This window comes from Loxodonta africana, chromosome 1 (genome assembly GCF_030014295.1).
Source record: "Loxodonta africana isolate mLoxAfr1 chromosome 1, mLoxAfr1.hap2, whole genome shotgun sequence".
NCBI lineage: Eukaryota > Metazoa > Chordata > Mammalia > Proboscidea > Elephantidae > Loxodonta > Loxodonta africana.
The window spans coordinates 33541668-33613756 of record NC_087342.1 but is presented as its reverse complement, the minus strand read 5'-3'; the positions used below and the strand labels follow the sequence as shown (position 1 = coordinate 33613756).

General features: G+C 39.3%; 1 pseudogene; it reads left to right on the top strand.

The window, feature by feature from the left end:
- Positions 1-21868: 21868 nt before the first annotated feature.
- Positions 21869-23194, top strand: LOC135232936 (large ribosomal subunit protein eL22-like; annotated as a pseudogene).
- Positions 23195-72089: the final 48895 nt, after the last annotated feature.

Sequence of the window (72089 nt, the reverse complement as noted above, 5' to 3'; positions counted from 1 at the left end):
AAAACCAAGAATGTGAAAGTAACCACAAAGGATGTCTAGGCAGTAACAAAACAGGTCTTTAAAAGCCTGCAGAAAACCGTCTCCAGAGCCCACTTTTTTTTTCTTCTTAGTTTGAAAAGAATTCCAGAAGACTGGTTTTTCTGAGTTCAAGCCTACAACAGGTTAGGAGGGCATGCTACTCATAGCAAACATATAGTGTGACATCTGAGGCCTCATTCTGGAGAAAGAGCTGGAAAAACTGTGTTAATAAATCTGAAATACTTATTAATTATGTAGGGAAAAATAGTAACATGAACAGTCTCAACAGACACCCACCTGAACAAAATTGGCGAAGGTTTATATCACCAGGAATAAAGCATACCAATACCATGACCCCTGATACCATGTCCAAGAAAAGGCACAACATTAACTTCCGAAAAATGTAGAATCTTGATGTAACCATAGCAAAAGTCAGACAGATTGAAAGACCTTCTACAAAATAACTGATCAGTACTCATTAAAAGTGTCCGGATCGTGACAGAAAAGGGCAAGCTGAGGGTCTGTTAGAGATTAGATATTAGACTAAGGGAGCCCTGGTGGTGCAGTGGTTAAGCATTCTGCTGCTATCCTAAAGGTTGGTTGTTGGAACCCCCCCCTCCACCCAGTGGCTCTGCAGGAGAAAGATCTGGTGATCTGCTCCCATGAAGATTACACTGTAGGAAACCCTGTGGGGCAATTCTACTCTGTCACATGGGATCACTATGAGTCAGAATCCACTCGATGGCACACAATAACAAGGAAATAAAACAAGTAAATTCCATATGGGATTCTGGGTTCAATCCTAGAACAGAAAAAGGACATTAGTGAGAAAACTGATGAAGTTTGAATAAGGTCTGCAGTTTAGTTAATAGTATGGAATGAATGTTAATTTCTTGATTTTGATCATTGTACTGTGGTTGTATAAGAAAATAACATTTTGTGGTCTCTCTGTACTACTTTGCAACTTGTAAGCAAACCTAAAATTATTTCAGAGTACTTTTTTTTTTTTTTTTTTTTAAATCTGGTGAAACTCAAAGAATACATTAGTGTAGGGCCATTTGATGTAGGGGCAAAAAGCCCAGTTGCATACCTGAGTTATCTAAAATAACTATTGAAACTCAATATGATGACCCCAAGGGAAAGTTATTTTCAATATTTATTTAGTAAATTGGAAAGCAAGTAGTAGATTTTATAAAAATTTATATAAATGTTGTTAATACCGGAAATTTGAAAATATAAATGAATAAATTTTAATTATTTGGGAAATGTGCTTTTTAGACACTTTTATTTACAAATGATGCTGTATAATGAACCGTTATTCTACCATAGGAACTTTTCCTGCTTATGGGAAGACACTAGAATCCTTGCTTGATCCTCTACCCAAAGACAGATAATACAAATACAGATGTTGTATAGATACCTGACATTGAAAAAAGTACCCAAACCCATTGCCATTAAGTTGATTCCAAATCATAGCGACCCTGTAGGGCAGAGTAGAACTGCCCCATAGGGTTTCCAAGGAGTACCTGGTGGATTCGAACTGCCAACCTTTTGGTTAGGAGCTGTAGCTCTTAACCACTACACCACAAGGGTTTCCATTATACAGGCCTTAATTTGATCCTGTAATTTAGCAAAAATTGAAAACTGAGCAATAGGTTGAAGGAATTCCACCACTCTCTGATCCTAATAAGGAGCCCTGGTGGTTCAATGGTTAAGCACTCAACTGCTAACTGAAAGGTTGGTGGTTCAAACCCACCAGCTGCTTTGCAGGAGAAAAGACCTGGCTATCTGCTCCCATAAAGATTACCAAGTAGGAAACCCTATGGGGCAGTTCTACTCTGTCCCATAGGGTCACTATGAGTTGGAATCAACTTGAAGGTGCACAACAACAAAAACCAGTGGGCTATAAGGTGTGCCTCAGAGATGGAGAAGGCTTAATATGCCCAAGGGAAGCCATAACATAGGCATGTTGTGAGGGCGAGAGAAGCTAAAGTTGGCCACAGGGGAGTGCTATGTGGGGAAAAAAAAAAAAAGTGGGGAAGCTGGGAAAAATAAGATTGGTTAGATGAGGCAAAGGGAGATCATGGAGATTCTTGAAACCCATGCGTGAAGCACTGAGTGTGGATGCAGAGGACCGGGATGTCACCCGGACTCTGCCAGTTACTACCATTCAGCATGTTACATTTTGGAGCCTCAGTTTTCATCACTGGTACAACTGGGATGATAATATCTACCACCTGGGGAAGAGAGCATCTGTGAAATTTCCCAGTGGGTGTTTAGCCTCGTCTGGTTGGATCCAAACTACAAAACTACCGAAGATTATTGAGCAGGGCATCAGCACTATGAAAGTGATACATTAAAGAAGATTAGTTTGGCTGCTGTATGCAGGCTGGATTAGAATCAGGGAAGCCAACTAGAAAACTGCCTCAGTGATCCTGACTCAGACTGTGAACACAGGGACAAAGGAGATTGACGTGAAAATCAATTGGATATTCAGTTTGATAAGGTATCAGGGAGGAGATGAATCCAAAATGGTTCTGAGGTTTTAAACAGCTAGTGACTGGGAGAATGGCAGAAACGCTGAAAAGGAACAGGACAGTGGAGGGGGAGCTGCTCTGGAGGAAAAGGATGTTGGGTTTGGACATGGTAACGGCGTGAGAGCCACACAGTCAAGGGGAAATCGACTCTAACCTGTTGGAAACTTGCAGCTGGAGTGAAGGGGACGTTTGCACTGGCGATGGCAAGACGGGATTCACGAGCCCTGTGACGTGAGTAGGTTGTAGCCATTTCTGTGGGTGGCCCAGGAAAGAGAAACAGGAGGTCCCTGGAGAATGAATAGGGAGTGTCGCTTCCTGTGAAGCCCCGATCTCTAAGCCCTGGAAACAAGGGTTAAGGACAGGACTCCCCCATGGACAGATTTAGGTAATATGGCAAATTTTAGTGAGGTGCCTTAATCAGGGTGAGCAGTACTGGAGGTAGACAGTAGGTTATAAGGTCATACATGAGCAGTTTGGGGGCCTGGGACACTGGGGGAGGAAGGGGATTATTTTGGAAAGGAGAAGATGCATCTCAGATGAGATTAGTCTGCCTCCCAAATCATCACATTTGGTTACAGCTACAAAGCCTTCAGTTAAGTAGAGGCTGAACATTTAAATTTGATTAATCAAGGTGACTTCTAATAATGCAGGCAGTAGGCTGTGGAATGTGCAGACGGAGAAGCACAAGCAGGAAACAGTGCCAAATTTTGAAAGCTCATTTTGTGATTTTTTTAATAAAATAATGCCCTATGCTTTTGTAGCACTTTTCAACTTACAGTGCTCCTTAACCTTCATTATCTTATTTGAGCCTCGCACTGCCCTGTGGGCAGGTGAAGCTGGGCTCACACCTGGGTCTTCTCGCTTAGAGTCTGGAGCTCCTGTGTTCTGTCTGTAGCACCTTTCTGCCTTCCTTGTGGGCATGGAGGTTTTCCAGTGTGGTCAGGGTTCTTAGGTATCATTCAGTCAATACATGGCACTGTAGTTTGAGTAAAGTCTTGGCATCTACTCCTCCGTGAGACACAGTGTGCTGTGCATGCTTGTTATCATGTGCTGTAGAGTTGGTTCCAACTCATAGCAGCCCTATAGGACAGAGTAGAACTGCCCCCATAGGGTTTCCTGGGCTGTAATCTTTACCAGAGCAGATCACCAGGTCTTTTCTCTTGGAGCAGCTGGTGTGTTCGAACCGCCAACCTTTCAGTTGGCAGCTGAGCACTTAACCACTGCACCACCAGGGCTTCTGTGTATGGTAGACATCCCCTAATATTTGGGAAACAAATGAATGGACTGGGTAACAGTGCTTGAAGACGTTGTTGTTGAACCATTTCTCTTGGCATCCTAGTGTTTACGGGAGGTACCTGAGGGGCAGCTAGGTGGGGAATGGTGCTTGTGAGGATGGGGAGGAGAGAAAGATGGAAGGGCAGGCCTGTGAAACTGGCCTCTTTAACCACAGCAGATAGCTTTTATCTGTCTTATCTATTAAGGTTTTGAGGTGAGTTTGAGAAGAAGAAAAAAAGAGAAAGAATTCATATGCTTAAGAGAGTTAGAAAACCACAGTTTCATGGCTTAAGATGATTCTCTATTAAGTCAGGTAAATGCTTCTTCTATCCTTAAATCACATGAACTATCAGTGAATATAAGACCATCTGTTTGGGCTGACCAAGTTTATAGCTTCATTGGGTATATGGATCAAAAAAGCCTCTAATTTTTTTTCTAGTTCTAGAATATGAAGATCAATTTAAGCAAACATTGTATCTTGTAATATATTTACTTTTGTTCTTGACAAAATTCATAAAGCGGTTTTCAAACCGCGTGTGGCACAAACTATCCCATAACCACTTAATTCCCCACCCTTCTGCATTGAGCTCGTCAAACTGTGAGCGTCTTCTAAGGCTAATGAGGGAAAAGCTGGACTCATTCCACAACAGACTACAAATACGGCTGAAGAGAAGGCAAGAAAATAAGCAATATACATTTTTTTTTAAAATAAAATTTGAAATCTCTGGGACAGAATTCTCTACTGTTAATACCATTATTTGCTTCAAAATTGCCTTGGCTTCCCTGGACCTGAGCAAATTGCTGATGTTGAAAATCAAAGATGCAGTTTTGCAGTGGTATCATTGTGAATAAACATTTTTACTGCTATTTATAAAACAAAACAGTGGGAAGGCCTGCCAGAAAACAAGTTTCTAAATAGTTAGATGTAAACTTGAATGTTTGGGATCCATTATTCTTTTGCTTGATCTCAAGGCTGTATGTACAAATGTAATGAGTCTCAGATTTCTCCTCACTCTGACTGCTGTCGCTGTAGTGCTGACAAATACTGGATCCCCTTGGAAGGACCCATATTTTGTATTCTCATTTTTGAACCTACATTTTATAGGGGTTTGGCATGGAATCAAATATGAAACTTAATTATTGTTAACTTTAAAAAAATAAAAAGAAAATCAGGACAAGACTATATGTTTACTGCCTTTCATAATAAGCAGTGTCTGTATGGCATTCTTTAAGAATATAAGTGGTTGAAGTCTTTAAAAAACGATTAGACAATCGTCTAATTAGGAAGTGGAGACGAAAACGCTATTTGTTTTACTTACAATCTAGAAAAACAATGCTTCACAAGAAAGCATAACTTATTCTGAATGATCTGTTGTGTCAGTACCTAGCAAGTTTTAAAAAATAAAAACAATTATGTGGGAATGTAAATACAGACTATCCATCCTTGACCTTTTTCTGGTAGAATCTTCAAATTGCATCTCTCACTGATTCATCTTTCTAGGATGTAAACCTGCTGGTAGCAACCACGACCAGCATGCATATTCGATTACCTCATTGGCACTCCAGGATGCTGACAGCTCTTCCGATACAGATACAAACACCGATTGTAATAGCTCATTGGTTGGATTGACTTTTGAACCCAATATTGTTTATTTACTTAAGTATTGAAGTAACCTTGACCTGTCACCTTGAAACCTAGAGTTGGGCAATAAATGACAGACTCACCTTCTATGCAAAGCACAAAAAGCAGTGCGTATTCTTGTACAGGATGGGAGCTGGCTGCTTTGGAGGAGTAGTTCTAAGTTGTCATTCCCAGCCCTTTTCAAAGACAGGGGTATTTTAGAGTCTTGCACTTTATCTGCCACAGATTACATTACGTTTGCATAATCGAAATGCCTTCTGAATGGAGCTGACTGCAGTCTCGGGACAAAATGGTATAATTCATCCTACAAAGAGAGTCTAAAGCAAATTCCCAATGCAGCACGAGCAGTCATCAGTCTCAGTTCTAAATCAGCATCTCTTCATGCTTTCTAGTGTCATGAACTGTTCTTGAAATAATAGGTATCCCCAACTTTTCAACAGTTTGGTTTCACACATTTGTTTGTATGTTGGTTTAGAACTCAGAGCACTTTTTTTCCCCCCTATAAAAGCATGGCTATATATAAGCCGATAAAAGCCAGTGCTTATTAGGGCTAATATTGTCAAACTATTGCAAGGCTTAAACTGTATTCTTCACTAATAGCCAAAACCAGAGTAGAATAAAATGGAACTAGAACTGGTTTTAGATTTATCTTGCTTACTGGTGTCTAAGGAAAACCAAGTTTAATTGGAAAAAGGTGAATCCGAAAATGGTGACTTCTGGGTGCTTGAAGGACCTTAAGAAGGTGTCCAGCTTAGTGGCAGGGATGATTTTCCTTTCCTCAATACAAGTGTGTTGTTACCACGTTCCACAGCTTGTTGGTAACAATTAGTGTTGTTCTTTGGGCTCACGGCGGCTCCTAAGAGGAGGGCTTGAGAGAGTGAGGGAAAACATGTTCCTGAAAAAAAGAGCAAGGATTAGATGTGATGGAAATAGAAAAGAGGGTTAAAGAGGTAGATGCACATATGTAAAAAACAAGAAAAAAGATTTATTAGATGGAATTTACTATGGCGTCCACATCGAAATACTTAGAAAAATTATCAAGCCTCTCACCTTCTGGTTTTTGGGGAAAGAAAGGAGGAAGTGAAATAGAGGTTTGGGACCTGACAGCTCCTCATGACCAACCTCTGGGTGATAGTACAGCTCAATGACTATCTGGACTGGGCAGGGGAGCAGAAGGCCAGGATAAATAACTTGCAGATTCCGAAGAGTTTGTTGATTTTCACAAGTGATGCACATATATATATATTTATATATATATATATGTATATATATAAAACCCAAACCAAACCCACTGCCATCAAGTTGACTCCGACTCATAGCAACCCTTAAGAACGGAGTAGAACTGCCCCACAGAGTTTCCAAGGAGTGCCTGGTGGATTCAAACTGCCAACCTTTTGGTTAGCAGCTGTAGCACTTAACCACTGTGCCACCAAGATTTCTTTTATGACAATAAAAATAATATTATACCATTCAAAAAAGGTTTTATTTATCAGCATCATAACCATTACTATTTTGTGTTTCGTGCTTACTGCCTTCCAGGCACCTTGTTAATCCCTTTATGAGCAGTGCCTCATTTAACCCTCCTAACCTGGTGGTATAGTGGTTAAGAGCTACACCTGCTAACCAAAACGTCGGCAATTCGAATCCACCAGGCTCTCCTTGGAAACTCTATGGGGCAGTTCTCCTCTGTCCTATAGAGTCGCTATGAGTTGGAATTGACTTGATGGCAATGGGTTTAACCCTCAGAGAAAGGCATAATTATCCTTACTTCCAAGTAAAAAGACTGAAGTTATGTAAAAGTTAAGCATCTTGTCTAAGACAACAGAACTAGTAGCTGGTGGTGCTGAGACTTGAGCCCTGAACTAGCTGTACTGGGCTGGTGCTCTGGTCTAGAAGAGACACAAGGCTCCCTCTCTAGTTCAAATAGTGGTATCATTCCATTAAAATACGAGAAAAAATGTGCTTGGTGCAATGTAAACATTACCCAAACTGGAATTCAGCCAGGCCGTGCGGGCAATACCCTCGCTCTTTAGAAAATGACATAGACTCATTGTGATTATCATCTTCCCAAGTAAAATATTGGTTGCTAAGTACCAGCAGGGCCAACCTTGGATCTTGGTATTGACTCCTGGTTTTGGTTCTTTGGTATTCAGTCTCGGTTTTGTACCTTGGTGCATTTTGGTAGTCTTTCTCTGCCCTCCAGGCATCTCATGGTTATCCATTTCTGTCTACCTGATTTCTATCTACTGAGTTCTCTTTCATGAGGAACCCTGGTGGTACGGTGGTTAAGTGCTCAGCTGCTAACCAAAAGGTTGTCAGTTTGACCCACCACTGCTGTACAGGAGAAAGATGTGGCAGTGTGCTTGGGTAAAGCTTACAGCCGTGGAACCCTGTGGGACAGTCCTACTCTGTCCTGTAGAGTCGCTATGAGTCGGAATCAACTAGATGGCAGCAGGTTTGGGTTTTTTTGTTTCATTTCTCTTTCACGTGCTGCCACCTCAAAGCTCTGTGAGAACTAGGACCACTCCTGGTGCGTTGTAGGTACTATTAAGTATGCGTCGGGTCAAATTATTGAATTGAACAACTAAATCACTATCTTGGACAATAGGGAAAAGAAATAATTCACTTTCCATGGAAAAGCACCAGTATTTTAGTATATCACAATATAAAATTTTGAAGTAAAACATCAGAAACATAGAGGGATTTTTTTTTTTTTTTTTTGGTCCAGAGGCTGTGGGTAACATACCGCATTATATATGATTAGACTTTCCCACATGAATACATCGCATATTTCCACGTTTATACTTAACTACTAACACAAAGGATTTAAACATTACTCTTCACTAGTTTTAGAAGATACCTCATTTGAATTCTCTTGCACATACTACATTTTTAAAAATTACATTTAGAAACAAGAGTGAATATTGTAGGCAAGCAAGTCCATAATCCTGTTTCTGAGGTTTGTATTCTGTGCTCTTTGCTCCGGATGCGTATCCATTCATGGGTGTAGAAAACAAGAATATTTTATTCTCATTCTGATATGTCCTACTAATACATGTTTATGAAATAAACTGCCGTGGTTATTAAAAGAGTCTGTGACATTTTCTAAAGAGTGAGGGTATTGCCCACACAGCCTGGCTAAATTCCAGTTTGGTAATTACATTCTGCTGTCTGGTTACCTTAGAGATACTCTCTTTCACTCCGTGGGTCCTTGAAGTGGTTGAGCTCAGATGAGATATTCCTGTTTACCATCCCTAGTTTTAAATAAGAGCCAAAGTGTTCTTGTCTTTGGAAATCTTCCTTCCTGGTTCTACCTAATTAATGAGTCCGTGGGCCTAGGTTAGTTGTCTGTCTTCTCTGTTTAGTTAATACAATGACTAGAAAAGCTTTAAGAACCCTTCCATGACTTCAGGTAAGATGTAATTTCTGAAAAAAATAAAAGATTGAAACACCACTTTACCTTAAGAAGAAAGATATGCTATTACTATACATGTAAATAAAAAATTCAAGATAATTCTGACCATTGTTTGGGAAATTGGGGTAGACAGTGAAATTAGAGAGGGAAGGAGGGAGGGAGGGAGGAAGGAAGACTGGATGTGTTTTATAGTAAATAAGAAAAGGGCTTAATTGTCCTCTTGGTCATCTCTTAGAGGCCACTCTCTAGAAAGGTTTATCTGTAAGCCCCAAAATCCTAGCTTCTCTTTGGAAGTTGCTATTTTTTCAGGTTTATTTTTTGGAAAAAAATTTTTTTTTAATTAACTTTTATTAAGCTTCAAGTGACCATTTACAATTCCAATCAGTCTGTCACATGTAAGTTTACATACATCTTACTCCCTTCTCCCACTTGCTCTCCCCCATTGAGTCAGTCCTTTCAGTCTCTCGTTTCGTGCCAATTTTGCCATCTTCCCTCTCTATCTTCCCATCCCCCCTCCAGTCAAGAGTTGCCAACACACTCTCCAGTGTCCACCTGATTTAATTAGCTCACCCTTCATCAGGATCTCTCTCCCCCTCCGCTGACCAGTCCCTTTCATGTCTGATGAGTTGTCTTCGGGGATGGTTCCTGTCCTGTGCCAACGGAAGGTCTGGGGAGCATGGCCGCCGGGATTCCTCTACTCGCAGTCAGACCATTAAGTATGGTCTTTTTATGAGAATTTGGGGTCTGCATCCCACTGATCTCCTGCTCCCTCAGGAGTTCTCTGTTGTGCTCCCTGACAGGGCAGTCATCGATTGTGGCCGGTTCTTCTGGTCTCAGGATGATGTAGGTCTCTGGTTCATGTGGCCCTTTCTGTCTCTTGGGCTCTTAGTTGTTGTGTGACTTTGGTGTTCTTCATTTTCCTTTGCTCCAGGTGCGTTGAGACCAATTGATGTATCTTAGATGGCCGCTTGTTAGCATTTAGGACCCCAGACGCCACATTTCAAAGTGGGATGCAGAATGTTTTCATAATAGAATTATTTTGCCAATTGACTTGCAAGTCCCCTCAAACCATGTTCCCCAGACCCCAGCCCCTGCTCCGCTGACTTTTGAAGCATTCATTTTATCCCGGAAACCTCTTTGCTTTTGGTCCAGTCCGATTGGGCTGACCTTCCTTGTATTGAGTGTTGTCTTTCCCTTCACCCAAAGCAGTTCTTATCTACTGATTGATCAATAAAAAACCCTCTCCCTCCCTCCCTCCCTCCCTCCCCCATTCGTAACCACAAAAGTATGTGTTCTTCTCAGTTTTTTCTATTTCTCAAGATCTTATAATAGTGGTCTTATACAATATTTATCCTTTTGCCTCTGACTCATTTCGCTCAGCATAATGCCTTCCACATTCCTCCATGTTATGAAATGTTTCAGAGATTCGTCACTGTTCTTTATTGATGCGTAGTATTCCATTGTGTGAATATACCACAATGTATTTACCCATTCATCCGTTGACGGACACCTTGGTTGCTTCCAGCTTTTTGCTATTGTAAACAGAGCTGCAATAAACATGGGTGTGCATATATCTGTTTGTGTGAAGGCTCTTGTATCTCTAGGGTATATTCCGAGGAGTGGGATTTCTGGGTTGTATGGTAGTTCTATTTCTAACTGTTTAAGATAACGCCAGATGGATTTCCAAAGTGGTTGTACCATTTTACATTCCCACCAGCAGTGTATGAGAGTTCCAATCTCTCCGCAGCCTCTCCAACATTTATTATTTTGTGTTTTTTGGATTAATGCCAGTCTAGTTGGTGTGAGATGGAATCTCATCGTAGTTTTAATTTGCATTTCTCTAATGGCTAATGATCAGGAGCATTTTCTCATGTATCTGTTGGCTGCCTGAATATCTTCTTTAGTGAAATGTGTGTTCATATCCTTTGCCCACTTCTTGATTGGGTTGTTTGTCTTTTTGTGGTTGAGTTTTGACAGAATCATGTAGATTTTAGAGATCAGGCACTGGTCTGAGATGTCATAGCTGAATATTCTTTCCCAGTCTGTAGGTGGTCTTTTTACTCTTTTGGTGAAGTCTTTAGATGAGCATAGGTGTTTGATTTTTAGAAGCTCCCAGTTATCTGGTTTCTCTTCATCATTTTTGGTAATGTTTTGTATTCTGTTTATGCCCTGTATTAGGGCTCCTAGGGTTGTCCCAATTTTTTCTTCCATGATCTTTATTGTTTTAGTCTTTATGTTTAGGTCTTTGATCCACTTGGAGTTAGTTTTTGTGCATGGTGTGAGGTATGGGTCCTGTTTCATTCTTTTGCAAATGGATATCCAGTTATGCCAGCACCATTTGTTAAAAAGACTATCTTTTCCCCAATTAACTGACACTGGTCCTTTGTCAAATATCAGCTGCTCATACGTGGATGGATTTATATCTGGGTTCTCAATTCTGTTCCATTGGTCTATGTGCCTGTTGTTGTACAGTACCAGGCTGTTTTGACTACTGTGGCTGTATAATAGGTTCTGAAATCAGGTAGAGTGAGGCCTCCCACTTTCTTCTTCTTTTTCAGTAATGCTTTGCTTATCTGGAGGTTCTTTCCCTTCCATATGAAATTGGTGATTTGTTTCTCTATCCCCTTAAAATATGACATTGGAATTTGGATCGGAAGTGCGTTATATGTATAGATGGCTTTTGGTAGAATAGACATTTTTACTACGTTAAGTCTTCCAATCCATGAGCAGGTATGTTTTTCCACTTAAGTATGTCCTTTTGAATTTCTTGTAGTAGAGCTTTGTAGTTTTCTTTGTATAGGTCTTTTACATCCTTGGTAAGATTTATTCCTAAGTATTTTATCTTCTTGGGGGCTACTGTGAATGGTATTGATTTGGTTATTTCCTCTTCGGTGTTGTTTTTGTTGATGTAGAGGAATCCAAGTGATTTTTGTATGTTTATTTTATAACCTGAGACTCTGCCAAACTCTTCTATTAGTTTCAGTAGTTTTCTGGAGGATTCCTTAGGGTTTTCCATGTATACGATCATGTCATCTGCAAATAGTGATAGCTTTACTTCCTCCTTGCCAATCCGGATACCCTTTATTTCTTTGTCTAGCCTAATTGCCCTGGCTAGGACTTCAAGTACGATGTTGAATAAGAGCGGTGATAAAGGGCATCCTTGTCTGGTTCCCGTTCTCAAGGGAAATGCTTTCAGGTTCTCTCCATTTAGAGTGATATTGGCTGTTGGCTTTGCATAGATGCCCTTTATTATGTTGAGGAATTCCTTCAATTCCTATTTTGGTAAGAGTTTTTATCATAAATGGTGTTGAACTTTGTCAAATGCCTTTTCTGCATCTATTGATAAGATCATGTGGTTTTTATCTTTTGTTTTATTTATGTGATGGATTACATTAGTGGTTTTTCTGATATTAAACCAGCCTTGCATACCTGGTATAAATCCCACTTGATCAGGGTGAATTATTTTTTTGATGTGTTGTTGGATTCTATTGGCTAGAATTTTGTTGAGGATTTTTACATCTATGTTCATGAGGGATATAGGTCTAAAATTTTCTTTTTTTGTAATGTCTTTACCTGGTTTTGGTATCAGGGAGATGGTAGCTTCATAGAATGAGTTGGGTAGTATTCCGTCTTTTTCTATGCTTTGAAATACCTTCAGTAGTAGTGGTGTTAGGTCTTCTCTGAAGGTTTGGTAGAACTCTGCAGTGAAGCCGTCCGGGCCAGGACTTTTTTTTGTTGGAAGTTTTTTGATTACCGTTTCAATCTCTTTTTTTGTTATGGGTCTATTTAGTTGTTCTACTTCTGAATGTGTTAGTATAGGTAGGTAATGTTTTTCCAAGAATTTATCCATTTCTTTTTTTTCTAGGTTTTCAAATTTGTTAGAGTACAATTTTTTGTAGTAATCTGAAATGATTCTCTTAATTTCATTTGGCTCTGTTGTGATGTGGTCCTTCTCGTTTCTTATTCGGGTTATTTGTTTCCTTTCCTGTTTTTCTTTAGTCAGTCTAGCCAATGGTTTATCAATTTTGTTAATTTTTTCAAAGACCCAGCTTTTGGCTTTGTTAATTCTTTCAATTGTTTTTCTGTTCTCTAATTCATTTAGTTCAGCTCTAATTTTTATTATTTGTTTTCTTCTGGTGCCTGATGGGTTCTTTTGTTGCTCACTTTCTATTTGTTCAAGTTGTTGGGACAGTTCTCTGATTTTGGCTCTTTCTTCTTTTTGTATGTGTGCATTTATCGATATAAGTTGGCCTCTGAGCACTGCTTTTGCTGTGTCCCAGAGGTTTTGATAGGAAGTATTTTCATTCTCGTTGCTTTCTAAGAATTTCCTTATTCCCTCCTTGATGTCTTCTATAACCCAGTCTCTTTTCAGGAGGGTATTCTTCATTTTCCAAGTATTTGATTTCTTTTCCCTAGTTTTTCTGTTATTGTTTTCTAGTTTCATTGCCTTGTGGTCTGAGAAGATGCTTTGTAATATTTCGATGTTTTGGATTCTGCAAAGATTTGTTTTATGACCTAATATGTGGTCTATTCTAGAGAATGTTCCATGTGCACTAGAAAAAAGTATATTTTGCAGCAGTTGGGTGGAGAGTTCTGTATAAGTCAATGAGGTCAAGTTGGTTGATTGTTGTAAGTAGATCTTCCGTGTCTCTATTGAGCTTCTTACTGGATGTCCTGTCCTTCTCCGAAAGTGGTGTGTTGAAGTCTCCTACTATAAATGTGGAGGTGTCTATCTCACTTTTCAATTCTGTTAAAATTTGATTTATGTATCTTGCAGCCCTGTCATTGGGTGCAGAAATATTTAATATGGTTATGTCTTCCTGATCACTTGTCCCTTTTATCATTATATAGTGTCCTTCTTTATCCTTTGTGGTGAATTTAAGTCTAAAGTCTGTTTTGTCAGAAATTAATATTGCTACTCCTCTTCTTTTTTGCTTATTGTTTGCTTGATATATTTTTTTCCATCCTTTGAGTTTTAGTTTGTTTGTGTCTCTAAGTCTAAGGTGTGTCTCTTGTAGGCAGCATATAGATGGATGGTTTTTTTTGTCCAGTCCGTGACTCTCTGTCTCTTTATTGGTGCATTTAGTCCATTTACATTCAGCGTAATTATAGATAAATAAGTTTTTAGTGCTGTCATTTTGATGCCTTTTCATGTGTGTTGTTGGCCATTTCATTTTTCCACATACTTTTTTGTGTTGAGACGTTTTTCTTAGTAGATTGTGAGATCCTCATTTTCATAATGTTTAACTTTATGTTAGTTGAGTCGTTACGTTTTTCTTGGCTTTTTTCTTGAGTTATGGAGTTGATATTCCTTTTTGTGGTTACCTTATTATTTACCCCTATTTTTCTAAGTAAAAACCTAACTTGTATCGTTCTATATCGCCTTGTATCACTCTCCATCTGGCAGTTCAATGCCTCCTGTATTTAGTCCCTCTTTTTGATTATTGTGATCGTTTATCTATTGATTTCCATGATTCCCTGTTTTGTGTATTATTTTGTTTATTTATTTATTTTTTAGAATTAATCTTAATTTGTTTGTTCTTGTGCTTTCCCTATTTGAGTGGATATTTTTTTGGAAAATTTTAAAATTGAATCTTTGTGCCCTGGCTTTACTCTCTGTGTGTGTGAGAATTAGGTGGAAGTTTGCAGAGCAAGTTAGATTCCCATTCCATAGTTTGTACGTAAAATGTTTCACAGCCCTGGTTTCATTCCCCACAATGTGTCAGCACTCACCCTGTTTCGACCCTGGGTTCCCCGTTTTGTTTCGTCCTGATTTCTACCCCTCCCTGCCTTCCCATCTTTGCTTTTGGGTGAATATTGCCCTTTTGACCTTGTGTAACTTTATGCACTACTTTTAAGCTCTGCAGAAAGTGAATCATTTTGGTGAATACTTCTATTATCGAGAGTCAGAAGTTCATGGGTTTTGCTTCAAGGCTGACTCACTGTCATGGTGTCATGATGTCAGTGAATACCCAACTAAAATGCTGCATGGTGCTTGAAATCTGAAAAATGATCATTATATTTCCCCCAGAGGCAGTGAGAGATTGTTGGAAGGACACCGACCTGGGCAGGAGAAGCCTAAGGTTGCAGCCTCAGCTTTGCTACCAGCTGTGGAACTTTGGGCAAGTCCTTTGCCTCTGGGGGCCTTAGTTCCCACTTTTGTACAACAGTGATATTTGGGAGTCTGGCTGGAACAACAGCAACTGTGGCAGCAACAACCAAAACTAAAAGACTAGATGACATATGCAACTGCTTCATAAAAGGAAAAAAATTGAGGAAATTTAGGCATTTTCTAATGATCCCCCCTTTCATGTGAAATATTAACAAAAATGTATTTGTTTAATCTCTCTCATTTGATAGGGTTACATGTGCATACAAACACTGACGACAAAGTGAAGATTTGATTTTTTTTTTAAATCTCATGTATAAACCTGGTGCACAGGATTGAAAGTCATGAGACCTGTGATCTGGCTCTTGCTATTGGGTGGAGGCTGGCATTGTGGAGCTCCGAAGAGACTATTGGGGCCCTTGAGCCAAGCCAACCAGCCTTGATCAAATAGAGAGACACAGAGACAATATAGTCCAGTGGTTAGGAGCATGGGCTTTAAAATCTCTGGTTTGCTCGTTACTAATACCATGACTTTCCGCAAGTCATTTAGCCTCTGTAGGGATCCATTCTTTCATTTGGAAAATGTGTATAATAATGTCTGCCTATAGGGTTTTTTGTAAGGATTACAAAAAAAACCAAACCCATTGCTGTCAAGTCGATTACAACTCATAGCGACCCTATAGGACAGAGTAGAACTGCCCCATAGGGTTTCCAAGGAGCGGCTGGTGGATTCGAACTGCCGACCATTTGGTTAGCAGCCGTAGCATTTAATCACTATGCCACCAGGGGTCCTTGTAAGGATTATATGGGTCAATATGTGTTAAGGTTGCAATAAATGACAGCAGTTATCTCAGAGTCAGAGGATGTTGGGCCCAGGATTGTTGTGGCCATCATCTCAGACTTAGTGGCAAGAGCCCTTACTCTTAACAATAGCAATAAACAACATTTATAGAATAGATTACAGACTTGCACATACACTAACTCAGTCTCCTTATCATAGTACACCTGGAACCAGGTCAGGTATGAATCCATTTTATGGCTGAGGAAACTGAAGCTAAAAATCTAGATGATTTATAGCTAAGTTCACCCAGTTATTCAGTGGCAGAGCCGGGGCTGAAACCAAGGTCTTCTGTATCCTATCCTAACCCTTACTTGGTCCGTTATGAGCCTGGCTCCACCTAGTGCTAATGAGTCCGTGGCCCTAGCTTAGTTGTCTATCTTCTCTGTTTAGTTAATACAATGACTAGAAAAGCTTTAAGGACCCTTCCATGACTTCACGTAAGATGTAAATTCTGGAAAAAAAAAATTGAAACACAACTTTACCTTAAGAGAAAGATATGCTATTACTATAAATGTGAATACAAAATTCAAGATAATTCTGACCATTGTTTGGGAAATCGGGATAGACAGTGAAATTAGAGAGGGGCACACAGTGGAAACATTTTACTTCCTAAGCTGGGAGTTGATACAGGATAGTATTTATATTGCTTTTTTTTTGAAAAATACCTACTTGATATTTCAAATATTCCATAATAAACTTTAAAAAAAAAAAAACTGGAAAGAAACCCACACACAAATATATTGTCACATCATAAAATTATTTTAGTATTTTCGTAACCTTATGTCAGAAAATGTTTTAGATGTAAGCTTATAACATGGGGGTAAAATTAAGCACTATGGAGAACCCATTTACATTCCTTAATAGGCATAACATTTCCCGTAGTTAATCTTGACTTTAAAATTTGGGGCCATAAATCTGCTTGGATTTCTCTTGGCTGAGATTGAGGATTTGATGGCAGGACTACTAAAAAAAAAAAAAAAAAATTACGAAAGCCAGAATTATTGTCAGAATATGTTGTCTTGTTTCTGAGCCGCCTGTTGTGAGGAGTTAACAGTTTCAAGTCTCTGCTAGTCAAAGGTACAAATGGCCAGCAGCCAGTTAGGATCCTTCCAGCACTGCAGCCAGTGATATAAGCTCACATGTGCACAGTGGTTTACAAAACACTTTCAGGCACCTCAAATCATAGAAGCCTTATAAAAACCCCATGGTGGACTCAATACTATAGGATTTTCACCATTCTTCCAGTTAAAGAAGCCAAGGGTTTAAGTCCAGTATCAATCAGTTGGTGAAGACCATAGCCAGGATTGGAACCCACCTTTTTATTGCAAAAGCCCAAGATCATCTTGCTGAACTAGGATATCCTTCAGTTTGCAGCCCTTGTCTGGTACCTTGTTTTCTACTTCTTAGGTGGTCACTTGTGGCAGATTGGTATCACCTTGATTTTAGCTTTCACCTTTTTCAGTTCTAAAAGCCTTGACCTTTGTCTTCCTGCAATGATTAAATGTGACTAAGACACTCTGGAGGCTACCAAACGTCCATGGGTTTTGATGATCCTGAGGTGTTGGTACACTCTACTGTCAGTCCTTACAGCTTTTTCTCAGAATAACAGGAAAAGTAAGTTGACTTCTTCATTGGTGTTAGGAAAAATAAGGATATCAATGCAAACACTCCATCAAAAACCCTGCCAAAACAAACAAACAAAAATTTTAACTAATCAACAGCTACGGTGCCTCTCCTGGGGCCCAGGTTTTTGTCTGGTTCAGGTGAGGGCAGAGAATTCTCTGCATTTTTGTCTCAGCATCTAGCATGTTACCTTGCACACAGTTGGCACTCAGTTGATTTGCTTTAGTTTTACCTGAGCCCTTACATTGTCTAGATTTCATCTGCTCCCATGCTCAAGTAAAAAGTACAATCATGCTCAGATCAGCCAAGTTCATTAGTAAAAAGAGAAATATCTTCTATGATTTCCTGAAATCAGTGAGATTATTTACATTGGAGTGTTTTTCTTTCATACTTAAAAACTTTATGCCATATCATTCTGAATGCCGTGCAAATGTCCACTCTCATGTGAAATTCACTTATGAGATAATAAATTCATATCTTCTGGTACCTTTTCTGGGAAATTTCTTTTGTTCTTCCTAGTAGTTTACCAAATGGAGAAATAATGTTTTATGCTCACTAAAGATGAAGAGTCTACTATGTGAATAGTGAGCTTGGTGCGCTCACCTGCGTGATTGCGTTTAGTCCTTATCATTGACCCTGGGTGGTAGGTCATTGTCCCAATTTTACAGATGAGCAAACAGACTCAAGAACATGAAGTAACTTTCCTTCCCCTTGTCAGACTCCAGTAAGTAGTGAGCAGGTGTCTCTGAATCTTTCCATTACATCGCAATTTCTACAAGGATGGAAGGTAGGAGGGGAGGAATCATTTCATACATCATTCCTGCAGGAGCTTCTCCTCAGTTATACTGTCGAATGACCAGCAACTGCCTTCATGAGATGTCCAGCTGTGTGATCGATTCAAAGGTTGTAGGTAAATTTGGAAGGTATACTGATGCAATGATGCCGTATGGAGAGTAATCTAATAAAATGTTCTAAGAAATGAAAAAAGTTATGTCTGTCTGTCTATCTGTCTGTCTCTCTATCTAATCTATCTATCTGCCTGTCATCTATCTATCTATCTATCGTCTGTCTACCTACCTACATACCTATCTATCTATCTACGTACCTATCTGTCTTTCTCTTTATCTACCTACCTAATGAGTACGGGACCTACCTACCTACCTACTGACCAACTGACCGACCGGCCTATTGACCAACCGGCCAACTGACCAACCAACCTACCTCCCTATCTAATCTATCCATCCATCCATCCTCCAAGTGTTTCACAATGAAGCTCAATTCAACTGGGCAAACTTTTTTTTGGGGGGGGGAGTGGGATTTACTAGGCACCAAGCAGTCTGAATACATATTAAGGGATTAAGGAGACCCAAAGATGAATAATATGTGATTTATGCCTTTCAGGAAATCAAGATGGATTGAGGAAGATAGAAATCTAGAAATTACATCAATACAAGGGCAAACACTGGTTTTTTCTTTTTTCTTCCCATCTCTTAAACAATGATCATCACCAGGATTCTATCCTCAGCCATTTCCTTTTCTCACTTCTTTGCTTAAACCCACTGCCATCAAGTCTACTCTGACTCATAGCGACCCTATAGAAAGAGTAGAACTGCCCCACAGGGTTTCCAAGGCTGTAAATCTTTAGAAGGAGACTGCCATATCTTTCTCCTGCAGAGTGGTTGGTGTGTTCAAACCACCAATCTCTCAGTTAGCAGCCAAGCGCTTAACCATGCACCACCAGGGTTCCTTTACTTCTTTGCTTGCCCTAGATAAACTTATCTATTTTATTTCAACCACCACATGATTGTGACTCCCAGATGTTTGGCTATCCATGGTTTTCGTTTCCTATTTATAGCTGTCTTCTGGACATACCCAACTGCGTTCCTCAACTATTTCAAACTCTACATATAAAAAATGGAAACTCATTCCGTTTTATATTCTCTATTGGTTTGATGGAATCACTGTACATCTACTTTTCCAAACTAGAAACCCCAAATATATTATTTATCTGCCCATCCCTACCCCATATCTCACATTCAGTTGTTCATGAAGGTCTGCCAATTTTATCTTCTAAATATGGCTTGAATTTGATCTTTTATCTCTGTGCTTATGGCGATGGTTTCAGTTAAACTTTTGTCATCTTTTGCCTGGACTACTGAAATCATCCAACTGTTATCACAGCCTTTTATTTCTTTCCCTTTCAAGCCATTCTCTGTTCGGTTGCCTGGATAGTCCAAAGTATAACTGATAACATGCCTTTCACTTGTCTAGAACTTTTCAATGATTCCCTCCTACCTCTTGAAATAAATTCAGATCATTAGCATTGCCCTATCAAGCTGCTATTGACCTATTCTTTCCTGCCACTCCCCTCCTGCCAAGCACACTTTACTTTGGTTCTAGGCAGATATTCAGCTGGTATGCACGGATGAGACCATTGCCCATTCTGATTGGTCAGTACTCAGCCATACAGTTGTTAAGTACTTTGAATATCACACTTCCTTTAGTAATACCAAACTTTTTTCAACACTTATTTTTTTCTATACTTCCGTGCCCTAACCAGTTTCATCCACCCAGAACATTCTTCCGTTCTTTCTCTACCTGGCAAATGAATGTTAATACTTCAAGACCCTACTTAAATATCACCACCTCTGTAAAATCTTCTCTTCTCTCCTTCCACACAAACAGAATTTTTTGTTTCTACAGCCTTTCAAAAACATATTGTATGTATTTTTGTTACAACATTCATGATGTTATATTGTAAACATTACTTAAAATTTGGAGATTTTTTAAGAATATTGTATTTTTTAAATCTTCAATGTCTAGCACAGCATTAGTACACTCTCATAAAACATTTACTGAATTGATGAATAAATGGATATAGAAGTAAAGTAAAATAGGATCCATGCTTGATTTTGAAGACTAGATTAAGGATTGGAGTTGGAAGTAATTTCAGGATGAAAGACTGCCAAGAAGCAGGAAAGGTCAGTATATTATACAACAGTGAGCCTAAGTTTAAGGTGCAGTAGGTTATAGGTGGGAAAACCTGGTGGCATAGTGGCTAAGAGCTACATCTGCTAACCAAAAAGCCAGCAGCTCAAATCCACCAGGTGTTCCTTGGAAACTCTATGGGGCAGTTTTACTTTGTCCTATAGGGTCACTATGAGTCAGAATTAACTCAACAAAAATGAGTTTAGGTTATAGGTAAGGACTCCTGGTAGGCAACAGTTAAGCCCTCATCTACTAATTAAAAGGTTGAAGGTTTGAACCCACCCAGAGGCTCCACAGGAAAAAGATCTGGTGGTCTACTCCCATAAAGATTACAGCCTAGAAAACCCTGTGAGGCAGTTTTCCTCTGTCACATGGGGTCACTATGAGTTGAAATCTACTTGATGGCACACAAACAACAGGTTATAGGTATTAGCTTAAGGTAAGTAGGTTGGGATTAAATGTGGAGGACTCTGATAACCACATTGAGGAGTTGGAACTGTATCCTTTGTATACTGGGGGCCATCAGAAGATGGTGAACAAGGAAGTGACATTTTCCAACATACTTTTCAGCAGGACATCTCTGACATCACAGGGCTATATGTGCATTGAAGACTAGGAGTCCTGTGTGTGGCCATAGTCCAAGATGGGTCAGATGAATAACTCTGTATTGAAATCTGAGTGCAGAGGTGGAAATGAAGATGAGATCCATTTTGAAAGCAAAATTGGCAAGATTTTGTAACTGATAAAGTGTAGGGCTAAAGGGAGAGTAAGAGGTCAACAATAATTACAAAATTTCAAAATTGATTAAGAGAGTAGAGATGGTGCATCACAGGAGGCTTCACAGAGTTCATGTTTGGTGAATCAAGAAAAAACAGAAGGACATAGATACTACTAGCTATAAGGACCGTTGTTGGAACAATGGTTAAGCACTCAGCTGCTAATCAAAATGCCAGTGGTTCAAACCCTCCAGCAGCTCTGTGGGAGAAAAGACCTGGTGGTATGCTCGTGTAAAGATTACAGCCTAAGGGGCTATTTCTACATATGTATGTGTATGTGCTGTAAGGTATCCTAGTATATAGTAGAGCACACAGAGGGCAAAGTTATGAAAACTCCTTAGCCATAACCAGATACCTTGAGGGACTGAGTCACGGGCCTTGAGGGCGTTAGGACCATAGTTTCAGGGTACATCTAGGTTAACCAACATAACATGGTCTATCAAGACAATGTTCTATATCCTACTTTAGTGAGTAGCAACTGGGGTATTAAAAGTGCAGCCATCTAAGATATAACTATTGCTTTCTTCTCACCTGGGACAAAGAAGAGTGGAGAAAATCAAAGACTCAGGGAAACAAGTAGTCCAAAGGACTAATGGGCCACAGGGACCACAGCCTTCACTAGCCTGGGACCAGAAGAAATAGATGGTGCCTGGCTACCACAACCAACTACTCTGATCAGGATCCCAGTTGAAGATCCTGGACAGAGTGGGAGAAAAATGTAGAGCAAAATTCAAATTCATAAGAAGACCAGACTTACTGGTCTGATAGAGACTGGTGGAACCCCCTAGACTGTGGCCCTTAGACACCCTTCAAACCTGGAACTGAACCCACTGCCAGAAATCACCATTAAACCAAAGAATAGACAGGTCTGTAAAGTGAACAATAACATCCATGAGGAATGTGCTCCACAGAACAATGAACCATACAAGACCAAAAGGGCAGCATTTTCCCTGAAACAAAGTTCAGAAGGCAGGAAGGGGCAAGAAAGATAGATTAATGGAAACAGGAACCCAGGGAGGAAGTGGGTGGAGTGCTGTCACATTGAGGGGATTGCAACCAATGTCACAAAACAAAATGTTTATAAATTGTTGAATGGTGACAGGGAACACAACAGAGAACCCCTGAGGGATCAGGAGAGCAGTGGGATGCAGACCCAAAATTCTCATAAAAAGACCAGACTTAATGGTCTGACTGAGACTAGAAGGACCCTAGTGGTCATGGTCCCCGGACCTTCTGTTGCCCCAGGACAGGAACCATTCCCAAAGCCAACTCTCCAGACAGGGATTGGACTGGACAATGGGATAGAAAATGATACTGGTGAAGAATGAGCTTCTTGGATCAAGTAGACACTTGAAACTATGTTGGCATTTCCTCTCTGGAGGGGAGATGAGAGGGCAGAGGGGGTCAGAAGCTGGCCGAATGGACACAAAAATAGAGAGTGGAGGGAAGGAGTGTGCAGTCTCATTAGGGGGAGAGCAATTAGGAGTATATAGCAAGGCATGTATAAATTTTTGTACGAGAGACTGACTTGATTTGTAAACTTTGACTTAAAAAAAAAAGCACGATAAAAATAAAAAAAGAAATGAAGTACTGTTTTCTGCCTTGGCTGCCACCATGGCACCTGTGAAAAAGCTTGTGGAGAAGGGGGGCAAAAAAAAGATGCAGGTTCTGAAGTTCACCCTTGACTGCACCCACCCTGTAGAAGATGGAATCACAGATGCTGCCAATTTTGAGCAGTTTCTTCAAGAAAGAATCAAAGTTAATGGGAAAGCTGTAATTTCAGTGGAGGGGTTGTTACCACTGAACAAAGGAAGAACAAGGTTACTGTAACCTCCTAGGTGCCTTTTTCCAAAATATTTGAAGAAGAGTAATCCACGTGACTGGTTGCGCGTAGTTGCTAACAGCAAAGAAATTATGAATTACGTTACTTCCAGAATAACCAGGACGAAGAAGAGGAAAATGAGGATTAAAACTCACTTATCTGCAATATTTTGTATTGGTCCTTGAATAAAACTTAGGAACCAAAAAAAAAAAGACAGTACTGATGTATGCTACTACATGGATGAAACTCAATAATATTATTCTAAGTGAAAGATGCCAGTCACAAAAAATCATATACTGTATCATTCCACTAATATGAAATGTCCAGAAAAGATAAATCTATAGAGACAAAAAAAGCAGATTATTGATTGTCTGGGGCTGAGGATTGGGATGGGGAGCTACTGCAAATGGGCATGAGGGATCTTTTCAAGATGGTGGAAATATACTAAAGTTGGATTGTGGTGATAGTTGCACATACTGTAAATATACTAAAAATCATTGAATTATACACTAAAAATGGGTGAATTGTATGGCCTGTAAAATATACTTTTAAAAGGCTGTTATTTAAAAAAGAAAAAAAAAGCTGAAGTTTATGTTTTCCACTTAAAAGGAAGTACTCTTTTGGGCTACAGCGTCATAGATTCTGTCCTAATATCAGCTTTTTACTGGGCCTAGGAAGATAAAATTGGAGAATAAGCTTCAAGAATACTTGAGGGGAAACATTTTCCTATAACGTAAACAAAACTTCATGTGCTCATTCATTGTGTTAGAGTTGAGATCCTGTGCTATACTTAATTATACAAATCTGACAGAGGTTTTTAAGTAGTACACATAGTTTTATATACATAACCAGACACAACAATAAACTTGATAAAAATCTGTATTATAAGCCTGCAAACAAGCTTCAGCTGTTATAGAAGAGTATTTATTACCGAAGGTGCATATGAACCCGTTTTCAGCTGCATTTCTGGTAAGATCTCACAGGCAATGATGTGGCTGAGGTGCGTACGCTTCTGATTTGCTGGGGTGAAAACATATTCTAAATAAAGGTGAATTTTGTGAGAAAAAAAATTGTTGAACGGGAAACTAATTTGCTCTGTAAACTTTCACCTGAACCACAATAAAATGTTAAAAAAAAAAAAAAGTTAACTTGGAAGGAACAACTCAGAAAAGGAGGAGAGTGGCTGTACACCTTGAAGATCCCAATCAGTGTCACTGAGTTGTAGAAACTGTTGAACTGATGTCTGTTTTGCTGTGTGTATTCCCAATAACACCAACAAAATATAACATAAATTATTATTTTTTTTTAAATTACAGCCTAGGAAACTTATGGGGCTGTTCTGTTTTATTGTATAGGGTCGTTCAACTTGACAGCATACATCCACCACCACCAGCTATAGACTCATACTTCTACTCACCCTCAGAGTTCCAACTGTGAAGTTTACCAATCTACTCCTTATTCTTCTGTGTTTATCTTAATTTCTAAATGTGGTTATGAAATTCACTGGAAAATTCAGAAGCAATGCTGTTAAACACTGCCAAGCACTATTGTGTAGACTTGCTAAAGTTAATTCAACTGTAACACAGACAATTATGAATGTTTCTTTTTTTGTAGCAGTGGGGGAGAGGGAACATCTCTAGCTTAAACCTACTCACTGCCCGAAGAACTTATTTTATATATTAAAAAATGCATTACATTTATATCCTCAGCTACAATATGAAACTACACCAGAACATAAGCTTAATGCAAAGAGAACAGAGTAAGTACTCATTTAGTTACTAGGGTGTGGACTGTCTGTGCTGTCCAATGTGGTAACCACTAGCCACATGTGGCTATTGAGTACTCGAAACATGGCTAGTCTAAATTAAGTTGTGCTGTGAACGTAAAATATACCCTAGGTTTTGAAGACCAGGTACAAAATTGAAATAACATCAAATATATTGGATATTGATATATTGGGTTAAATAAAATACGTTGTTAGAATCACTCACCTGTTTCTTTTTACTTTTTCAACATGGCTACTAGAACATTTAAAATTACAAATGTGGTTCACATTATATTTCTATTGGACAGCACTGGAATATTTTTATTCAACAACCAGCCAACTTATTCAATAATAGCCCCTATTGTACAGATGGTGACACTATGTTGAAAAGCTTTGAAGTTAACTGAGGAGCAGCCGTGGCTTCAAATTATGTATTTTGGGTGCTTGATGAGGTTTCAATCAGTATACACAACATTGGTTAGAAAAGTAGATTGAAATGCTACGGGTTTTCCCTGTCTCTCCTTTTAAACAGTATGTTCTCATACACTGTCCCTAATATCCTGCTTGGTGATTTGTAATGGTCCACTAACCTTCTTTGTTATAAAACAGTCAGGATTAGATTTATGAGTTTCCAGAATCCTTTGATTAGTGGAAAAGAATTAGCACATATCCACATATAGGTGGCTTAAGCATCAAACTGTACTTGATGTACTTTATTCTTTCCCTAAAGAGTCAGAGGATACTTCCCAGCTTCACAGTGCCTTGGGCCATCCAGAATATTATTTGTTAGCCATAGCACAGAGGAAGAAGGGACTATTTCTGCTTTATAAATACTGGGATTTTAGATAAAAGGATTTACTATACAACGTGTTTCTGGCCTTACTGATGTTGTATATGTACTACCCTTCTAGATGAGCCATGTATTTGTATTTTTTTTTTAAAGCAAAATGACTTGTCCTTGGCTAACAACTTAATTTTCATTTTTTGAGCAAGGCGCTTTGGCTTTCTATGCGTTGATTCCATCAGCTTTCATATGGAGGAGAGTTTTGTTTTCTTGGGAATGAGAAGTGAATGCTTTACTTTTTTAAAAAGCTAAATTTCTAATTGTAATGGGAAGTGTTTCAATGCCACAACAATATACTAACTAGATTATAAGTGGCAGACACAATGTAACACAGCCTTCTTTGCAGTTGGAGACTTCATTCTAGAAGAGTTTTTGACTAGGTTAGACTAGTGCCTACGGAAGTAAATAAGTAGCTGAAAAGCTTTCCTTTGTACTCATGAAATATTTATAAATACTAAAATACAAATGCAGTTTAGCCTTGTAATTCTCAATTAATGGCCTGCGTGGAAACATCCCTCATTTAAAAGGCTACTTGAACTGAGGTTAAGTTATGATCAGTTTCCCCGAGTGCCAGTCTGGATGTGTTTTTATATTTTGATTACTGAAAAAGGTTTATTTCCTTTTAAAAAAGAAAGTCTGCATCAGTTACTGGGGACTAAAATGCTCTAAAAGTATGCACAAACAAAGCAAAAACAGGAAAATGGCTAAGTTTGCAAATGTGTACTGTTCATTTTCAGGTATAAAGAACTGGATTATTCAAGGCTAGACTGCATATTCAAATGTGAGTTATGCATTTTGACAAAACCTTGTTAGCATTCTTGTTGACTGTAAGTATTAATAATAGCAGATAGTACCTGGGGTACAGTCTGTGTTCTAGCTGCATAATAAGCCAAATGTACCATTGTTTCTATGCTTTCAGAGTTGGGTATGTCTCTGAGTCTGTATTAAAATATATGCAATAACCTCAATATCTACTCAGCCTCAAAAGAAAACACCTGTGGAAATGGTGTGTTTTTTTGACAGAGCCTATATACTTTTAAAGTATCAATGATACTTAAGACTTTTTTTTTTTTTTTCAGTTAAAGCCTTTAAAATGAAAGAAATTAAGCTATTATGTACAACCAAAAACTTCATAGAATCTGGTTTCTTGGTTTGTGGGTTTAGGGTCATGGTTTCATGGGACATCTCAGTAATTGGCCAAATACTGTACTTAGTGCTTTGGTTTTACCTCTTAGTTCATTGCATAATGCCTAGGGTCTAAGCTTGCAAGCAGCTATCCAAGGTCCAACAATTGGTCTCTATTTGCCTGGACTAACAGAGAAAGAAGGAGAGCCAGGAATAGGGGGAGGAAATGGAAGGTGTGGGCTAACTGCCTCCCTGAACAACTGCCTCCTTTGCCATGAGACCAGAGTGGATGGTACCAAGCTACCATTACAGAATGTTTTGATTAAAGATTTTATGTAAGAATCCTGATCAGAAAGGAGGAAATGCAGAAAAGAATTTCAAATTCTCACAGAATACAAACTTTCTGGAGCCACTGAGGTTGGATAAACCCCTAAAACTATTGCCCTGAAATATTCTTTAAACTTTAAACCAAAAATATCCCCCGAAGTCTTCTTTAAACCAAGCAACAGTTTAGCTAAATTAGTAAAGAATGTCTGCCTTGAGCATTGTGCTCTTTTAAGAACTGTCTATATGGAATGAAGTTGCCAACAGCAAATCGAAAGATTAGATAGGAACCTTAGGGTGCAGTGAGTTTATGTTAATGAGTGAGGAATAACTCAGAAAAGGAGGATGTGAATGGTTGCACAACTTAAAGAACATAATCAATGTCACTGAATCGTACATGTAGAAATTGTTGAATTGGTGTATGTTCTGCAGTGTATATTCTCAACAACAAAAATTAAAATAAAATTAAAAAAATGCAAAAACAAAAGAAACCTACCTTGTTCACTGAAGCAAAACCATGTGAAGTTCCATCTTCCAGCCCAAGCCATTTCTCTGGATGAGGCGGTAGACTAGTTTCCAAACATGGAGGAACTGAGCTGGCAGCTGAAATACCTGAGAGAGGTGCAGCAGCCTTCAGCATCCAACTCATGCCTTCATTTTTGAGCTGTTTAGTCATCAATTCAACAATTATTTATTGAGTCCTCATTACATACCAGGCCCTGGAAAAATAGACATGGTTGCTGGCCTCATGGCACTTACAATCTAGTGTGTGTGTGGGAGGGAGAGAGGAGTGGCAAGTGTTGGCTAGAAAATTGTACAGATTGATACGGCAGGAAGAAATCATGATTAAGAGCTCATGCCCTGGAGCTAAATGTGTGTTGATTCCTGGCTCCTCCATTGACTGACTAGCTGCAGGATGTTGGGCAAGTTATTTAATGGTTACTTGCCTCAGCATCTTCCTCCACAAGGCTGTTGTGAGGCTTTTGTTAGAACATATAGTAAGGCACATAATAAGGACTGTATGTTTGCTAGTCTCCTTCTTAAGCAGTCATAAGGGCTGAGGGTATAACAACATGATGCGATCTTGTCGGGGTGGGAATGGGGATTCAGAGAAAGCTTTTCTAAGGAAATGGTGTTTGAATTGGGGATCTTCAGAACAGGTAGGACTTAACTAGATTAAGGGGATTGGAGGTGGAGAAGGAGTACGGTTAAAGTGGAAAAGAGCTTTCCAGGCAGTGGGAGTATGTGTGAAGGCTCTGAGGCAGGAGGGAACATGGCACCTTCAGGGCACCAAAAGCAGCCAGGGGTGGCTGGAGTGCAGAGAGAGAGAGCGAGGGAGAGCAGAGAGAGAGAGAGACAGAGACAGAGAGAAGGGGCGCAATGATCTTTGCTCACAGCAGGAACTTGAGTTTGCCTAGATTCTTCTTCTTTTTTTTTTTTTTGGACAATTTTATGGTCTTTCTCTGGCAAGCAAGAGAGGGATAAAAAAGATATTTCTCTGTATTTTCTCTGCTTAGCCTTGCAAGTAAAAGTTATTCACAAGTGGCTGTACATATGTAACTGAAATGCAACATTCTGTCTAAATTAAATTAAATTCTGTGTAAATTAAGTTGCCTCTTGGTGCTCAACTTATCTTTTTATATGCATTATAATCCTCTGTGTTTATGCTGTACAGCCGAAGTGATGAAACTAGCAGGGAAAAAATGGATAATACTCCCTACAAAAGAGGTGGGATGGATGGGTCCTAATTAAGCGTAAGTGGTAAGAGACTTAAGGAAAAAGAGATTTCTGTACCTCTCTTAATGGGATGAATGTCATTTTCCAGTTTCTACTTTATGTAAAATCCATTATATAATATGTAAAATAATTCTCCAAATCTTGATTTCCTCAATTGAAAGTGACCCTGAGCATAAACTGTAAGTATTGGAAGGTTTGAATTTCTTGATCTTTGGCACTCTTTTGTTCTCTTGGTACGTGGTGTCTTAAATCAGCAAAATAATTTAGGAATGGTAGATACTGAAACAACTAATTTTTCTTTTCTGTAATCTGCATAGACTTCAAAATGCCCACAAAGCACAAAGTGCCAGTTCATATAATTTGTTGGTAAGGATAAAAAGAAGAAAGGAAATTATTTCCTAAGCGTGTGAATCAGCCCAGCTTTAACAGATATTTTTCTGTCATGTGCAACCTAGGGGCTTATGCCTATCTGAGCTTTATTTGACAATTACCACTTGCCAGCATAATTAAATGATAATTTATAAATACTGAGAAAGCATGATGGGAAAGAGCAAATAGGTGCTTATCAGGGCATTGAATAAACTTGATTTGCTTCAGTGGCAATTTTCATCTCTTATCTTGGTTGTTAACTGGTCGCACTTTTTGTGCGTGTTTTGTTTAGGTTTGATACTTGTTAGGGTGATATTATCTACCTATATATACACCTTCCCCCCCATACAAAATGCTCATTTTTCTTTTAGTGTTCTTTTTGCAGCCAATGTACTTATGAAACATTGCTTGTATTTTAACTCATGATGTAAATTCAGCATCTGGAATTATACATACTGCTAGAGGAACCCTAAACAAATTAGGTAATTTTTCCGTTTGCCTCCCTTGCTCCCCTCCTTTTTTTTTTTTTTTCTGTGAATAAGTTCGTTTTTGTGGGGTGTGTGCTATTTTCTTTTAATCGTTTTTTTAATCATCTGGGCTTTGCAGTTAATTACATTCCACAGGGCCTCTTCATCTATTTCCTAGAATGCTGGCAGATTTTGTGTAGTCGGAGAAAGCACACGTGTTTAAGTCCTGGATTCTGGGGAGGAGGGCTTTCTAACCTTGCAGTGATAAGAATGACACCTTATATGCAGTGCAGAAATTTTGCTATATTCCTCCTGAATATAGAAATTACCCAAAGAAGAATTCTACCCAAGGATAGACGGCTTTTGTCCTATCAGTGTTTCTCCCTAACATAAATATTAGGGCAATCTCTGTGGAAGCCATTGTTTGACTATGGACAGAAACACAGGTTTGTCCTGAGTGACCTAGATAAAACAGTGCAGGAGCAATCCCTTATTTGAACAGAAACAAATCAGTAGGATGGAAAAAAAAAAATGAATTTTCATGCCTTTAGAAAAGCGTATTTGAAGAAGGCAAGTAGGTGGAGATAACAAGACGTATTAGTGGGTCATGAAGAGATGGAGGTCCTTTTTTTTGGAGCCATCATGAAATTAAAGAATTTTAGTAACTACTGATTAGGGTTGTGGTGGTTTGAGTGAAGAATGTGGGAATGGCTTCACAGGAGGATAACAAAGTAAAGGGCTTTGGTGTTTAAAGTTGTCAATTCCTCGCGTTATTCAGCATTTTGTCCTTATAAATAGCAATTATTTGTCTTTTTCAGAGCTGAAAAATTATCTTTAATATTCAAATATTTAAATATACAGTGCTGTCATTGAGGGGAAAAATCCTAATAGCAGGACAGGTTTTTATACTAGGAATAATTTGAAAGTGGTGGATTAGTTTCCACCTTTAGAAACACAGTGCTTTCTCTAATCTTCAAACATTATTTAGAATAATGGAAGCCATCATCCCGGTTCTCAAATCTTAGCACTTCCATTAGAATTTGCTGCTACCTGTTATTTTTTATATTAAAATACTAGGCTTAAAAGGTATTATCTTACTAAAGGGGGGCAATTGTAGAGATGATTTGATTGAATAAAGGAAAAAGCTGTACAGGCCTTTTAAGATCAAGGATGTATTGATGGAAAGCTGTCATTAGAGACAATTAATGTTCTCCAAGGGAAGAAATTGATTATGGACAAGGATGGACCCTAAGGAGCAGATATGTCTTAATGCTCTAAGGCCTTAAGGATTACGCATTTCATTCATAGCATCTGTATCTTAACCCTTTGTAGTGACTAGAATACCAGCTTGTTCTTGCAGAATGACATGAATTAAATTTTTAAAAAAGATTGTGCCTTGTAAAAGGATGGTCATACTGATTGACATTTGATTCTTTAAACAATATCAACATAATTAAATTTGTAGTATCTTTTCTCTCTGTAGCACTTTAGAGTATACCTAGACGTAAACATGTAGAAGAAATGAAATTAGATAGAGATGACCAGTCTTCAGCATTATGGAATTGTGATAATACCCAATAGCTATAGTTAAAGACATGCTTTCATAAGGAGCCACTGAACTTCAGCTGCATTTGTGTGTCCAAATAACTGTATTCTTTTAACTTTGCCTGTCCTTCCCATAGATCTTGTACAAAGCACTCATCGTGTTCTTAGAAGGTCCCTAGCAGCCATGCATCACCACTGGATACATAATAAGGTGGCAACCACACTGGGAACATTTCACATAATTATCCTTAGCAGAAAGAAGATTGTTATGGCTTTCTTCCCCCTTTTTTGAGTTTGGCAAAATTCCAGGTGATTTAGTTTGGGCTCCTAAAAACTAGTTATATATTATTGGTGAATTATACTTCATTTATAGTCTGTAGCCTCACTTCCCTGTAGTGTTATATTGCCAGCCAGTAATTTCATTTCATCGTACAGATGGCTTCCCAACATCCCAGAACAAGTCGGTGATGCAAACTGCTTTTTGGCCACACGTGTCAGTGTGTGTCAATCTGAGCGTGGGGATGCTTTCTGAAATCCGACTCTCTCAGGACCTCACTGCACTCCCCAATGGCATACTATGATGATTGCTAAATAAATAGGAGAAATATACTCAGAAATCAGAGGTAACTCACCCAAGGACTCCAGGGTTTCATGTGTTAGTTAAGGGAAGGGAGTTTAGACCTCGGAGCCATAGCTTTGGGCTCTTTTTTTTTTAAAGTACGTCTTGATGCTTTTGTACCTTAAACGTTATGCATTTCATTCACCACATCTGAATGATTTTGCAGATATTTCAAACAATTTAGAGATCATAATTAAGTTAAAGAAAATGTAAGCAGATAGGCATGCTATATTATATTACGGTAGTCCTGGATGATGAATGTAAGTATTCCAGCTGCTATTGCCAACTAGAGTCTCTGAGTACCCAGCACTGACATAAACACAAGTATAGGCAGTCCCTGGGTTACGAACGAGATCTGTTCCTAACTGTGTCTTTAGTTCGAATTTGTATGTAAGTCAGAACAGGTGCATATGGTTCTTATTTAACCTTACTTTAGTGCAGAAAAAGGCTCAAAGCCTTTCCAATGATTTAAAAGCTGCATGTGCAGCAGCAAGTGAAGGCAATTGTGATGAAGAATTTGTTTCAAGTAGGGGTTGGTTCAGTCATTTCAAAGTGAGGGCAAATTTACATAACATTAGAGGGCTTAGAGGGCAAGTATGAGTTGTCTGTAAATCAGATGTTCATAACCCAGGGACTGCCTGTACATGTAATTTGGTGACCAGGTGAATTCTTTTTTTTTTTTTTTTCTGATATGACAAGTAGTCAGTTCTCATTATCTGTAGTAGTTATGTTCAATAAACTCACCATGAACACTGAATTAGCAAATACTGAACCATTGGACCTGTAGGAAATAAAGGGTTAGGTTCCTGTGAGCATCTGGTCACAACACCAATCAATGCATAACCTTTTTGTGTGTGTGTGTTTCTTTTTAAAGATACCTTTTTAATACAAGTAGTCTCCAATTTATGATGGCACTCTGTTCCAACAACTGTCATAAGTGGGTTCTGACCTAAGTTGAATACCACTTTTTTTTTTTTTTTTTTTTAGTTTTCCTTATTATTGCCTTTTATTATCAGTTATCTTTATAAATCTGATCTTCATTTGTCTCTGGGGGTTGAAAACATTACATATAAACATGTGTGAGTGAACATCTGAGAATGACAACATCAGTAAAGTACATGCTGCAACATTACATGTAGTACATATTACTAACAATAAGATGTACCAAAAAAAAGATGGTCATAAGATCAAGATCAAGAGGCAGTTGTTTGGACAGAATAAGAAGATACTGCATGGTTTAAAGTCAGGAAAGGTGTGCGTCAGGGTTGTATCCTTTCATCATACCGATTCAATCTGTCTGCTGAGCAAATAATCCGAGAACTGGACTGTATGAAGAAGAACGAGGCATCAGGATTGGAGGAAGATTCAGTAACAACCTGCGATATGCAGATGACACAACCTTGCTTGCCGAAAGTGAAGAGGACTTGAAGCACTTACTGATGAAGATCAAAGACCACAGCCTTCAGTATGGGTTACACCCCAACATAAACAAAAATCATCACAGCTGAACCAATAAGTAACGTCATGATAAATGGAGGAAAGATTGAAGTTGTCAAGGATTTCATTTTACCTGGCTCCAAAGTCAACACCCATGGAAGAAGCAGTCAAGAAATCAAAAGATGCATTGCGTTGGACAAATCTGCTGCAAAAGACCTCTTTAAAGTGCTGAAAAGCAAAGATGTCACCCTGAAGACTGAATTGATGCCTTTGAAATGTGGTGTTGGCAAAGAATATTGAATATACCATGGACTACCAAAAGAACGTATAAAGCTGTCTTGGAAGAAGTACAACCAGAATGCTCTTTAGAAGCAAGGATAGTGAGACTGCGTATTACGTACTTTGGACATGTTGTCAGGAGGGATCAGTCCCTGAAGAAGGACATCACGCTTGGTAAAGTATTGGGTCAGCGAAAAAGAGGAAGACCCTCAGCAAGATGGATTGATGCAGTGGTTGCAACCATGGGCTCAAGCATAACAGGGATTATGAGGATGGCAAAGGACCGGGCAGAATTTTGTTCTGTGGTACATAGGGTTGCTATGAGTTGGAACCGACTCAACAACACCTAACAACAACAAAGTGCCATTTGTCATAACTTGAATATGTTGTAAGTCGAGGATTACCTGTATATTGTTGATTCATTAACACTGAACTCAGGGCTAGCAGCACTATAACTTATGCCTGAAGGACATTTATCTAACACATGTATTAAAGGCATATCGCAGCCTATTCATGCTTAGGAACACTAAACAGCACATTAGCACTATGCTTAGGGGCCGTTTTAAACAGTGAAATCACCAACAAAAAGCACAACCATGTAAAAAACATGACACTAAATAGACAGCAAAAAGGACACTTGTTTACAAGTGAGAGCCAAAGCAAGAAGGCAGGGCATCACTTTGCTAAACTTCAGCAGGGAATGTGCTCATTCACCACTCTTGGATGCACATGGAGTCCCTGGGTGGTATAAGGAGTTAATGCACTTGGCTGCTAACTGAAAAGTTGAAGGTTTGAGCCCACCCAGAAGCTCCTCAGAAGAAAGGCCTTGTGGTCCACTTCCCAAAAATCAGTCACTGAAAACCCTGTGGAACAGGGTTCTACCCTGACACACACGGGTCACCATGAGTTGGAATTGACTTGTCGGTAGCAGGTTTGGCTTGCTGCATGCACATACCAGCAAACAACTGTTAAAGAGCCAGAAGAATTGATTTTGGGGTTACAAATAAGTTAATGCTAGAGGCAAATTTGCAATTATAGAATCTGTGAATAATGAAGATTATATCTTCGTATGTAAGAAGATACTTACCTATATGGTTCCTTGTAGCAAGAAAAATAGAGTTCAGAAAAGTGTACATCCAAAGGTCTTAACCAAAGACAGATTATGCTAATTTTTTATTTAATTCTGAAAAAAGTGGGGTGGACATAAGTGGTATCTGTAATTTTCATTGGCCATGTTCTTGATGAGAAATGGCATTTTATTAGGGCCTTTCAGATAGGTAGCGTAGTTTATGGGAAGAGTGAGTTCAGAGTGAAAGTGGCTAAGTAGAAGGTTTGACTAGCTAAATGGCTCTGAGGTTTTGAACCTGGGTGCCTGGGGAGATAATGGTGCCATTAAATAAAAATAAGTAAGGGAGAAGAGAAAGTAAGATGAGGCATATTGTTTTTGAGTTTCCAGTCAAATCCAGGCAGAGATGCCCCACAGGCAGTTGGAAATGTAAATCTGTAGTTTAGGAGAGAGGTCAACATTTAGAGTATCAGCTTGGAGATATAAGGAAGAACCAAAGAGGTCAGAGAGTGAACAGGCCAATGCTGTTACACATAAATTTTGAGAGAAGAAACTTTCATGGAGATAGTGGTCAGGTGCCTTAAATGACGTAGGCAGACCAAGGAAAATAAGAACCTAGAATTAGGTCATTGGGCTTGTTCATTGATAGCACATTAGTTGGCTGAGAATCAGATCTTCTTGGATTCCAGTCCCAATTACTCAGTTATTAGAAGTGTGTCCTTTGGGAAGTTACTTACTCTCTCTGGACCTAAATTGATTCATCTATGAATTGAGAATAGCTCAACAAACCCCTTAAAGTTGAGGAGAGATTAAATGAAGTAATCCATATGAAATGCCTAACTTACTAAATACCTGTGGAATGGTGAGGCATGAGCAGATAACTCAGAGCTAAGATATGAATAACAGGTCAGGAAGTAGAGGAGACCTCTGAGTCCAGGCCTCTTTTGAAGGAAAGCAGGTAAAAAGTTGAATGTTTTGTGGAGGGGGTGGAGATCTGAGCACTTTAAAAGCTGTCATTTATAAAGCACCAGATAAATATCAGGGGCTGGTCTGTGCCCTTTACATAAAATAACTCATTTCCCCGTCACAACAACCCTGTGAGGTGGTGATGTTATTATGACACAACTGAGATACAAACAGGAATATCATATGGTCTGCTATGCCAGGAATGACAAATTGAAGGGGAACAGCATGGCAGTAATTGTCAAAAAGAACATTTCAAGATCTATCCTGAAGTACAATGCTGTCAGTGATAAGATAACATCCATACACTCACAAGGAAGACCAGTTGACACGGCTATTATTCAAATTTACACACCAACAACTAAGGCCAAAGATGATGAAACTGAAGATTTTTAACAACTTCTATGGTCTGAAATTGATGAAACGTAATTAAGATGCATTGATAATTTACTGGTGATTGGAATGCAAACACTGGAAACAAAGAAGAAGGATCTGTAGTTGGAAAATATGGCCTTAGTGATAGAAACGATGCAGGAGATTACATGATAGAATTTTGCAAGACCAATGAAAGAATTATACCTTTCTTCAACAACATAAATGGCAACTATACATGTGGACCTTGCAGGATGGAATACATCAGTGGAAAGAGACGATGGAGAAGCTCTGTATGATCAGTCAGAACAAGGCCAGGGGCTGAATGCAGAACAGACCATCGATTACTCATATACAAGTTCAAGTTGAAGCCAAAGAAAATTAAAACAAGTCCATGATAACCAAAATGCAACCTTGAGTATATCCCGCCTGAATTTACAGATTCATCTCAAGAATAGATTTGAAACATTGAACACTGCTAACCAAAGACCAGATGACTGGTTGGATGACATCAAGGACATCCTACATGAAGAAAGCAAAAGGTCATTAAGAAGACAGGAAAGAAAGAAAAGACCAAAATGGATGTCAGAAGAGACTCTGAAACTTGCTCTTGAATGCAGGGTAGCTAAAGTGAATAGAAGAAATGATGAAGTAAAAGAACTGAACAGAAGATTTCAAAGGGCAGCTTGAGAAGACAAAGTAAAGTATTATAATGACATGTGCAAAGACCTGGAGTTAGAAAACCAGAAAGAAAGAACACGCTCAACGTTTCTCAAGCTGAAAGAGCTGAGTTAAAATTCAAGCCTCAAGTTGCAATTTTGAAAGATTCTATGGGCAAAATATTCAACGACACAGGAAACATCAAAAGAAGATGGAAGAAATACACAGAGTCACTGTACCAAAAAGAGTTGGTCAATGTTCAACCATTTTAGGAGGTAACATATAATCAAGAACTGATGGTATTGAAGGAAGAAATCCAAGCTACACTTACACAAGTAAAATTTTGCTGAAGATAATTAAAAAACAGTTGCAGCAGTACATTGACAGGAAACTGCCAGAAATTCAAGCCCGATTCACAAGAGAACGTGGAGCAAACGGTATTGCTGCTGATGTGAGATGAATCCTGGCTAAAAGCAGAGAATACCAGAAGATGTTTACCTGTGGATCATAACAAATTATGGATACATTGTGTGGAATGGGAATTCCAGAACACTTAATCGTGCTCATGTGAAACCTGTATGTAGACCAAGAGGCAGTCTTTCAAACAAAACTAGTGACACTGCATGGTTTAAAATCAGGGAAGGTATGCATCAGGATTGTATCCTTTCATTGTACTTATTCAATCCATATACTGAGCAAATAATACAAGAAGCTGGACTATATGAAGAACACGATGAGGATTGAAGGAAGAGTCATTAACAACCTGCGTTATGCGGTTGACACAACCTTGCTTGCTGAAAGTGAAGAGGACTTGAAGCACTTACTGCTGAAGATCAAAGACTACAGCCTTCAGTATGGTTTACACCTCAACATAAAAAAGACAAAAATCCTCACAATTGGGCCAATAAGCGACATCATGATAAACTGAGAAAATACTGAAGTTGTCAAGGATTTCATTTTACTTGTATCCACAATCAACGCCCATGGAAGCAGCACTCAAGAAGTCAAATGACATTTTTCATTGGGCAAATCTGCAAAAAAAAAAAAAACCTCTTTAAAGTGTTAAAAAGCAAAGATGTCACTTTGAGGACCAAGGTGCAGCTGACCCAAGCCACGTATTTTCAATCACTTCATATGCACGTGAAAGCTGGACAGTGAATAAGGAAGACTGAAGAAGAATTGGTGCCTTTGAATTATGGTGTTGGCGAAGAATATTGAATATAACAGGGACTGCCAGAAGAACAAACAAATCTGTCTTGGAAAAAGTACAGCCAGATGCTGCTTGGAAATGAGGATGGTGATACTTTGTCTCATGTGCTTTGGACATGTTATTAGGAGGGACTAGTCTCTGGAGAAGGACATCATACTTGGTAACGTAGAGGGTCAGCAAAAAGGAGAAAGACCCTCAATGAGATGGATTGAGACAGTGGCTGAAACAATGGGCTGAAACATAGAGATGATTTTGAGGATGGCACAGGACCAGGCAGTGTTTCCTTCTGTTGTCACTGTGAGCCAGAACTGACTTGATGGCACCTAACAACAACTACAACAAGGCTAGATGGGTGACACAAATGGTTAAGCACTCAACTACTGGTTGAAAGTTGGTGGTCTAACTCACCCAAAGATGCCTCAGAAGACAGGCCTGGCAATATCCTTCTGAAATGTTATAGCCTTGAAAACCCTGGGGAGCAGTTCCACTCTGCACACATGTGGGTCACCTATGAGTCGGCATCAACTTGGTGACAACTAACAACAACAGGCTAGATGTTAACAAGTCAGCTGCATTGTTCTTGATCTTTTCAGGCCTATATTTTAGTCAAAGAAATAGATAATAAACAAGTTAAAAAAAAAAAAGGTAAGGGTCATTTGTCTGCGTTCTGGGCTTAGAAGCATTGGGAGGAGTGCTCAGGGAAGGCCTTCTAAAGAGAAGCCGTTCTGGTCTCAGCTCGTTTGTGTGAAGATCTTGCAGAAGGAGAAGCCAGAGCTTCCTCAAGCTCTGAGCACGGAAGGATCTTGGATGATTGCCCCACGTTAGGAAGCGGTGAAGGCCAAAGGTAGAGAGATTGAATGCTGACTGATTTTGATACTTAGTCACGTTGGGAAAACACTTCTAAGCTATTCCTTACCAGCTGTCAGGAGATAGTGTCATATTCATTTGGAAAACATCATCAATCAGCCATCACTGGTCTCTAGAGGATGAATGTTGAGCTGCTATATAGGCCCCTCATGACCAATAAAAAGAAATTATCCTTGAGATTCATGCGGATCAAATGACAACAATTTCCTGCTAATTATTTAAATGTGGAAGTGATCATGCACACAGTCACAGAGTAACAAAGGGTTTAGAGAATTGCATTCCACTTAGAGAATGTTTCTACAACTTTGAGGTTCATTTTACATAATAAATACTTTTTTGGAGGGGGGTCCATGTGATTCCCCCAAAAGAGCAAATGTGTTATTAAAAGGAGAAAGAAAAATTTAAATAGAGTCAAAAAAAAAAAAAGAGTAAACGGGGTTTTCTGGTAGAAGACGTGAGCTCATTTGTAGCATTAAATTAAAATTTGTCTTGTGGCTACTATTTACATAGATAGTAATTTTAAGAGCTTACTTTTTTTATGTATGCTGCATTCAAGAACCACCTAAATGGCAGAGGAAAACTAAATAGGAAGAAATCTTTGGGCTGAGGCAGCTCTCACCTGTATTATTTTTTTTAAGCTGTGAGCACTCCTTAATCACGAGTTTGAAAAAAAAAAAAAAAGCATTTAAGATTGGTAACATGTGTTGTTGTCAGCATGCATTTAGCACCTGCAGAAATGAACATGAAAAGTGTGACAGCGCCAAGGTGGAACACCCACCGCGTTGACTGTGAATACTGTCAACAAATTTTACTTTGTTAATTTTTTCTTATTAAAAAAAAATCCTGGAAAAGAATTTAATAGTGCAGGTGTTCAGAGTGTCACAGAGAGATGATATAATGAAGGGGGAGGTTATAAACCTTTAGCATGAAAGCCTAGATCTGGATCTGTGAGTCTTAAAGATTTGCTGCTGTCACGTTTTCCTCTATTTTTCTTAACAACAACAACAAAAAAACTCCTCTCTGCTTGTTGGTCCTGACAGTCTCAGTTGCTCTGCCAGGCATTTCCCTGTGGAAGTCAGGGCAAGCAGCATCTAGGGTTCCTCATTGTGGGTCAGTTGGCAGGCAGGACCAGAGCTTGGGGAGGTGGCGTTTCTCTTCCACTTCATTGTCTAATGATGAAGTCTTTGTAACTGTGGGTAAAAACCAGTTGCCATCAAGTCGACTCCGACTCCTGATGACCCCATATGTGTCAGAGTAGAACTGTATTCCATAGCATTTTCAGTGGCTGGTTTTCCAGAAGCAGATGGCCGGGCCTTTCTCCCGAAGTGTTTCTGGGTAGACTTGAACCTCCAACGTTTTGGATAGCAGCTGAGCATGTTAACCATTTGCACCATGCAGAGACCCCTAGTCCCATGTCAGCTCCTTCCATAGCAAAGGACCTGTGAGTGCAGATCCTGCCTTCTGAACGCTGTGCTGTCTGTCTTGGAGCAGAGGCCCTTTCCTGGAGCTGACGGCGTCCCTCACAGCAGAGTCCAGGCAGAGGGCAGGCCCTGGGTGACGCTTACCGAGTGAGGCTGCAGTTTCTCTGCCCCCTGCTCTGGACTTACTGATTTGTCCACTGTAGAAAGAGAATCTCTAAGTTGCTTTCCATTGTCTCCCATCATTGATTACAGTGTTTTATTTCTGAACTGTGTAAACCATTTCATTCTAAAGGGGTGGGTGATGATTAAAAATAAATGCTGGCATGTATGTTAATTTTTACTTTGAAAGCTTTGAAAACAGTTTCCACAGTGTCTTTCCCATTCTCACAGCCCTCTCCTTTCACATTCTCTTGCGTCGGCATAACTAACATCAGTCCCCCCTTCTGGCAGGTTGTAAAAAGGAAATTTGCAAACCCAAAGTGACACAAAATAGGAAGATTTAGGTTAAGTTTAAGTTAAACCAGGTCTGTGTTTACCCCCCCAGACTCAGGCAGAGGCTCTTGATTAAGTCACAGCTCTGGCTGAGTGGCACAGGAAACGTTTGCACTTCTCACGGCTGAGAGAAGATCCTGGAAATGACACATTTTGCACCTCTTAGACAAGACCCAGGAGCAGGAAAGCACTTCACTCCCATCCCCCTGGGACGAAGAATCTGTTTGCAGTAATCATTGACAGTGTTGACAGAGTGTTCAAAACCATCTGCTCAAGGGCAAGTGTTAACTCTATCAAATCCCAATATTTTAAGCACACTGATCCCTGGGCCCAGGAGACCTTGTGACAGAGCTCTCCTCAGGCTGTGTGTCAGCCTGCCATCAGTTATTACCCCACGGCAGCGAAGCCTGTGACACCAGCCAAACTCAGTGCGGAAAGGCCATGAGACAGGCAGCAATACGATCTACTTCATTCCAGTCTTGTTAGAGATTATGAATCTGGGGCTTGCTGATTCTTTAATACAAGAGTTTCTTTGTAATGCATCCATAGATTTCTCCTTTTAAGCTTATTATTTGTAAGTGGGTTCTTAAATTTTAGGTGCTGATGCATACCTTCTTCATCGTGCACACTTGGTGCACACATGTTAACGTGCAAACATGCACACAGCCAGACGTATGTCACCATATTAAAAATCTTTTACCAAAACCACTCAATAAAACATAAAAATCAGCTGGTAGATTTTGGGTACATTTCTCTCATGTTACTCATTAAAAGCCATCAAGTTGCTTAAACTGGTCAGAATATTTATTTATTTACTGTTATACTTCGCCAACACAATTACTCCTGAATGTTTCAGAGTTAAAAACATATAGAACAATGTAAAAAAAAAAAAAGCATAAAAAAGAGAATTTAGTAGAATATTGTAGACAAAAACAATATTTCAAAGCCCAGCGAGCTGAAAACATTGCCTTCTCAAATGAAGCTGGTTTAAAATTTCAAGGACAGGTCCCAAGCCACTTCTGCCAGCCTGGACCTTCCAGGAGAACGTCTTCCCGCTTCTCCACCCTGCCAAAGACGTTTTAGGAACACTCATGTTGTCAGCCACATGGCATGGAGAATTTAACGGAAATACTGAGAAGAAACCCAACACTAAGAGAAAGTTCTCAACCACAAGCCCCCAAAAGTTCAGGTATCACACTCTAATTTTTTTTTTTTTTTTGTGGGTACAGGAGAGAGCATTTCATCCACTTTGGTGCTCAATAAATAATACTTGCTGAGTACATGGATACAGGTTTTGCTCTACTTAGGCATTAACATCATCACCCGGGTTTATGTCCCATACATACAGGAGACTAATTGGAGCTATTCTGTTGTTATGGTCACCACCACTACTACTACCACCATCATTAACAGTCACTGGGATGTGCTGCCTTGTGCCAGGCACTTTTAACACATTAACCTCATTACATACCTACAACTGACGTAGGAAGTAGGTCATATTACAAGGAAGAGCCCTGGTAGTTCAGTGGTTAAAGTGCTCAGCTGCTAACCAAAATGTCAGCAGTTCGAACTTACCAGGCACTGTCGTTCCGTAAAGATTTACAGTCTTGGAAACCCTATGGAGCAGCTCTATTCTGTGCTGTGTGGTCAGTATGAGTCAGAACCAACTCAGCAGTGACGGGTTTGGTTTTATTATTATAAGGATCCCTGGTGGTGCAATGGTTAAGTGCTCAGCTACGAACTGAAAGGCCAGTGGTTCGAATCCAGCAGCAGTCCCATGGGAGAAAAGACCTGGTGACCTGCTCCCGTAAAGATTATAGTCTAGGAAACCCTATGGGACAATTCTACTCAGTTATGAGTTGGAATCAACTTGACTTTACCCAACAACAACATTATTATAGCTCACTTTAGAGATGAGGAAACTGAGGCTTAGAAAGATAAGTGACTTGGCCAAGGTCACCATCTAGTAAGAAGTGGCGGACAGATTAGAACCTAGGGAGAAGGATTATCCTCTCAACATAGTGATGAACCACCTCCACGAGGGAACTGTTTAATGTCTACAGAACTCTTGAGGCCAAAGAACATGGATAGGACTGCATGTTTCTTTCCAGGTCCCACTAAACACCAACCACCCATTTATAGGTCATTTATTGAGGGCCAAGAACTGTGCTAACCAGAGGAGGTATAGACATTGACCTCAGAGCCCAGGGCACTGGTTCTCAACTTTTCAGAGTTGCATATACCTTTTGAAAATCTGAAGAATGTTATGAAACATCTTTCCCAGAACAATGCACAAATGCACAATTCTGCATGCATTTGCAAGTGTTGGAGGACTGAGTGAACTACAGGTTAAGAACTTCTGGGAGAGGGTGCCACGCAAGCCAACATGGCAGAAGGCATAATAGACATCAAATAGAAATTCTGTAGTAGTACAAAGGGAGGGCTTGGTAGCTGCTTGGAGAAGTCAGGAAAATGAATCTTGGCGTAATCTGTGCATTACCCTGAAACTTACCTGCAGGGCTCCATCTAAAGCCGACCTTCAAGACTTCTCATGTGGCAGTTTCTGGGCCTGATTGTCCAGAAAGACCAATATTTCTATGATTTGTGACTCATCACTGCCATCCAGAAAACACTGTGTTACTCTCAGCATTCAGTGTTTTGTTGTAGTTCCCATTTTAACTGTGACCGTGTATGTGAGAGAGAGGCTGACTGACTTTGTGAGCATATAAACATGCCTTCACTCATAATTTTAAGAGCTCGGCACCTAACCAAAACATTGGTTGTTCAAATCCACCATCCGCTCCTTGGAAACCCTATGAGGAAGTTCCACTCTGTCCTATAGGGTTGCTATGAGTCAGAATTGACTCAATGGCAAGGAGTTTGGTTTTTTGGTTTTCACTCATAAGTAGGAGTCTGGGTTAGTGGAAGTTGCTTACTTAAGCTTTCCTAACCTCAGTTTCCCTTCTAGAAAAGAATATCTATTTCTTGGGGCTATTGTAAAGATTAAGGTAATGTGGAAAAATTACCTAAAATGAGGTACATTTTAAATGTTCCACCAGTATTAATTTCCTTCTCTGTTATTTTCCCTCTTCTTGGGTTTTAATTCGCTGCTTGTAAAAGGAGAGAATGTTAATAACCTTGATTCACAAGTAATGGTATCTCCAGTGGCATCACTAGGGCTGGTGTCCCCCAATGTCATTGTGTCAGATACCCACCACCCCCTGGACCTCCACCTGTACCAGACCATACAGAATCCAGCCAGGCCCCCACGTGCCCCCAACCCCCGGCACCACCACCTCCAGGCATTCCTGAGCCATAAGTGCCACGGCCTCTGCCTAGTGGGTGTGAAACCTGCCGGCTGCCTCCTCCTATATCACCACCTGGTCCGGCTGTGCCAGCGTCTCCCATGCCTGCACCCGCAGCTCACACTGCACTTTGGTGTCATCTACTCTGATGTGTCACCTGGTGCAGTCCCTCACCCCCTACACCTCCTAGTGACACAACCGGGCATATTTATATCAAACACCTTGGAGAAAACCTTCCCTGAGAAATTAATTGCTTTTACGTTTACAAAAAAAAAAAAAAAAAAAACCTCCTATAATTAAATAGACTGTCACAATCGTTTGCAACTTAAAGGTTTTTAAAATAGTGATTTTACTTTTTGCCTACAACCCGAAGCCTTTTGGCCTTCTCCTGAAACACGTGAAGTGTTCTGCAGTGGAATCCTGGCCCTCAACTCCTACCATTTATTTCTTCAATGTGATGCTGAAAACCAAGCACTGTCCTAGGTGCTGAAGGTGCTTCAGGGACTAGAAAAGTCATAACTAGGTAACTACGAGCAGTCGTTTTTAAATGCACATGCGTGTACAGACAATAACTGTTCTAAAGCATATCCTGGGTCTCTGACAGTAGGATTTAGAAATAGCATGCAAAAACACTCCCTGAAATTCCAGCTTCAAAAAATTAAGAAGATTGATATAAGAGACTATCGTTACAGGTGATGCCCAAGGAAAAAAAGGAGTATTTCTATAAGGATTTTTGTTGTTGTTGTTGTTTGCTTATTTAAAACATTAATAATAAAGAGTTTAACGTGTTGTATAAACAGTGACTTCCAAAAATAGAGCATTCATTCAGCTGTTTTAAATGGTTGGGTTTGTTGGAAAGGTCATCTGAGGGGTGTTGATTTGTTATCCAGTCTTTGCTTGTTCAGCATTCTGAGCTCCGTGTTACCCAGGAATTCTCTCCCTTCAGGAATCCTGGCTCTTGAGGCTTTGGATTTCCCTTAACAGCAGGAAGCAGGAGGTAACGTTCACCTGGTGGGTGGGGGAAAGGGGTGAAGAATGAGTCCCCAGTGCTACTTAGAAGAAGAATAACACTGGCCACTCCCCAGCATCCTTCATGGTCAAGGCCTAATATGAACAAATGGACTTAGCCTTTGGGAAATGAGGGTACAATAGGAGAATTGCCACATAGATATGTATCTGGGGTCATATATGCCCACGAAGGGCAAATGGAACATTGAAATGTGTTTTAAAATTTTCCACAGGCTGTGATGGGGAAAGGGAAATGACTTAAGTGCCCTGGGGAATAAGTGTCTTCCTTGCTTTGTAAGGATATTTATTTTAGAAGCTTGAGCTTCTCTGAGTGCGTCTTGTCTCTGGCTTTTTCCTTGCTGAGCCCCTTCTCTCTGTTGCTCCGTTCTTCCAGCTGCTTCTGTGAACACTCCTCTGTCATGCCACACCCCCCATGGCTGGACGAATGTGATCTCTGGAGCTCTCTTCCTCTCCAGCTGCATCCGCTCACCTCCCCTGCTGATCGATCCACTTCTGTAGCTCAGGGACAGCGAGAGGAAATGATTCCAGCAGCTAAACAGCTTTTATGCAGAGAGAATATTTAAATATTCTCGGTTTGCATGATCCCCCTTCACCTCATGCTATGACTAGGGGTTAATTGAGACAGTTTGGGGCTTTTATCTGTTGGTAGAGACTGAAAGTCATCCCCCTCAACATAAATCCATATACGTAGACAGAAATATTTTTCCTCATCAAAACTCATGTCTTTTAGATAGTGGTCCCAGGCTCTTTTTTTCCCCCTAACTCTGAATCACAATCTGACTCCAACCAAATTAGAAGTTGTAATTAATATTTATCCTTTCTAGTAGATGGAATTTCAAATGGACACTGAATTCTAAATGCACACATCACTGAATGTTATATTTTGATATAGAAAGTATATTTTTTCAGTGATACTTAGTGGATATTTTGATTTTTTGCTTCTTTAGTGGGAAAGGTTATCTTGCTGCTTTTTAGCTGTGAGACAGTGGGCAAAATAACCTGCCAGGCAGGGCTGTGAGGATGAAATGTAGTGGGGGTCTAACATGGTGCCTAATCCGTAATTCTCAGTAAACAATGAATATTGTGTATCCTTTATGCGTCTGTCCAACACACATATGTATCTTGTTATTAGTTATATAGTAGCTCCTTATGTTGCCATGCCAAGTTGCTTATCTATTTCCTTATTCTTGGGCATTTATCTTATTTCTATTTTTCTTTATCTCCTTCCCCTTTCCTTCCTTGCTTGCTTTCTTCCTCTCTCTTTCTTTTCATTTTTAAATATCCTTCCTACTTTCCTTCCTTTCTTCTGTCCTTTTTCCATCTTTTCTTCCTTTATTTTTGTTATTCTGAAGTGCCTTAAGAAGGATACCTTGTGTACATTACTCCTGAACCTTTTGGAGTCTTCCCTTAGGATATAAGCACATAAAATCACTAGACCAAAGGATCTGAACGTGGACTATCTAGATTGCCTTTCTCCAAAGTGAAACCATGTTTTCACAGTGATGTACATGTTTCTATGTGTCAGGTTTCCCACACCCCTGCCAACACTGGGTTTTCTTATTTTTCATTTATTTTTGCTTGTTCAGAAAGTTTTTAATGGTATTTTAAACGGGCCTTTTCTGTTAACAAGGCTATAATTTTTCTATGTGATAATTCCATATTTAAATTTTCTTATATGTAAACTATCTTTCTACACTACTTATCCAGTGAAGTCTGGGTAATGACACCGTATATTTCTTTCAAAGTGTTACATATTTTGAATAGTAATACAGCCAGTAAATGTTAATTGAATGCCTGTTTTGTGCTGGGCAATGTTCTAGGGACAATGGGGACCTGGGATACAATAACAAATGACACAGTCTTTGGCTTCAAGGAGGTTTGAAAAGATCATCTAGTAAAAGGTGACAGGTATATAAATAAAGCGCATTAGGGGGTATTAAGTTTTATGATGGAAATATGTATAGGGATTAGTGGAACCACACAGGAAAGGGAATGGTTAAATTAAAAAAAGCTTTTATCACGGAGGATTACAGAGGAAACTGTTGCCAGTTACAGTCATCATTTGTTGTCCGTCTGATTTTCTTGGATCTGTGTCTCTTGATTGTTCACCAAAGCGACTCCATTGCTTGCATTTGTCTGGTAACACCACAGGCTTCTATGACTCAGTGATATCTAAAAATGTGTGTGCAGCACTGCACCAAGGCACTATGATGTGCTTTACAGGGCAGGTAAAAGCAGACTATGAATGATGCTGAAGGCCATAGTCATCCATGCTTTGTTTGTTAGTGTGGGTACCTGGTTAATGATCAGGCACACCCTAAGTCTGAGGCTGATCCACTGAAATCCACACATCACAGGGTTCTTAGATTGCTTCTGCTAGGAAGTCCATGGTGTGACCTGAGGAACAAGCGTGTCTTAGGGAGCATAGTGGACTCTGAAATGCGCCTCCCCCCCACCCACCCCAACACACACACACTGAGGATTTATCAGACTGCACAAACCCTGATCTTTCTGGCATCAAGACCTTCGGGTCTTTCTGAATGATAATAATGCAGAAAGGTACCGGGTTATGAGAACAGAGTTTGTCTGGCTTTGTCTTCAGCTAGCTCTAATAGATAATTTTTAGGTGGACCTATCATGAGTACTCAAGAACCACCTCAATGCTTGGTTGGTTTGTTGGGTTTAGCATATTTTTAGCAAACGCCCAAATGGAATTGTTTTTTCTCGTTTGAAGGCCTAGCTTCCCTTCCCATCTTTCTACTTCTCTTCATCCCATGCTTTCTTTTCTCAGGTGTGTCTCACAGTGAGCTGCTTAAGGGCAGGGACTCTTCACATTTGTACCCTCCACGTTTGGCACAGGGCTGACATATGGTAGACCTTCAACGGATGTTTACTGTGTGAATGAAACATGCCCTACCTGCCTCTGGCCTCACTCTAGGTGTTGTTTTTCTTAGTGTTTCAGTAAAAGTAAGACATGTCTATGCACCCAGACTCCTGGCTCCTGTCCTCACTCCGCGTGAGAGAACGTGAGACTTCAGGTGTCTGTATATCCACTAGAGGGCACTGTTTTGTCAGAGGCTGTTTCCAGCGTTTTCTTCAATACCAAGATAGATATCTTAACTTTATAGTCCATTCCCAGCTTCAAATTCTTTCAGTTTCTGGTAATGAATGACTCTGAGCTTTGCATCACAACTATGTTTGCAAAGATATTACATCATGAATTAAAAAAAAATTGTAATAAGGTTAGATGCAAGCTGATGGCAAATATGTATTTAACAACAAAAGGGTATATACTTAATGAGAATGGTCACATACATGAAGGTAATTCCTCTGTGCTTATCTTTTTTTTTTTTTTTTTTAAGATTTTCTATGACCAGAACTAGAAGGATGAGTAAAGTTTTCATTAAGTCTCAAATTTCATTTTTGCACTTAAATAATAAAAGGATTATACTGCTGGGGTAATTCCAAGATAAACACATGATATGCAAATTTTGGGGGTTATGCAAATTTCAAAGGTAACCTCAGTGGAAATTTGTTTTTAATGAGAATAGCAGTACTGAGTCTGATGCTTTTCTTTTTGAAGCTGTAAAAGCTACATTTTATGAAAAGTTTCTTCCCCCTCCAATACCTCTAATCCTGCAGCACTATCTTTAGGCAGAATCCAATGAGTTCCTGGGCTTTAACGTCAAACAGCTCAAGTTTGCAAATATTTCCAGTGTACACATGAATCAACATGGAATATGTGAGAAGACAAAGCTGCTCACACTGTCAGTGAGCATCCAAACACACCATTAACCCAGTGGTGACTCTGGAGACCCCACTGGAGCTGTCTAAGGAAGCTGCAAAGAAGGGGAGGCCAACAGGGAGGGGATCTTTCCCCAAGTTTAAAACCTGAACTCTGAATTATGTCACAGAATTGAAGGAGATGGTGGGACCCAGTAGCCTGTCACCAATTAAGGAACAGAACATAAATAATGACTCTTGGAGCCTTCTCACGAGAATCTTGAGATAATCTGTTAGTAATCGCTCTTTCTAATTATTCTTAAAGACTTCAAAAAAACAAAACCCTGGGCATTTTTTGTGCCAGACTGCAAAGTCATTTGCGAAGTGTTTAATTAAGCTTACCCTGATTAAAAATGTAGGCTTAAATATCTGTTGATTTTGTGACAAGCTGTGGATGGTAATTGTCTTGATTGGTTTTATTTTGTATTCCCAAGACAACAGGATCATATGTGCATGACTGTGGTTGAGGAAAAAGAGCAGAAATATAATATTTAAAAAGAAACTTATTTTCTTGAGTTAACCAGATGTTACAAGACCACATATGTAGAAGGCATTAGACCTGAGACAGAAAAATTTGAAATACCTGGAAAAGAACTTCCCCCAGAATTTATGTCTAGTAGAAATGGATGATAGCTTCTTCATGCACTTTATTTGAAATCCGAGCCTATCTATAGCAAGCCCAACATTTCCATATTTATAAATGACATCGTTTCTCTCAAATATACTTTTTTCTGGAGGGTTTTAAAACTTTGAACAAGGGGAGAAGCCATTTTCTTTCTACTGAATTGATGTGGCAGATTATTTATGGAGCCAACATGTTGACACACTATAAACTGTAAAAAATGAGGCCTAATAAGGTTAATTGCCATCTGAACCTTCCTGTGTAGGCCGCAATCTGTGGGCTTTGATTGTTTCTCCGGGGGAAACTCTGCCCAGATGGCGAAGTCCTCAAGGCCCTGACCCACAAGAGGCCTGTGGAGAAGGAGAACAAGGTGCTTCTCCACAGACTAATTAATTTACTACTGTAACACCTGTTCCAGAATAGATAGGGCTGAAGGGAAAGCAGTCCCTGGGCACAGTGGCAAGCTCGCTGGTAAATGGATTTCAGCTGATTATATTAAGCTGCTGCTTTGATCATCTAAAGGCGTTAAAATGGAAATATGTTTTTTCTGGCTATTGACCTCCATGAATGTGGTTTGTATTATTATTACTACTATAAATATCAGGTAATAGAAAAGGCTGTTTTTGATTTCAGCACATCCCATTTAAAAAGTGTGTGGTGTCTTTGTGTATTTTCTTTTCCAGCTTAGAAATGCATGTTGCCATAAAGTTGCACCTTTTAAACAGTTCTGTTTTCTTGTTTCCATTTTATCCCAGCCAAATTACTAGATGGAAATCAAACACCAGCACAGATCCCTTTTAGCTGGGATGTTTTATTATGTGTTCACACCTTTAATTCAATGTGTGTAATTAGGCTTTAATCAGTTGAACGCTATTTGTGAAAAAATATCACACACCTCTTTAAATGAAATTCTGGTAAAGTCACGCTATTAAGCTTTGGTGACTAGTTACTGGCACAAATAAATCCTTGTGTAAACAAGGCTCGGTAGTAAATGGATTTACAGTGTGAGTCTTTCTGCGCTCAATTTCACTTTATTGCCTCTTTGATTCCCAAAAGGATTAGAGGTAATTTTTTCAGTCTTTAGATGCCATAAAACTGTTTCCCTTTCCAAATTAGCACGTGATCTTGCGTGTAACATGTTTGGCAAACACAAGGAATTTATAAGACCACTAGTTTTGTGTTGCATAGTCATGAAAATAAGGATATGGTGCCTTAGATTCCACAGTCTTTTTTTTTTTTTTTTTTATAGGGGCAGCTTTCACTAAGGTTATCGTTTTGAAAAGAGAAACATATTCTTGGTCACATGAGCGACAGCCTAAACAGTGCTAATGATTATAGCTGTTTGATAAATGAAACAATTTGAATGCTGCCTAAAGTAATACAGTTTTTTCTTTTTTTTTAGGGAGACTATAGAAATCTTCATTTGAAGTGTTTCTATTGTACTTTAAATTCAGATACCACAACAGGCGAGTGCTATTAAAAGTAGGATGATAAAATTGGATCCTTCTTGTTTAGAAGGATATTACACAGGGTATGAAGACAGAGCAAGGACAACAAATTAAGCATATGATCCTGGGGCTTACTACCAGAGTACTGTTTCTAGTTGTATCCTTATAACCCTCGGAACTGTCTGTTCTGCAGAAGAAATTGAAGATGTCCCAGCTGCTTTTTCTTGGTTTTCTATTTCAAAACTCCAAGAGCATCTTTAAAATTTGTCTTAGTGGATTTATATAATTTTTTTAAGTTTTTTTTTTTTAATCAAAAACTGCTGAAATGGATAAAGTGAATATAATTAATTCACATCCACTCCTGACTCTTGTCCCACCACCCTGTCCCCACATAGACCAGTTCCTCATGTGGCCCTCCAGAGGTGGGAAGTTGATGGTTGCTTGGTATGAACTGAAAGGAAATTTAGGCTGTTTCCAGTGATTTGCATCTACAAGCAATGCTGCTGTTCATATCCTTGAGAATGTATCTTTAGGTCAGTAATGTAAATACACCTGTAGTATGTGTTTCTAGAAGCAAAATTACTGGGTTATAGGACATATGTATTTTGAGTTTGGATAACTATTGCCAAGAAACACGCCACATACAATGGATGAGTGTGACTTCCCACAACTTGATTTGAGTCCTCTCTCCAACTGGAAGTTAAATATAATTCCTTATTATTCTGATTTGTATTGCTTTAATTATGACTGAGGCTGAGCATCTTTTCAAATGATTAAAAGCCACTTAATTTTTCTTTGGATGGGAACAGTCTGTTCATGTCCTTTGCCAGTCTCTCTATTAGGACATCAATGTTATTCTTAGGAGGTTGCAAGCTGTCTTGCCTGAGGTGATTGGCCCTGTGTCTGCCAGTGTGGGGTGTTCTTTACTTCTGTGGCATTTCCCCTCGTATCTGTTGTCCCTCATTTACAGTACCTTCTATTGCTCCCCTTTTATCATTGGCGGTCTGGATTTAGGGATGCTTAATAACTCCTGGGAAACCCTGGTGGCATAGTGGTGAAGAGCTACAGCTGCTAAAGAAAAAAGGTCAGCAGTTCAAATCCACCAGCTGCTCCTTGAAAATTCCATGGAGCAGGTCTACTCTGTCCTATAGGGTCGCTATGAGTCCAAATGGACTTGACAGCAATGGGTTAATAACTCCTGGAAACTAGAAATGAGAATACCACACAGAAGGGGTTAATTTAGGTTGTTTTCTAACTTTGACTTCTTATGAAGTCAGAGGAGAAAGACTGGAAGGGCAAAATGAAAAAGACGGTGGGCAGACATTAGTGATTTAAAAGAGGGGTTTTTATGCTGAGAAGACTTTTAAAAAAGTGTTTATACATTTTTTTTTTTTAAAAAAGCAATTTACTTTGCCCGTAATTTCCTGATTTTCCTTTGCTGTTATTACAGGTACTTGTGTTGGGGTGAGAATTCTCTTTCTAGATGTGTTTTTTCTAAGGTTGTATTTCTGTGTTTCAAACATCACACTTTGTGGTCCTGAAATGGAAGTGATTGTAAGGTCAAAGCTTCAGCATGATGACCTGGGTCCTGGACGGAGTGGAGAGCGGGGAGAACAACAGGATGACAGTTCTTGTTTAAGCATAAGTCATTTTTTATGTTAAGCCCCACAATGATATGCTTGACACTTAACACAAGTGAATGGATATCTGTGGAACTTTCTTGCACAATGCTAAAACATTTTGCAGCCTTCATTACGCCACCTGTGAAGAATTTCTGGGAAATTTATTTCATGGTATCTCTTCTTTCTTTGGGATTCTTATCTAAATCTGGTTTAAAGGTGAAGACCTAGTGCTGTAGCAGTAGCTATAAGATTGAAGTTACCCACGGCAACAGGCCTCTCAAACGCTTCATTTGTCTTATGGTGAATATTGGCCAGCTCCCCCCACCTCTGTCCTTTTTGCATTCGGGTGTTTGCTCATGCTATTCCTATTGTTTGGAATGCTATTCCTACCATCATTATTCATGTAGGAATATATATCTCCTTCTGTTTGTTAAGGAAATTGTGAGCTAAATTTTATTTTAAGTCATTTCTGCGTACGAGCAAGAATAATGCAAAGGAACACTGCTAAACTGGGTACGGCTATCCAATATTGTAAGGGAGATGAGCGTGTTTATTTATTAGTGTTAAGTGGCTGACTTTCAATCACTCTAGTCAACATTGCTGATATGAACATTTTGGTGTGAAATGATTGCTATTGTGTTTGTTGGTTTTGCAAATCAGAACCTGTTTGTTGAACGCCATTAGGCCGATATCTCTTATCATAATATTTGCCAGTACCACAGGTTCTACAAATTAGTTATTGTGACTGTAGTTTTCTATTAACATGAATTCACTGATTAACTAATTTATTTACTTTATGAGAATTCATATAGCACCGCGCCAATGTTCCCCAGCTAAGAGTATGTGCATGGATTCTTGGCATTAAAAACAACCACCACCTACTGTACATATATTTTTTTCTGGCTCTCCGTGCCCAGAAAATGTCTTGTGGAAAATGTTATAAAAGAGTCACTTAGGAAGTTAAATAGTAACATTTACAGGCAGGACCCTGAATCAACAATTTAGCTGGGCCCTTTCACGAGTGATGGCAACTGCATTAGAGGAAGATCACTGTAGTTGCAAAGAACTACCTTTGTTTTCAGACAAATGAAAATAATAATTGACACCATTTCCATCTATTAAATAAAAAAAACCCCAACCCATTGCCACCTAGTCAATTTTGACTCATAGCGACCCTATGGAACAGAGTAGAACTGCCCCGTAGAGTTTCCAAGGAGCGGCTGACGGATTCAGATTACCAACCTTTTGGTTAGCAGCTGATCTCTTAACCACTGCACCACCAGGGCTCCTAAATAGGTAAAGGTTCTAAAGATAACTAGCGCTAGTGAATGCTGGCGACTGACTTGAATAACAGACTAGTGCTAGCGAATGCAGGAAGATGGGCACCCTCACGCCCTGTTGGTGAGGGTGTAAACTGGCACAACTTTCCTGGGAAGTAATTTGGTAGTACATGATAGGAGCTTTAAAGTGGGCTTCTTGGCAGACTGATGAAGCACACACGTCTAACTTCCCCTCTTTCTAGGTTCCGCTTTAAGTGAGCAGTGAAATATAAAAATAGGTAAATATCAATACCTGGATAATAGTAACAACAACAATTATAGCAACAATAATAAAATCCGAACCCAGAGTGCCAGATAGTAACAGAAGCTGGGAAAAGAGTGAGGGAGAGGAAAAGGAAGAAAAAAAGTGCAGCTTCTCATCTAATTCAGGCATCTTTAGATCTGCTTCATTACGGAGAAGATCACAAACACGTGTGTATGTGCTTCAAACTTAAAGGTTATTGCTAGCACAATAAAAACAGAATAAATGTTTTCCAGATTACTAGAGAAAAAAATACAGGACATAAAAAACATGATTCACGATACAAAAAAAAAAAAAAAAAAGATCCAGAGAATAGCAAAGCAGATAACATTTCAGACATGAATTCTGGGATGCGGGATCCATGCGCAACAAAGCCATACCTCTTTTAATTTAATTTTTAATTTTAAAAATAGTCACTATACAAGGAGGTACAGCCTGGAAACGGGCAGTGAGAGGAATCATCTGGGGTAACTCTGACCATCGTGGCTGCCCAGAAGCTCTGGCTGCGTGTAATCCCAGTTAGCCAGAATGGGTAAAAGATTTAGAAGTTGTTGTTGTTGTCAGCTGCCATCAAGTTGGCCCAGCTCGTGAGGATCCCATGTACCACTGAACAAAATGCTGCTTGGTCCTGTGCCAACCTCTTGACTGATGACGGATCAGACTGTAGTGAGCTATAGGGTTTTCATTGGCTAATTTTGGGAAGTAGGTCTCAGGCCTTTCTTCCTAGGCTGGAAGCTCCACCGAAACCTCTTCAGCACCACAGCAACACACAAGCCTCTGCTGACAGATGGGTGGTAGCTGCACATGAGGGGTGCTGGCCAGAGTCGAACCTGGGTCTCCCACATGTCAGGGGAGAATTCTACCACTGAACCACCACTGCCTCATTTAAAATGAAGTTCATTGCCATGGAAACTGCTCTCCTTTAGTTGGTATGAGTTCCAACCCCAGGAAAACTTAAAAGTATTGAAAAGGTAAAAAGAATTAAAACCATAGTTTATAAACCAGTTGCTGTCAAGTTGACTCTGATATACTTAAAACCCAAACCAAACCCGTTGCCATCGAGTTGATTCCAGCTCATAGAGACCCTGTAGGACAGAGTAGAACTACACCATAGGGTTTCCCAGGAGCACTTGGTGGATTTGAACTGCAGACCTTTTGGTTATATATAAAGTTAATTGTATTTGTAAATGTAGACATTGGATATGTTAGAGATATTTGTGTACTTAGGAAAGTTAGATTTGTTAATTCAGAAAATTAAAGTACTTAAAAAAACCATTAAATGTGTAAATACAGTTTTAAATATGAGAAGGTATTTAATTATCTACAAATTGGGTCAAACTTTACCATAAACCTCTCAGAAGTAATTGCTAAAATCTGCCAAATTTAAAAGTAGAATTATAAATTCCTGAAGACCAACTTAAAAGCATAAGGAAAACCTAAATTTTTTAATTTATACCTTATTACATTGAATATAAATTTTAAAACAAACAAACAAAAAAAGCCAATAATAGACATTTCTGAGTTCAAAACCAGCTTCAAAGAGAACAAAAAACTCCCATCAACAGACACAACAGTAGATAAAAAAAAAAAAAAAAGAAGAAGAAAGCAGGGGTGACGGTATTAATACTTGAAAATGTAAAAATCAAGGCGAGAAGCCTCAAACGGGACAAAGAAGATCAGTGTATTAACAAAAACTCAGTGTAGAAGAGAATGAAACAATCACGAACCATGGAGTGCAAATAATTACACTGAAGTTTTATATTAAACAAAAACTTACAGAAATAACCAAAAAACCCTAACAGAAACGTGCGAAGAGACTTAACATCCTAATAGCAAAAGGAGCGTCGAAACCTGAAAACAAGTTCACATTTTTCAACCCTGAATTTTCACTTCTGGGAGCCAACCCTAATGATATAGCTGGAAACGTGGGCACAGCTTTGTATGCAGGAATGTTAACTGTAGCCATAATCGTGAAATTTTTAATTACTCGAATGTCGAATGATTTGGAAATGATCAGTTAGTGTTCTTAATTGAAAGGACCTCTGAACCCTCAAAATTATATGCAGAATCTGGGTGTCTGTGCACAGCTTTAATTCACTTCACAAAGTGATTCGTGTCTCCAAAGTAGTAAGAATGAATAAAACTTGGAACACTTAGAGACTATTAATAACACAGCCAATAAAAAGTCCCCAAATAATTTTAATAACATGGAAAGATGTTTATATTATGTGAGGTGAAAAAAATAGGCTAAAAATTCTCTGTATGTATGACAGTTGAATAAAATACACACAGAAATCACGCATCCACGCATGCAAGCAAAGAGAAAGCAGTATCTAAGTGGAGGCTTCATAAAGAATCGAATTTTGGTTCATTTCCTTCACTGCTGTAAACTAGCATGTAGAACAGTGTCTGGCATGTGGTAGGTGGTCAATAAATATTTGCTGAATGAATAAATAGAAATTCAGCCAAGTATTCATAATGATGATCCCTGAGTGGATTATGGGTGTTTTGTTTTCTTTATATTGTGTTTTCCAAATATCCTGTGTGCATTTATTATACTTAGAATGACAAGAAAATATATATTTTAAAAACTGGGACAGGACTTCCCCTATTCACCATGACTCGGGGAAGACTCACTACAGCTAACAACGACATAATAAGAAGAATCTTTTTATTTCTTTCCCTAAGATTCCTTTTTCTTGTTTTTTTTTTTCTTCGTATTTGCCATCTTAGGTAAATCATAACCAGTTGCTGTCCAGTCAGTTCTGATTCATAGCGACCCTGTAGGACAGAGTAGAACTGCCCCATAGGGTTTCTGAGGAGCAGCTGGTGGATTCGAACTGCCAACTTTCTGGTTAGCAGCTGAACGCTTAACCACTGTGCCACCAGGGCTCCTAGGTAAATCATAACACTCTGCTATTTAGGAGTCATAAATGCCTGCAAGCCAGATTTTGCATTCAAAGTCTAAATTCTGATCCCAACCTACTTTTCCATCTGAATCTCTGACTCTTAAATGTAAGAAACTGCCATAACCACGTTTGTTTTCTATTCTCAGTCTTTGCTTCCTGGGAGAGTGAGGCATGTAGTGGGAAAGGGCTGACTTCATGTGTTCCAACCAAATGGTGGTCTTGCTCTGTCTCATCCCGTCCTCATAAACCCTGCCCACCCTCACTCCCTAACCACTCCTGTTTTCTCTGACCATCCCATCCCAAAGCGAGTTCTTTCTGATTTCCTTTAGCACCTGTTGTTTCTGCTGTTTACCGTATGTTCTCACTGTTGTTCCAAGTTGCTTCCCAAGTGTATATTTTGATTTCTCCAAGATACTAGTAAACCTCTTGGGGTTGGAGAGAATGACGCTGGCTTCTTTGTGTCTGTTATCAAGCCTGGCACTGTGCTTTGAGCATAGCAGACACCAAACACATATTTACTGAAAGTGGCTGGATGTTGTTCAGTCCTGACACTGGTCACAACAGTTGAAAAAGCAGAGCTGGCGAGTCAGACAGGGTAGAGTTCAGATCCCACCTCTGCTGGTTACTGTTTAATTTTGTGACCTTAAATTAGGTCATTTCTTTGAGCCTTTAACAGCAGCGTACTGCAGTGGTTAAAAAATTCTTACTTTGTCTTCTCAGTTCTATCACTTACTTACTCTTTGACCTTGGGCAAATGATTTTGCCTCTGTAAGCCTAAGTTTCCTCATTTATAAAACAGATAGTTGTCCTGAGGTACATGAGATAAAGGTTGGGAAAGCCCCAACACAGGCGGAGCACATGCTCAAGGCTTGGGGGCGTGGGGCAAGAATGGCAAAGAACAGCAAATCTGAACCTACTTCACGGAGTTCTATGAATGTTCAATGAACTAACAAGTAGAGAAGTGCTTAGCACAATACTGGCTCACTGGTGCTAATGATCGTTTTTTATATAGTTTTAGATTTTTATAGATTTGTATACGTAGTTTCTTATACAATGGATTGGAGTTCCTGAATGGTACAAATGGTTAATGTGCTTGGTTGCTAACCAAGAGGTTGAGTCCACCCAGAGGAATCTTGAAAGGAATCTTGAAAGAAAGGCCTTCCAAAAAATCAACCATTAAAACCCTCTGGAGCACAGTTCTGGTGTGATACACGTGGGGTCGCCATGAGCTGGAATCAACTCTATGGCAGTGGATTGGTATAGATAATGAATTAGTAATACTTACTTTGCAGAATTGTTGGTTGGATTCAACGTGCGATTAGTTTAAAGTTGACTAGTATAAAACAGGTGATCAATAAATCATACTTTTCTTCCTTTTCTCTGTTTATTTCTCTTCTCTCACCTTCTCTACCCCCTTCTTGGCCACCTTGCGTGATAATACTGAAATCTGAAGAATGGTCGGGGTACTGTAATCTTGTCTGGATGAAGAAATGGTGTGTGGAGAAATGCTGGGCTCCGCTAAGCTCCTGTCTGTGTTTGCCCCTCAGTGGCATTCACATTGTATGCGTTGTTACTGAAGTAGAGATGAGATTCAGATTGTAGTACCGTGACACCAAAAGGAATCAACTCAGTAGCGTGCAGTTGTAGAATCCGAGGCCCAGAGGGGTTCTGTGGTTTTACTCAAGGTCACACAGCAAGTTGCCGATGGAACCCTGGGCATTCTGTATGTCTCTCTTGCCTGTCTCCTGGGCTTAGCGGTTACCTTTCATGACCCACGTCAGACCTGCACATACCTGGCAAAGAGCTGCAAAAACCACCACATCTCCTTCTGGAGCTCCTAGAAAGTACACTGGAATAAAAAATTCTTTGCTTTTATTTTTTTCCCCAAAAATACATGTTATTCATTAAATGGCTGTTTAATATAAAGAAACAAATTCAACAGGGGAGGGAAAAGGAAAGCATTTCGTTATTTTTTCCTCGGTTGCTTTTTGTGCAGGTGGATTGCTGCAGGAGTCCCTCTCCTGAAGCCCATCTGGGACGTTAGTTTAGCTCTATTGATGGCTAAGACTCTGTCTTTCATCATAACCACATGCCAAGACAATAAGCAATTGAACCACATGTTTTGCCTTTTTAAAAAGGTGTAATCTCCTTCTGAAGTGTGGAGATGTTTAGCAGGATTTTTCTAATTTATCTGTCATCATACCATGCGGGCTAGGCTCCAAGCCCCAAATGCAGTGTCTCTTTATCATCGTCTTTTGATGAACACCTGTTTCCAGCATACAAATATATCTGCTGAGATGCAAAATTAAAATAATTTCAACAGTATAGGAATAATTAGGAACCTTTTTTTGAAAGGTCCACCTGTTCCAAATATCAAAATATCATATTTACTTGCATGTACACCCTTTTATCAGTATATAGTCTTTATGCTAGGTATGTATATATTTGACAGTAATTCTCCTCTGATACTCCATTAAGTAAAAAAAAAAAAAAAAATTTTTTTTCATTTTTCATCTAAAATTCAATTGTAATCAATTTTTAAAAACAACCAGAGTTTTTTCCATGTTCATTGAGAAAGAGATGGAAGGAAATTATTCCAAAACTTTATTTAAGAGAAGAGACTTATAAAATCCTCTGTTATTTATCATCGATTGTGACTTGTGTTAAAGATTTGACTTCTTCATAAATACAATGATTATGTGAATCTTAAGTTAGTTATAATAGATATTTTTTAAAGGAAAAGATATAAGGGCCCCTTTAATAAAAGGTTTTTGGTAAAGTTTGGTACCTTAAACATTTGAGTCAACATATTAAATATGAAGAATTATTTTGTTTATAATTAGCATTTATGTCACTTTATTTCTAAAGCCTTATACATCGTGCTTACCCTTGGCTTTCCCATAAACTAGGAGCTGTGTCTTGTGTCTTCGAGGTGAAATTATATGGCAACTGCCTTCTCCGTTTCACAGACACCAAGAGCGACCTCCTGTCCTAATATATTAGAGAAAAGGTCTCCTTTACCAGGAATTCATATGAAAAAAGACAAGCCCACAGAGTTTTTTTTTTTTTTAATATCCAGAGCAAGAAACCTTAAAATACAACTACCTGTTTATGATTTCCGTTTAACATTAGCCACATGGTGTTTATGCTGGATAAGAGGTAACTCTTTACTCAAACACCCGGTAAACCAAACTCACAAGAGAGAGCCAAGTTCATGTAGAAATATATCACGACTTGTCTTCACTTTTAGAATGTGGAATCTGAAGTGACAAATTTGGGGCTGTTCTTCTGACAACCACGCAGAAAAGTAAATCATGGGTTGCCCAGCCTTCACATGCAAAGTTGTCTACGAGGTGTTATGTGACTGATTGCTTTTCAGCTGTTGGGGACGTTTTAGGCAGTGGTTATATACACGAGACTAATTACACTAATGAATCCACACCAACATGTGAGCAGTAAGCATGTTTTTACAATTAGGATGTAATTTTTAAAAATCCTTTACTGGTTGCATTTAGAGACACAGCGGTTCCAGATTTACTATACAATAGGAAAAGAAGTAATCCAAATTGAATAAATGTAAATTTCAGCTTAACCCCATTGCTGTGGAGTCGATTGCAGCTCATAGTGACCCTATAAGACACAGTAGAACTGCCCCCATAGAGTTTCCAGTGAGCAACTGGACCTTTTGATTAGCGACCAAGTTCTTAGCTACTGTGCTGCCAGGGCTCCAAATTTCCGCTTGGGCAAATAAATTAATATATGGCAAAGGAAACCTATACTTGTGTCAGAAATATGCACAAGCATAAGAATTATTATGCTAAGCAAGTATATGGATTGTAGCTTTTGTGGTCATTATAGAGATCTAAAATTACTTTGCTGAATGTGATGTAACATCATATTACTTCTACTAGCTTTTATTTCTGATGTTGGTGGTTGTGTTAGGCAAAATTATGCACTCCCTCCAAAGATGTCTACATCCTAATCCTCAAAACCTGTGAATATGTTACCTTACATGGTTAAATTAAAGATCTGGAAATGGGAGATTATCTGGGATTACGTTGGTGGGCCCAAAGTAATCACAAGGGTCCTGATAAGTAAGAGAGGGAGGCAGGAAAGTCAGTTTCAGAGTGATGTGACCTGGGAAAGACTCAGCCAGCCACTTTTAAAGGTGAAAGGAAGGGGCCACAAGCCAAGGAATATGGGCAGCATCTAGAAGCTAGAAAAAGCAAAGAAACAGATTCACCTCTCAGACTCCAGGAAGTGCCCCAACCCTCCTGACACCTTGATTTTATTCCCATGAGACCCATTTCTAACTTCTGACCTCCAGAATTGTAAGATAATAAATGTGTGTGGTTTTAAGCCACTAAGTTAGTGTTCATTTATTACCAGCAATATGGAACTAGTACAGCTTTTTCTTGGCCTCTCAGAGTCTCAGATTCCTCACCTCTAACGTGGCTATAACATTTCCTTGTTATTTTTTGTAAGAATTAATGAGCTAATCCATGTGAAATTGCTTTAAAAACTAAAAATTTTACAAGATACCATTTGTGAAATTCGTAAAACTATTTCTCAATTCTACAGTAACCGATTGAGTTTCTCTGCCAATATAAGACTCAATAATTTAAAAATCTTCCTAAAATCTCTGTCAGTTAAGAACTAGTGACCAGAGATTGTGAAGTATGTCTAGCTTCATTGCAAAGCAGCTGTTAGAATGTCTCCAGGCAACCAGAGAAAGGGATTGAGTAAATGACCTGGCCAGTAGAAAAGCCAAGAATATGATGTCAACATTGATGAGCAAGACCAATGATGTCAACAGGGCAGCAGAAATCCAACAGACAGGAAATTATCTTATCAGGGCTGGGGAAAACAAAAATATCAGAGCTCATTAAAAGAGCAAAACCCAAGTCCACTACTATTTAGTAGATTCCAACTCATAGTGACCCACAGAACAGAGTAGAACCACCCCATAGGGTTTCCAAAGCTGTAATCTTATAGGAGCAGACTGCCACATCTTTTTCCCATGGGTTCGAACAGCCGACTTTTTGGCTAGCAGCTGAGCACTTAAACACAGTGCCATCAATGCTCCAAAGGTAGGCAACTTTTTTTTGCCTAGAGATATTCAGCACTGAATTATTTTAATTTTAAAAGAAAGAAAAAATGAAAATCAGTTTAAGTGTTCAACAGTTTGGGAATGATTAAGTAATAGATGGCTTAATAATAGGGTTGCATATTATACTTAAAAGTACTTATGAAAAGATTTTAATAACCTTTGGGAAAAAGTACATACATGTATTGAGGATATGCATTGATAATTACTGGTGATTGGAATAAGAAAGTTGGAAACAAAGAAGGATCAGTAGTTGGAAAATATGGCCTTGGTGATAGAAACAATGCCAGAGACTAAGTGATAGAATTTTGCAAGGCCAATGATTTATTGATTGAAAAGATACCTTTTTTTCAACAACATAAAAGGCAACTATACGTGTGGACCTTGCCCGATGGCATACGCAGGAATCAAATCGACTACATCTGTGGAAAGAGACAATGGAAAGCTCAATATGATCAGTCAGAACAAGGCCAGGAGCCAAATGCAGAACACGCCATCAATTGGTCATATACAAGTTCAAGCTGAAGATGAAAAGAATTAAAACTAATGCATGAGAACCAAAATATGACTTTGAGTACATCCCACTTGAATTTAGAAACCATCTCAAGAACAGATTTGACATGTTGAACACTTATGACCAAAGACCAGACGAGTTGACATCAAAGACATACACAAAGAAAACCAGAGGTCATTAAAAAGATAGGAAAGAAAAAAAAGGCCAAAATGAATGTTGGGAGAGACTCTGAAACCTGCCCTTGAAACTAGAGTACCTAAAATGAATGGAAAAAAAACAATAAAAGCGCTAAACAGAAGATTTCAAAGGGTGACCCAAGAAGACAAAGTAAAGTAGTGTAATGAAATGTGCAAAGACCTGGAGTTAGAAAACCAAAAGGGAAGAACACGCTTGGTATTTGTCAAGCTGAAAGAACTGAAGAAAAAATTCAAGCCTTGAGTTGCAATACTGAAGGATTCCATGGGCAAAATATCGAGCGACATAGGAAGCATCAAAAGCAGATGACAGGAATACACAGAGTCAACGTACCAAAAAGAATTTGTCAGTGTTCTGCTGTTTCAGGAGGTAGCATATGATCAAGAACTGATGATACTGAAGGAAGAAATCCAAGCTGCACTGAAAGCACAGCTTTCAGCTTGTGAAAAACAAGACTCCAAGAATTGACAAATACCAGTTGAGATATTTCAACAAACAGAAACAATGCTGGAAGCACTCACTTGTCTATGCCAAGAAATTTGGAAGACATCTACTTGGCCAACAAACTGGAGGAGATCCGTATTTGTGACCATTCCAAAGAAAGGTGATCCAATGGAGTGTGAGAATTATTAAACAATATCATTAATATCACATGCAAATAAAATTTTGCTGAAGGTAATTCAAAAATGGTTTGTAGCAGTACATAGACAGGGAGATTCCAGAAGTTCAAGCCAGATTCAGAAGAGGATGTGAAATAAGGGATATCATTGCTGATGTCAGATGAATCTTGGCTGAAAACAGAGAATACCAGAAAGATGTTTACCATGGATTATAACAAATTATGGATAACATTGTGAAGAATGGTAATTCCAGAACACTTAACTTTGCTTGTATGGAATGTGTACATAGACCAAGAGGCAGTCATTCTAACAGAACACGGGGATACTGCATGGTTTAAAGTCAGAGAAGGTGTGCATCGGGATTGTATCCTTTCACCATACTTATTCATTCTGTATGCTGAACAAATAATCCGAGAAGCTGGACTATATGAAGAAGAACACGGCATCGGAATTGGAGGAAGATTCATTAACAGCCTGAGATATGCAGATGATACAACCTTGCTTGCTGAAAGTGAAGAGGACTTGAAGCGCTTGCTGATGAAGATCAAGGATCACAACCTTCAGCATGGATTACACCTCAACATAAAGAAAACAGTAATCCTTAACAACTAGACCAATAAGCAACATCATGATAAATGGGGAAAGTACTAAAGTTGTCAAGGATTTCATTTTACTGGGATCCACAATCTACACCCGTGGAAGCAGCAGTAACGAAATCAAACCATATATTGCATTGGAAAGCTAGACAGTGAATAAAGAAAACCAAAGAAGAAGTGATGCCTTTGAATTATGGTGTTGGTGAAGAATGTCAAATACACCACGGACTGCCAGAACAAACAATTCTGTCTTAGAAGAAGTACAGCCAAAATGCTCCTTAGAAGCTAGGATGGCAAGACTTTGTCTCACACATTTTGGACATGTTATCAGGAAGGATCAGTCCCTGGAGAAGGATATCATGCTTGGTAAAGTAGAGGGCCAGCAAAAAGGAGGAAGACCCTCTATGAGATGGACTGACACAGTTGCTGCAACAATGGACTCAAACATAGCAACGATGGTGAGGATGGCGCAGGACCAGGAAGTGTTTCGTTCTGTTGTACACAGATAGGGTCACTATGAGTCGGAACCGACTCAACAGCACCTAACAACAAAAACATGGAGTATAATCACAAATATGTTAAAAAAAAAAAAAAAAAAAAGAAGCTTTAAAAAAACCTAGAATGAAATTTACCAGAAAAAAGTTATCAGAGGTTACCTCTGATTGGGGGAGTAATGGTGATTGCTTCCCTTTTTCAATTTTTCCTTTTCTATAATTTTCTCAAAACAACACAAAATTTGAAAAATTATACCATATTCCTGTGATCTTTGGAGCCCTGGTGGTGTAGCAGTTAAAAGCTTGGCTGCTAACCAAAAGGCCAGCAGTTCAAGTCCCCCAGCCACTCCTTGGAAACACTATGGGGCAGTTCTACTCTGTCCTATAGAGTTGCTATGATCTTTTGACTGCAGTAGTTATATGCACTGTTGCCATTTCCTAATTACTGTCCCTCTCTCTCACTTTTAATTTAACTCAGTAACATTTATTGAATAGCTGCTTTGTTCCAGCCATTTTGCTAAACTATGTGAGGAATATAGCAATGAATAAAATACAGTGGTTGACCTTTGGGAATTTATAAGCTAGTAAGCACAAAATATAAATAAACTTCACAGTCTAGGTCTGAGGAATAAACGTAGGACTAGGGAAGCAATCGGGAAGGCAAAACGAGGTGCCTCATGGGAGAACAAAACAGGGCCTTTATAGATGACATGAACAAAGAGATTCTGGGAGGAAGGGACTGTGTGTGGGAAGAAGTGCACAGACAATGAAGTAGGAGAAGAGAAGGCCATGTTTGGAGAACAGTGAATATTCCCAGATAGTTTGGTGGCAAAATGGGAGGCCAGATAGAGGGAAAACAAGGACTTGAAAAGGAAGCTGAGGCATGAAGTAAAGCGATTGTGAAGTGCCTTGAATATAGGCTGATAAGTTTGTTTTTCAGCTTTGGCCACACTGGCTTCTTGGTACTAAACCACCAAGACAAAAAACATAAGAAAAAAAAAAAAACACCTGAATGCTTGACAGCAAGGTAGTTGACTAAATGTTTACTCTGTTTTCAAGCACACCCATAGGAAAGTGATTCTCCCATTGATCATATGCACTGGGATGAGATTTTAAAAGGGCTCTGACTTGCCTACTTGCTTGTCCCAGTCAGATGCCTGGGATGAATTTTAAAGCAGCACCATAACTCTAGCCCTCGTGGCTCAGTGGTTAAGAGCTTGGTTGCTAACCAAAAGGTTGGCAGTTCAAATCCACCAGCTGCTCCTTGGAAACCCTACGGGGCAGTTCTGCTCTGTCCTGTTGGGTTGCTATGAGTTGGAATTGACTCAGTGGCAACAGGTTTGGTTTTTTTTGGTTTACTGTAACTCTTAGGATTCCAATTCAGAACTTGAGACTGTCCGCCTCCAAATTCAGCAAGTCTTCCCTCCGCTATCTTCTTTAACTTTTATTTGGTATCTGTGGACATGCTGTCTCCCTCATAAAATCATAACTCTTCAGTGGATAAGAATCGTGTCTTCTTCTTTGTGTTCTTTTCCTTTTGATTATATTTGAGAATAGAAGATAGCCATGTCTTAGTTTCCTAGTACTGCCGTACCAGAAATACTACAAGTGGATGGGTTTAAGGAATAGAAATGTATTTTCTCACTAATCTGAAGGCTAAAAGTCCAAATTAGGGTCCTGGCCCTATCGATTCCTTCCTTGGTAGATAGTTTCAGGTGTTCCTTGGCTCCTTAGCTTGTAGACGAGAAGCTGCACTATATGAAGAACAAATAACATCTGTGTGTGTACATCTCTCTGTCTAATCTGCTCTTTTTTAATTACTCAGAAGTAATTGGATTTAGAACCCACCCTGCTTGGGTATGATCTAATTAACATAATAAATAAATCTTATTTCCAGACAGGATTACATCTACAGATACGGGGGGGTGGGGGGGAGGGGGGCAGAGACACAATTTAATCCATAACAAGCAATACTTTTTTTTGTTTTTTTAATAAATGGATTGGCATCCTATTCATTTGTGCCAACCCATGTGCAGCAATACCTGCTCAGCATTTAGACATGAAATTTCTGGTAGGTTCAGAAGCCATCACCTGAGATATTTAGAAGGACCATGGCAATGTCCTCAGTCCTCCAATGTTGTCTTACCATTCTCCCTATTTCTGCTACATTTTCTGATTGAACATATGATTAGGCATAAACTGTTTCCCACAGTACATAATTAATTCTTTTTAAATGACTAGCATTAAGTGTCTGAACTGGAAAAAAAAAATTCATTTTCCTTTTAGGGGATTTCCTTCCTACATTGGTATTTTTAAATTTTTTCTGCTTCCGTCAGTTATCTGATCTCTTTGCGGTTCATGCTCCATTCTCTTAGGCCGTTTTTAATGGCATGTTTTCCAAGCCTTTTGTCACCATTACTACCCTTTGGATTATTTCCAAATTAGCAATCTCTTTTTTATATAGAAACAGCCAAAAATTGCATGCAGTTTTCTAGACATAGCTTTAGGAGTGTGGTGAATAATAGGATAATTACTTCCCATGTGAGCTTTGGTGACACCCGAATGGATTCGTAGGCGTTCTCTTTTCCCTTTTTTATCACAGAGGATGATGTTCACTAAGAAACGATCAGGTCTTTTATTGGGAAAGATTTAATGAGGAAAAGCTTTGCTAAGTAACAAATTAGATGATGCCAAATACTAATAATTTCTGAAAGATGGCCATTTATGTTGGGAAGTATTAAATTTGGTGGAAATTTCAAGCTCTGACTAAGCAGTATGTTTTTAGTATTGTGCATTTGTAGAGAAGGAGTAGAGAAACTCTCAAGGAGGGGATGGGTTGGAGTGGGCAGAGTACCACATCAGCACCATGCTTACCCATGTAGCATTGGGACTGTCACGAAAAGTGGCCAAGGACATAAGCAAAACTGAAACTGGCATCAGTTAGCATTGCTTATTTCTACATATATTTAAATATGTTTATTAAACACCTGCTCTGTGCTGGGCACTGTTCCGTATGCTAAGACTATAGACCAAATTAGTTCACTTCTCTGCTTAAAACCCTCCATTCACACTCTCTGTAACCCAACAAAAACCACACTCCTACCACTGGCTTACAAACCAAACCAAACCCGTTGCCATCGAGTCAATTCTGACTCATAACGACCCTATAGGATAGAACAGAACTGCCCCATAGGGTTTCCACGGAGCGGTTGGTGGGTTTGCACTGCCAGTCTTTTGGTTAGCAGCCAACCCCTTAACCACTATGCCACCAGGGCTCCACTGGCGCCATGTAACCTGGCCCTTGCCATCTCTCTGACCATATCTCCTGCCCCCTCCTTCTCTGCTCACTCTGCTTTAATCACATGAGGCCTCGGCTTCTGCACTCAGCATTCCTCAGCCAGAAAAACTGGGGCTCAGGCAGAGGGCAAGGCTTTGAGAATCACTATCTATTAAGCCCTTAATCTGAGCCAGGCACTGTGCTAAATACAAATATCACATTCAAGCTTTATGTCAAAGCAGAAATATAGTTATTACTGCTCTTATTATTTTTATTAGTAACTAACTTTTTTTAGTTACTCAATATTATTAACATTAGTAGTAGTATTTGCTCATTTTTACCTTCTTATTAAAGAAGGGAAACCCTGGTGGCGTAGTGGTTAAGTGCTACAGCTGCTAACCGAAAGGTTGGCAGTTTGAATCCACAATGCGCTCCGTGGAAACTCTATGGGGCAGTTCTACTCTGTTCTGTTGTTGTTGTTGTTGTTAGGTGCTGTCGAGTCAGTTCCAACTCATAGCGACCCTGTTCACAACAGAACGAAACACTGCCCAGTCCTGCGCCATCCTTACAATCATTGTTATACTTGAGCTCATTGTTGCAGCTACTGTGTCAATCCACCTCGTTGAGGGTCTTCCTCTTTTCCGCTGACCCTGTACTCTGCCAAGCATGATGTCCTTCTCCAGGGACTCATCCCTCCTGACAACATGTCCAAAGTATGTAAGACGCAGTCTCGCCATCCTTGCCTCTAAGGAGCATTCTGGCCACACTTCTTCCAAGACAGATTTGTTCATTCTTTTGGCAGTCCATAGGATATTCAATATTCTTCTCCAACACCACAATTCAAAAGCGTCAACTCTTCTTCGATCTTCCTTATTCATTGTCCAGCTTTCACATGTATATGATGCGATTGAAAATACCATGGCTTGGGTCAGGCGCACTTTAGTCTTCAGGGTGGCATCTTTGCTCTTCAACGCTTTGAAGAAGTCCTTTGCAGCAGATTTGCCCAATGCAATGCATCTTTTGATTTCTTGACTGCTGCTTCCGTGGCTGTTGATTGTGGATCCAAGTAAAATGAAATCCTTGACAACTTCAACCTTTTCTCCGTTTATCATGATGTTGCTCATTGGTCCAGTTGTGAGGATTTTTGTTTTCTTTATGTTGAGGTGTAATCCATACTGAAGGCTGTGGTCTGTGATCTTCATGAATAAGTGCTTCAAGTCCTCTTCACTTTCAGCAAGCAAGGTTGTGTCATCTGCATAACGCAGGTTGTTAATGAGCCTTCCTCCAATCCTGATGCCCCTTTCTTCGTCATATAGTCCAGCTTCTCGTATTATTTGTTCAGCATACAGATTAAATAGGTATGGTAAAAGAATACAACCCTGATGCACACCTTTCCTGACTTTAAACTAATCAGTAGCCCCTTGTTCTGTCCGAACAACTGCCCCTTGATCTATGTAAAGGCTCCTCATGAGAACAATTAAGTGTTCTGGAATTCCCATTGTTTGCAGTGTTATCCATAGTTTGTTATGATCCACACAGTCGAATGCCTTTGCATAGTCAATAAAACAGAGGTAAACACCTTCTGGTATTTTCTGCTTTCAACCAGGATCCATCTGACATCAGCAATGATATCCCTGGTTCCATGTCCTCTTCTAAAATCAGCCTGAATTTCTGACAGTTCCCTGTCAATATACTGCTGCAGCTGTTTTTGAATGAGCTTCGGCAAAATTTTGCTCGAGTGTGATATTAATGATATTGTTCTATAATTTCCACATTCGGTGGGATCACCTTTCTTAGGAATAGGCATAAATAGAGATCTCTTCCAGTCAGTTGGCCAGGAAGCTGTCTTCCATATTTCTTGGCATAGACGAGTGAGCACCTCCAGCGCTGCATTTGTTTGTTAAAACATCTCAATTGTTGTTCCATCAATTCCTGGAGCCTTGTTTTTCGGCGATGCCTTCAGAGCAGCTTGGACTTCTTCCTTCAGTACCATCAGTTCCTGATCATACGGTACCTCTGGAAATGGCTGAACATCGACTAGCTCTTTTTGGTATAATGACTCTGTGTATTCCTTCCATCTTCTTTTGATGCTTCCTGCGTCATTTAATATTTTCCCCATGGAACCCTTCACTATTGTAACTCGAGGCTAGAATTTTTTCTTCAGTCCTTTCAGCTTGAAAAATGCCAAGCGTGTTCTTCCCATTTGGTTTTCCATCTCCAGCTCTTCGCACATGTCATTATAATACTTACTTTGTCTTCTCAAGAGGCCCTTTGAACTCTTCTGTTCAGTTCTTTTACTTCATGAATTCTTCCTTTTGCTTTAGCTGCTTGACGCTCAAGACCAAGTTTCAGAGTCTCCTCTGACATCCATCTTGGTCTTTCTTTCCTGTCTTTTCAGCGACCTCTTGCTTTCTTCATGGATGATGTCCTTCCACAACTCATCTGGTCTGCGGTTACTCGTGTTCAATGCGTCAAATCTATTCTTGAGATGGTCTCTAAATTCAGGTGGGCTATACTCAAGGTCATATTTTGGCTCTCGTGGACTTGCTCTGATTTTCTTCAGTTTCAGCTTGAACTTGCATATGAGCAATTGATAGTCTGTTCCACAGTCAGCCCCTGGCCTTGTTCTGACTGATAATATTGAGTTTTTCCATCGTCTCTTTCCATTTAGATGTAGTCAATTTGATTTCTGTGTGTTCCATCTGGCGAGGTCCATGTGTATAGTCACTGTTTATGTTGGTGAATGAAGGTATTTGCAATGAAGAAGTTGTTGGCCTTGCAAAATTCTATCATTCAATCTCTGGCATTGTTTCTATCACCAAGGCCATATTATCCAACTACCGATCCTTCTCCTTTGTTTCCAACTTTTGCATTCCAATCGCCAGTAATTATCAATGCATCTTGATTGCATGTTATTATTTCAGACTGTAGCAGCTGTTAAAAATCTTCTATTTCTTCATCTTTGGCCCTAGTGGTTGGTGCCTAAATTTAAATAATAATCATATTAACTGGTCGTCCTTGTAGGCATATAGATATTGTCCTATCACTGACAGCATGGTACTTCAGGATAGATCTTGAAACGTTCTTTTTTCACGATGAACGCAACACCATTCCTCTTCGAGTTGTCATTCCCAGCATAGTAGACTATATGATTGTCTGCTTCAAAATGGCCAATACCAGCCCATTTCAGCTCACTAATGCCTAGGATATTGATGTTTTTGCGTTCCATTTCATTTTTGATGATTTCCAATTTTCCTAGATTCATACTTCGTACATTGCAGGTTCTGATTATTAATGGATGTTTACAGCTGTATCTTCTTATTTTGAGTCGTGCCACATCAGCAAAAGAAGGTCCCGAAAGCTTTACTCCATCCGCGTCATTAAGGTCGACTCAACTTTGAGGAGGCAGCTCTTCCCCAGTCATCTTTTGAGTGCCTTCCAACCTGGGGGGCTCATCTTCCAGCACTATATCAGACAATGTTCCGCTGCTATTCATAAGGTTTTCACTGGCTAATGCTTTTCAGAAGTAGACTGCCGGGTCCTTCTTCCTAGTCTGTGTTAGTCCGGAAGCTCAGCTGAAACCTGTCCTCCATGGGTGACCCTGCTGGTACCTGAATACCGGTGGCATAGCTTCCAGCATCACGGCAACACACAAGGCCCCCACAGTAGGACAAACTAACAGACACATGGGGGTTCTAATCCTTACATCTGTTATTTTTTATTCTTGCGTTGGTGAATTATATTCCAGTACAATGCTGAATGAAATTAGTGACTTCTGGCATACTTATCCCATTTCAGATTTCAAAAAGCAAATGTTAAACATTTTACTATTAAATATGATGTTTTGTGCTAGGGTTTATTGTTTATTTGATTGTTTATTTTGTTTTTGTTTGTTATTTTTATAAGTACCCCTTCTCCTCCTTTCTCTTAGTTTGCTAAAGGTTTTAATTATGACCGGTTGCTGAATTTTATCAGATGCCTTCTGTCTATCTCTTAAGATCATATGACTTTTTCTGCTAATGTAATGAATTACACGAATCATGGTTTTAATGCTATATCAATCTCAATTTGACAACTAATAAATACGTATTACTGGATTCAGTTAACTAACACTTTGTTTAAAATTCTTATGTCTACAGACATGAGGTGATTAGCCTGTAGTTTTCTTTTCTCTTAATGTCTTTGTCAGGTATCAAAGTAATTCTGGTCTTATAAAAGAAGATACAGGACTATTCAGATTTTATGTTTCTTAAACATAAAAGTTTTATATTATGTTATATTAGAAATTTTCATTTACTCCGACTTTTTTAAATTGATTGGCAAAACGTTCGTGATATCCTATTTTAACCTTTTCAATGACACCACGATCTATAGTGATA